Raw genomic sequence first — 72089 nt, forward strand, 5'->3', positions numbered from 1 at the left:
GTTTACAAACAATTTACCTCAAAGAAAGATAGAAAGGGATTTGCATATTTCTCCCTCTACAGTGCATAATATCATTAAATGATTCAAGGAATCGGGAGGAATTTCAATGCGTAAAGGCCAAGGGCACAAGCTTAAGCTGAACACCCGTGATCTTCGATCCCTCAGACGGCACTGCATCAAAAACCGCCACTCAACAATAGCTGATATAACCACATGGGTGAGGGATTACTTTAGCAAACCTTTGTCAAGCACTACAATACAGAGTTACATGCACAAATACCACTTAAAACTTTACTGTGCAAAAAAGAAGCCTTATGTTAACCATGTCCAGAAGCAGTGTCAAGTTCTCTGGGTTTGGAGGCATCTAGGATGGACCATCACACAGTGGAAACGTGTATTGTGGTCAGATGAATCAGCATTCCAGGTCTTTTTTGGAAGAAATCGACACATGTGCTCTGGACAAAAGATGAAAAGGACCATCTAGACTGTTATCAGCAACAAGTCCAAAAGCCAGGGTCTGTCATGGTATGGGACTGTGTCAGTGCCCTTGGCAAAGGTCATTTACACTTCTGTGATGCAGCATTAAAGTAGAAAAGTCTGTGTGGAGAATTTTGAAGCGAAAAATGCGACAACGACGACCCCGTACTGTTGCACATCTTAAGACGTGTTTTGGGGTGAATGGGACAAAATAAAACCTGAAACAATTTATTGCTTGGTCTCCTCCCAACTTTTTTTTGGAATGTGTTGCAGGCCTGGAATGCAGGAATGGAGGTATATAAACAAATGACATTAAGCTGACCAGACAAAACATGAAATATCTCGGGTTCATCCTGTCTGCAATGAAATAAAAGTCAAAGTAAATGTAAGAAACTCAAGTCCACGATGAAGTACCGTATCTACATTTGTTTTAAATTCCTGCTTGATTCTTTAATATCCCCCTGACTGAAAATGTGAAGTTTAACTGTTCATTGTGAATTAATTATATCGTTCCAGAACATTTTGGGGGGTTTCTGCTGTTTCAGCTGGCCGTCCACCATCTTCACTTCCAACATCTTGACTTCTGGTTGCAATTAGAATATAATAACCGTTTATAATCATATAATGGCTTGTTTTTATCTCCTGTTGTGCTGGCTCACAAGAGTCTGAAAATGTAGAAACGATCCAAGTGTAGATCCTGGTGGGAGCTGGTTAAAGCGGAGGAAGTTCAAGAAATATAGGAAGAGTTTCCAACACTGATACACTATAGGGCCAAAAGTATGCTGACTTATGTCGTAATTGTTGAGTTCAGGTATTTTAGGTATTTTAGCCACACCAGTATACACCCCCAAATCAGAAAAAGTTGGGACAGCATGGAAAATGCAAATAATAAAAAAACACAGCGTTTCTTACATTTACTTTGACTTTTATTTGATTGCAGATAGGATGAACCTGAGATATTTCATGTTTTATCTGCTCAACTTCATTTCATTTATTAATAAACATCCACTCCTGCATTTCAGGCCTGCAACACATTCCAAACAAAGTTGGGACAGTAAAGCATTTACCACTTTGTAATGATGCCATTCCTTTTCACCACACTTAAAAGACGTTTTGGCACAGAGGATACCAAGTGATTTAGTGTTTCAGCTTTTATTTTGTCTCATTCTTCCTTCAAACACGTCTTAAAATGTGCAACAGTATGGGGTCGTCGTTGTCGTATTTTTGGTTTTAAAATTCTCCACACATTCTCTATTGGGACAGATCAGGACTGCAGGCAGGCCAGTCCAGTACCCGTACCCTCTTCTTCCGCAGCCATGCCTTTGTCAAGTCAAGTCAAGTCAACTTTATTTATATAGCGCTTTTTACAACAGACATTGTCTCAAAGCAACTTTACAAAATCCAGGACCAACAGATACAAAAACCCCTGATGAGCAAGGTTTGCCAAAGTAATCCCTCACCCATGTGGTTATATCAGCTATTGTTGAGTGGCGGTTCTTGATGCAGTGCCGTCTGAGGGATCAAGGATCACGAGGGTTCAGCTTAAGCTTGTGTCCTTGGCCTTTACACACTGAAATTCCTACTGATTCTTGAATGGTTTAATGATATTATGCACTGTAGAGGGAGAAAAATGCAAATCCCTTCCAATCTTTCTTTGAGGTACATTGTTTTTAAACATTTCAATCATTTTCTCACACATTTGTTGACAAACTGGAGATCCTCTGATCATCTTTGCTCATCAAAGACTCAGCCTTTCCTGGATGCTGCTTTTGTACCAAACCATGATTACAATCACCTGTTTGGAATCTCATTATTATTTAGTTTTTTCACTTCAGTACTAGCCCTAAATTGCCCCATCCCAACTTTTTTTGGAATAAGTTGCAGGTCTGAAATGCAGGAATGGATGTTTATTAATAAATGAAATGAAGTTGAGCAGATAAAACATGAAATATGTCAGGTTCATCCTTTCTGCAATCAAATAAAAGTCAAAGTAAATGTAAGGAACACGGTGTTTTTATTGTTTTGTTGTAGCCGTCTTCTTAACTTCTACTTGTAATTAGTAGTATATAATCACTATAAAACAGCCTATAATGATTTGTTTTTTATCCACTGTGGTCCTTGATCAGAAGAGGCTAAAAGCCTACTTTTCATTCATTCATTCATTTATTCAATAATTCATTCCTGGCTCTTTTCCTCCCCTCTGGCCATATTAGCATACGTCTGAACAGCGTATACCTCCAAAGAACAGATACAGAATGAAAAGGACTGCAGGGCATACACATGTGGGTCTTTCCCCTCTTTCTGTCTCTTACATGCTGAGATAGACAGAGATTTCTTTTAAACTGCAGCGGGAGGGACACCTGTCCCATCTCAGCCCTCCCGCAAAAGTGCAAAGCCGTCAGTCTTTCAGCATGTCAGCGTGAGATGCATTGACACATTTATGTCTAAAACTCACACGGGTCTGGGCAAGTACAAGGTTTTTAAAACGTCTGTACAGACGTCTGAGCACCAGGCTCGCGACTGGTTCTGCATTTTGCACTACACTGCATGCCAAAGTATGTGTACACACTTTCTAATTTTTGAGTCAAGGTTTTAATATGTCAGCACCACCAATTTCTATATACGTAGAAGTACAAAAACAAACTATATAAAATAAATAAATCATATCCTTCAAGGCAATTTTCTTTTCCAGCATCCATGCAGAGGACTCGGGGGACTCACTTGCTAATTTAATGTGCTATAAATTACTGGAAGGCCGCTGAAATTAATCCAACATCTGAGAGCTGTCAGAGTGGGTGTAGCTCATTTACCGTAATTGCCTGGATTGTGCATCCAGCTGTTAATCACTTACGTTTATTTTATTTGTTTGTTAAAAGCCTGGGAATTTACATCATTTACATCTTTGGCCAAATTGATTGATCAGCCAAGTTGTAGTTTTTGTGCTTTGCATGTTTTACTTGTAAATGATTCTACAAGTATTCATTGTGTAACAGGCCCATGTTCTATATCTGGTTACAGTATGATGCCCACCTGTCATGCCATTAATATCAGGCAGGGGACATGGAGGTGCAGTTGTCTCAGTGCCTCATTAAGCATCAATAAGCTCCAGGGTATATATATATATATATACACTGATCAGCCATAACATTAAAACCACCTCCTTGTTTTTACACTCACTGTCCATTTTATCAGCTCCACTTACCATATAGAAGCACTTTGTAGTTCTACAATTACTGACTGTAGTCCATCTGTTTCTCTGCATGCTTTGTTAGCCCCCTTTCATGCTGTTTTTCAATGGTCAGGACCACTACAGAGCAGGTATAATTTAGGTCATGGATCATTCTCAGCACTGCAGTGACACTGACATAGTGGTGGTGTGTTAGTGTGTGTTGTGCTGATATGAGTGGATCAGACACAGCAATGCTGCTGGAGTTGGTGGTGTGTTAGTGTGTGCTGTGCTGGTATGAGTGGATCACCTCACTGTAACTGCTGGACTGAGAATAGTCCACCAAACAAAAATATATCCAGCCAACAGCACCCCGTGTTGAGTGTGTGACCTGTGACCACTGATGAAGGTCTAGAAGATGACCAACTCAAACAGCAGCAATAGATGAGCGATCACCTCTGACTTTTCATCTACAAGGTGGACCAACTAGGTAGGAGTTTCTAATAGAGTGGACAGTGAGTGGACACGGTATTTAAAAACTCCACCAGCGCTGCTGTGTCTGATCCACTCATACCAGCACAACACACACTAATACACCACCACCATGACAGTGTCACTGCAGTGCTGAGAATGATCCACCACCTAAATAATACCTGCTCTATAGTGGTCCTGTGAAGGTCCTGACCATTGCAGAACAACATGAAAGAAGCTAACAAAGCATGCAGAGAAACAGCTGGACTACAGTCAGTAATTGTAGAACTACAAAGTGCTTCTATATGGTAAGTGGAGCTGATAAAATGGACACTGAGTGTAGAAACAAGAAGGTGGTTTTAATGTTATGGCTGATCGGTGTATATATATCTCCCCTGCCTGATCCCCTGTTTTCTGCCGATGCTAATGTCGGCATGACAGCCTTCTTTTAGCAATCAAAACACATGGATGAATGTATGTTGCCAAAAGTATGAGTACGCTTGATCAAACCAAGCAGGGTTTTGTATATGAGCATAAACCAATGAATAGCACGACGAGTGTGTAAAGATGGCCAGTTCACGGTAGAATAAAGGGTACAGTGATGTGTTTTATATGGAGCATTTATCGCAAACCGAATGGCAGAGTGATAAAGTACGTCAAGTTTCAGAAGATCACTTTTTTGAGCTGACCTGTATATAACGTCACCAAAATCTAACAAGGAGAGGATGGTCATTTGTACAAGATTCAGTTTAGCAGATCGGCTAAGAGAGGCTCGCATTCTATACAGAGAGCCTATTTTTGATCTAACCTTAGATTGTAATTTGCTAATGTGATATGAAAATGTCAGTGTGCTACCTAGCCATATGCCCAAATATTTATACTCAGAGACCTGACTTAAAGTAGCCCCATCGACAGTAATGATGTCATGGACTGCTTGGTGAACCGAACCTATTTTGCCAAACCACATAACCTTGGTCTTAGTGGTATTTAACACAAGATCTAGATTAGAAAAGGCCTGTTGGACCATCAAAAAGCTATTCTAGAGCGATGAAAATACTGCCTCCGGAGATGGACCAATATCATACAGAACTGTATCGTCCGCATAAAGATGGATTAATGTGTCTTCAACAGAGTAAACAATGATGTTTATGTATAAAGAGAATAATGTTGGACCTAAGATCGAACCCTGAGGCACACCTTTAGTAACAGATAGAGGCTGTGAGAGAAATTGTTCTGATTTAACTCGTTGCACCCTATCCACAAGATAATTTAAAAACCACGCCAGTGAGTGATCCGAGACTCCAATGCTGCCCAACCTGTCTAAAAGCGTTGAATGATCAACAGTGTCAAAAGCCTTAGCTAGATCAATAAATATAGCTGCACAACACTGTTTAGAATCTAACGCAGAAACTATATCATTCGAAATTTTAAGAGTTGCAGTGACACACCCATATCCCGATCTAAAACCGGACTGAGCATCAGATAAAACATTGTAAGTATCCAAACATTTTGTGAGTTGCTTATTTACAAGTTTTTCAGTTATTTTTGATATACAAGGGAGAATAGAAATTGGTCTATAACAGTTTGGGTCCATCTGATCTCCTCCTTTAAAAGAAGGTCGTACTAATGCTGCTTTCCATACCTGTGGGAACTCAGCTGTATAGAAGGACCGATATATAAGGTATGCAATGGGGGCAGCAATAATGGAAGCTGCTATCCTATAAAAGAAGGGGTCCAGCTCATCAGACCCAGCTGGTTTTTTAGTGTCTAACTTTAGCAACTCATCTAAGAGCTCACCCTCTGACACAGCCTGTAGAGTGAAAGTATGTTTAGGATCAGGAAGTTTAATGGGTGCAGTCAAATTTGGAATTTCATGAGTTTTGGAAATGGAGTTTAAAGAAGATGGAGTACTGATCCCAGTTTGCGTAAAATGTTGATTAAAAATATCCACCATGCGAGCCTCATCAGTAACTATACCTCCATCAGTCTTAAGTGAAAAAGGGAGCTGAGGAGAGGGTTTATTTTCAAGATCCTTTATCGTCTTCCAGAATCTTTTCGGATCAGAACCACAAAGAGAGAACTGTTCTTTAAAATAATCAACTTTGGCCTTCCGAACAGCCCGAGTGGATTTATTTCTGATTTGTTTAAATGTTAAATATTCGATTGGGGATTTAGATGACCTAGCCTTACGCCAAGCAGCATTTTTTGTTGGAGAAGGCTTGCAAGCTCATGGTCAAACCAAGGGCTATATCGATTTTTTGTTCTTACTTTCTTAAAAGGGGCATGCTTATTAACAATAGCACCAAACATGTTACAATTACGTTACAGTTACGTTAGTTGACTAGTAATCAGAAGTCAACAATCAGAAGGTTGCTGGTTCAAGCCCCACCACCGCCAAGTTACCACTGTTGGGCCCTTGGGCAAGGCTCTCAACTCTCAATTGCTCAAATTATATTCAATGATAACTGTAAGTCGCTTTGGATTAAAAAAAAGCCTCTGCTAAATGCCTAAAATGTAAATATAAATGTAAATATAATAAGGTGATTAGTGGTGCAGGCTACAGGAGTTCCTTTACACCAAACTTACTGAGAACTCAATAATTAGGAGGATTGTCCACATAGATTTGACCATACAGTGTGGATCACAATCTATTTTTTTAGTTTAAAGGCATAAACCAGCATTGTGGCCACTGGCAGACAGCACCAGTGGTCTCAGCCCTGATCTTTAATTCGACAATTTGTCAAACCTTCATGTATTACGTTTTGAAGGCCGTAATGTGCTGCTCTGTCTTTGGAGTGGGATAAAAACATAAAAGGCTTTGCATTCCAACCTCACCTGCTTCCTTTTATTGTTCCCCTCCGTTAGTATGAAAAGTAAAAGTCGTAATTCACCCCAATGTACGGCCTCGCTCCACTTTCCAGAGCAAAGATGTCTGAGCCCAGATATATAAAGTGTCCAATAAAAGGCCTTTAACAGGAACCCGTATAACAATTCGGCTGTTCTCTACAGAACGTAACATCCTCGAGCCGCGTTCGGACACCTGGTTCTGCTTTATGTCTATTTCTTCAACACTATGTAGGCTGTATTACATTTATTAAACACGTTTATGCATCTCTGGCTGCTAGATCGGTCCATCTGCTAGCACGGTACAATATGGTGCGCTGTGAGGGATGGGATACAGACGGAATGTCCAGAGTCGTGAGATTGATTTAAGAGGCGGCGCTTTTAGACGTTCAGATCTCGGATGAAAATGTAATTAAAAAAAAAAAAATAGAAAAAGGAGGAAGGAACACAAATCACAGGGAGTTCAGGCTGGGTGGAATGCACTGGCCTGGCTGATATATGGATATATGAAGCTGCAGATGTGCAAGTGGCTCCTGAAAGGTAGGTGGGTAGTTTGGGGTTTGTTATTTAAAAACCTGCATGTTATATTTCTTACTTAGTAACTTGTGTTTATTGAGCCAAGTTATGTCTATATATAGTCATTCATTTATTTTATCATTATCATGGTTGGGGTTGCAATGGGTCAGCCATAAATACTGGGTACAGGGCAGAAATACACAATGGACATTGGACCTGGCCAGTGGCAGAGCATCGAGCACCATGTCATTCATTTTCAATTACAGCATCTACAATTCAAAGTGGGCAGAGTCAAACTGTATGCAAATTAGGAGTGAAGTGATATTAGGATGATCATGGGTCTGTTTGAAAACCTAGTGAGCTGCCTTGCTGTCTTATTGCCTACACAGGCAGCTGCCTAAGTAGAGAGGATTCTAATAAGTCATCGACTTATAAGTCAGGTTATTCAAACGCACTATTAAGACAACGATTTAATCAGTTTTCGCTTACTAAGCTAACACAGTTAGCCTCAGGCCATTCAAACCAATGGGATGAGGTAGCACAACATGCTAGCATCTCCCTCCGTGTACCAGAAAGGGTTAAATTTGCTGATAAGCCCAAATTTGCAAATTAATTACATTTGTGCATGTTTATACAAATTAAAAATCGTTTGAAAATAACTCCGTTCGTTGCTCCGTATCTGTCCGCCATGTTTGTATTTTTTTTATTTTTTGAGAAAAATTCGAACAGCCTCCTTCTGAGGAGTGCACATTGGATGATGTAAAATGCTATCTATGTAGAAAGCTCACTAGGTTTTCGAACTCACCCCATACGTCCTCGATTTCTCTTTAAAAAAAAAAAAAAAAAAAAAAAAACACTCCCAATTAGTCAGCTGATGCGATTGTGCAATACATAAAAAATTAATACAACTAAAAAAATTAAGGAATTTGTATCTGTAGGTGACAACTGTTTTTTAATTTGTTGTTATTATTGTTTAGGGCTAAATGTCAAATGGCAAGAAATAAGACTATCTGGCCATAAAGGCATTTGTTAGTTGTCTTGTTAAAAAGTAGCCATTTATTTATTAAAGTTCAATAACATAGTTGGATGGTTATTGATGCATTTGTCAACTATTTAAACTTGTACCCCATACATATTGCCATGGTGCCACCAGTTACATGAAATTAGGGTTAGGCTTCAGTCTAACAAGGGTATTACATTTACTCATTCTCTTCATCAAGTGCACTCATGGTGACCACATGGATTGTGCTTTTCCAGGATACACTGTCTTCTGTTTGGTTTCTATCTTTAAGCTTCTTTATTGTTCTTTTAATTGTACCCATCCATCTTGTTGCTGACTGTCCTCTTTTTCTTACCTATGGGCAATGTTGGGTAGCCAATCCACCTTCTGTGAAAAATGCAATATTTTGAACAGACATAATGGACTGGCGGTCCAACATAGGTGCTGTGTGGCATCTACCCTATCAGCTGCACCACCATGCTATTTTCACTCTAATAATAATAATAATAATAATTAATTGGTGGATTGGCTACCCAACATTGGTAGCACTGTCGCCTCACAGCAAGAAGGTCCTGGGTCCTTTCTGTGCTGAGTTTGCATGTTCTCCCCATGTCTGCGTGGGTTTTCTCCGGAAGCTCCCGTTTCCTCCCACAATCCAAAAACACGCAGTCAGGTTAATAGGAGACACTGAATTGCCCTATAGGAGAATGTGTGTGTGTTTGTGTGTATATGTGTCTGCCCTGCGACGGACTGGCGCCCCATCCAGGGTGTTACTGTGTGCCTTGCGCCCATTGAAAAGCTGTGATAGGCTCCAGCACATCCCCGCGCGACCCTGATTAAATAAGCGGTTAAGAAAGTGAGTGAGTGAGTGAGTGATAATAATATGCCAAGTATATGGTATTAGTGCCCCCTTTTACTCAATAATGTGTCTTTTTTCTAGATCAATCAGATGCAGAACAATTCCACACCCAAATAAGGGCAGAATGTAAACAAAGAAGCTGCTCCAACAGATACGGCACAAAAGGTAAGAGTCTTTATTTATGTTTTATAATTATAAGGATGGTGATGCAGTTTGTGTAGGGCAGTTGTAGTCTAGTGGTTAAGATATTGGACTAGTAATCGAAAGGTCAATGGTTCAAGCCCCACCACTGCCAGGTTTCCACTGTTGGGCCCTTAGGCAAGGCCCTTAACCCTCAATTGCTTAGACTGTATACTGTCACAGTACTGTAAGTCGCTTTGGATAAAAGTGTCTGCTAAATGCTGAAAATGTAAAGGTGTGAGAGCTGGGGTTGATAAGGACTTTTGCATGTTCTCTCTTATTTGTGTGTATTCCTTGCTATGTGAACATAGGGACATTTTCATTGTATACATTTTTCTTACTGTATAAATTTCACAATATTCACCTGTTAGTTATAAGTGTGGCTGAAACAGGAGTGTCCAAATACTTTTGGCCACACAGTTTAAATGTCAACCATGTAATGATCTTGAACCGGTGCTATTTTCCCACCTGGATTCATCTATATCTCATAAAAAGCTATTTTTTTTCCAAAACAGACGTTCCACTGGGTTTTAGCCGGTACAAGAGAAGGGGTCTGACTCAGAATGGCGCAGTGGATTGCTCCTCCTCATTTTAAACTGTCTGAAACGCATTTTATACGACCTCATATTTCACAGCGCCGCAGCTATTTTCAAGCAGTGATGCACTCCAGATAAGAGTTATCATCTCAGCGTGACGGATGGGCCCAGCTCGTGCTTCTGACTCCGGCATGTACAGCCGTCACGGCCAAACGGCAGCACACATGTGTTTGGTTAGCGTGGACTTGTCGAGTGGGTGCCGGGTGGGTCTATATGCTTATTCAAATCGAGCACTTATCTGCACTTGAGCTGCCCATTTGAGGAGCATCTCAGCCAACATGAGGTTTCCTGCTTCTGTCAATAGCTGCCACTATCTCCTGACTTGGTTAAACGTGTGGCAGATGATTTATTTACACTTATTAAAGGAACACTCTAGAATCTTCCACCTAATCTTTAATATTTGCAGTGTAGAGCCAAAAGTATGTGGACACCTGCTTGTAAACGTGTTGGACATCCTATTATAAAACCATAGGCAGTTACATAAAGTTGCCACTTTTTTAAAAACTTTTTTGGGAAGCCATTGCGCAAGATCATATACTTTATATGCTATTCATTCATTGTCTGTATTACCGCTGCTTTATCCCATTCAGAGTCGAGGCAGGAAACACCCTGGACCGGTCGCCAGTCTATCACAGGGCAAACACACACACACTCATACCTAAGGGAACTATTTACACTGATCAGCCATAACATTAACACTTTGTAGTTCTACAATTACTGACTGTAGTCCATCTGTTTCTCTACATACTTTTTTAGCCTGCTTTCAACCTGTTCTTCAATGGACCACCACAGAGCAGATGTTATTTAGGTGGTGGATGATTCTCAGCACTGCAGTGACACTGACATGGTGGTGGTGTGTTAGTGTGTGTTGTTCTGGTATGAGTGGATCAGACACAGCAATGCTGCTGGAGTTTTTAAACACCAAAAATATCCAGCCAACAGCGCCCTGTGGGCCTAGTGGGTAGAGCTTTGGGCTATCAACCGGAAGATTGGCGGTTCAAATCCAGGCTCTGCTATGCAGCCACTGTTGTGTCCTTGAGCAAGGCCCTTAACCCTGTCTGCTCCAGGGGCGCCGTACGATGGCTGACCCTGCGCTCTGACCCCAGCTTCCAAACAAGCTGGGATATGCGAAGAAAGAATTTCATTGTACTGTACAACTGTATATGTATATATGACAAACAAAGTATATCTTAAGATGACCAACTCAAACAGCAGCAATAGATGAGCGATCGTCTCTGAATTTACATCACAAGGTGAACCAACTAGGTAGGAGTGTCTAATAGAGTGGACAGTTAGTGGACACGATATTTACAAACTCCAGCAGCACTGCTTTGTCTGATCCACTCATACCAGCATAACAGACACTAACACACCACCACCATGTCAGTGTCACTGCAGTGCTGAGAATCATCCAGCACCTAAATAATGCCTACTCTGTGGGGGTCCTGTGGGGGTCCTGACCATTGAAGAACAGGGTGAAATCAGGCTAAAAAAGTATGTAGAGAAACAGATGGACTGCAGTCAGTAATTGTAGAACTACAAAGTGATTCTATATGGTAAGTGGAGCTGATAAAATGGACAGTGAGTGTAGAAACAAGGAGGTGGTTTTAATGTCATGGCTGATCAGTGTAAATAGTTCCCTTAGGTATGAGTGTGGAAATACTGTGGACGTTCCACAGTAAAGTGGTGGATTTAAACCAATGAAATGCAAGTGCAGTCATTTCTTTTGACATGTTGGTAAGCCAATGGCTGGCAGATGATCGTTACAAGCATTTGGTTACCTTCCAAAGGAGGACAAATACATGTCAGTTCAGGCATGGCGCTGGACTGTGGACAGGCAGATAAAGAACCGGTCCGTTCGCCTTAAAACCGGATGTATGGGCACCCTAGGTGACACTGAAGTTTGCTGCTTATAACATAAACAAAAAAACAAGCAAGGGCTTCTTTACTTGCAGTTTTAGCAGCTTTTTATCTGTGTCAGGTATTTTGGTTTCCTTCCTTCACTTGACCATACCTTGACCATAAAGAAGGCGAAACAGTTGCTCTAATTGCCCCTAGGTCTAAGTGAATAGCAAAAGTAGTTAATTGGTGTGTGATGCCTTGTTATCATAGATTTACACCCTGTCTAGGTGTCTTATGAGTTTCATGTGCCTCTGCACCTACTCTGAAATACTACATGTACATTACTCACTCACTCACTGCCTTAATCGCATATCCAATTATGGTCGCGCGGGGAGGTGGTTGCTGGAGCCTTTCCCAGCTTTTCAATGGGCGCAAGGCACACAGTAACACCCTGGACGGGGCGCCAGTCCATCGTAGGGCAGACACACATACACACACATTCTCCTATAGGGCAATTCAGTGTCTCCAATTAACCTGACTGCATGTTTTTTGGACTGTGGGAGGAAACCGGAGCTCGCGAAGGATACCCACGCAGACAGGGGGAGAACATACAAACTCCACACAGAAAGGACCCAGACCGCCCCACCTGGGTAACGAACCCAGGACGTTTTTGCTGTGAGGCGACAGTTCTACCCACTGAGCCACCGTGCCACCTATATGTACATTACTAGAATCTAAAGTTATGACATGAGCCAGGTAGTTGCTGTAAATTTTTGCGCTGTGTCCCAAATGCCGTCCTATTCCCTATACACTACATAGTGCCCTATGAGTGCCTACAACCCCTATCCTTAAATAATGTGTACAGTAATATATTCTAAGATTTCAGCAATGCTCTAAATATTTAAAAAATATATATTTATAAAGTAAATATTTGATAAAATAACGATTTTAAGATGACCATGAAATCGCATTCTTGTGTAGGAGTCTCCACAGCAACGGAGGAGCTTTCTGTGACATGACGACACGGACGGAAATGCGGAATGAGGAAGTCGAGACAGTCCATATAGGGAGTGATTTTTATTTTCTACCTATTTTAAGGAACAGTCCCGCCTCTTCTAAAATACGATTGGCTTGCTGTAGGAGCAATACTGGAGCTGATTGGACACTTATAAAAGAGTTCAGAGAGTAAGCCTATCCGCGCAGGGAAGGCGGTTATGTTTGGAAAATGGGTGAGAAAAACATAACGCCTTGTGATTTGGACTGTCACATTCTATTCGGTGAGAGCTGAATTGTTTTGGGAGAAATAACAAACATGGTGGAGTAAAAAGCAAGTATTGAAGTACAACTGAAAGTATATAAGGTAATTTATTCATTTTAAATGGATTGTCGTTTTGATCATTAGGATTTTAAAGTAAATAAGACGAGAACAAGAGAAAATAGCCATGATTACTGTGTATTGTATTGTATTAGAATGTATTGCACTCTGTATATTAATATTAGAATGATCCATTAATATTGGGACATTGATCAAACATCAGTGCTTGATTTATCTTTTTTTGCTAGAAGACAACCAGAGATGCTAAGGGCTGTGGTCAGTGGAAAATGAGGAACCATGTGCAATAAACTGGGTGTATGTCCTCCAGTACACTGGTGTCTAATATTTATAGTCAATACCACCTTAATCAGGTGATGTTATGAATCCCTGATCTCAAATCTTTCCTTCCAGCATTTGTCCATATATATATATATATTGGCATAACAAAACCAAACCCTATTCATAATCCCTACAAAAATGTCACTCCTGGCTGAGCAATCGCAGAAATGGTTCCCCACTCATGTCCAAGTGACGGTCCTTCAAGCCACAGACCTCCAGCCCAAAGGCAAGAACAACACCAACGACGCCTACACCATCATCCAGCTCGGAAAAGAGAAATACTCCACCTCGGTGGCTGAGAAGACCCTGAGCCCGACGTGGCGAGAAGAAGCGTCCTTCGAGCTGCCCGGCCTGCTGGTGGAGGGTAACCCCGAGATTTACGAACTGTGCCTCACAGTGATGCACAGGTCTCTGGTGGGAATGGACAAATTTTTGGGCCAGAAAAACGTCAACCTCAATGAGGTGTTTGACAACAAGGAACGTAAGAAGCTCAGGTGAGTAGATTCTGCCTTTCTGATGGATCAATGATCGACCACTGTCAGTGTGCTGTACTTTCACAGCTCTGGTCACGCTGATGGGTTTGAAATGAAAAAAAAAAGGAACTGAAAATGAACAAAAACAAAAATGGCTTTACTTCTACTTTTCTAATGTTTTAGAGCAGGGGTGGGGAATATACGGCCCCCCCGCTCAATCAGATGTGGCCCGCCATATAGTTCCTAGATTTTATTGTCTGGGCTTTATGCAATTAATTAAACTTTAGACGAGACAACAGACATAACAAATACGAGTTATGTTGCCACATACCAGTTGTGTGTTGCCACGACATCATTGCCCCCAGATATTCCACAGCTGGTCAAGACCAAACATTCACAACCGTCACATTGAAATTATGATAAGGTAAGTCTGAGATCAAATATAAACACTACATACCATCAGCGTCATGTATTTATAAAGCCTATATTATTTGGCTGTATGTTGCGTCATTGTAGTCTATGGCCCGTGACCAGATATGCAATTAATAATCTGGCCCTCAGTGGGTAGAAGGTTCCCCACCCCTGTCTTAGAGTAAAAAAAGTGGCCCACCAGTGCATGATTAGGTGGTAAAGTTTACTGTCTGTGCTCCTGGCAGGTTCTTATCTGTGTGGAGTTTTAACTGTGGCTGTGGATGGCTTCCAATTCACTATATGTGGTCACTTCATGAAGTAGAACAGAATGCAATTGAAGAACCTAGTGCACCACATGATTTATAAAAAAGCAGTCGAGTGTTAGCCACAGGCAAAGTTTACAACCATCTCAGCACTCATAAGCATTTCTCTGCATATAAAGTTAGGTGCTGTGAGTTCCACTTTTTAGTTTGTCTTTTGTTTTTTTCAATATTTATCAATTTATCAATTTTCCTATCTTCATTTTACAGTGTAAAACAAGACAAATATTTCTTACAGTTACATGACATATAGCAGAGTGAAGATTTAAGTAAAAACCACCTCCTTGTTTCTACACTCACTATCCATTTTATTAGCTGCACTTACCATATAGAAGCACTTTGTAGTTCTACAATTACTGACTGTAGTCCATCTGTTTCTCTGCATGCTTTGTTAACCCCCTTTAATGCTGTTCTTTAATGGTCAGGACTCTCCCAGGACCACTACAGAGCAGGTATTATTTAGGTGGTGGATCATTCTCAACACTGCAGTGACACTGACGTGGTGGTGGTGTGTTAGTGTGTTTTGTGCTGGTATGAGTGGATCAGACACAGCAGCGCTGCTGGAGCTTTTAAACACCTCAATGTCACTGCTGGACTGAGAATAGTCCACCAACCAAAAATATCCAGCCAACAGCACCCTGTGGGCAGTGTCCTGTGACCACTGATGAAGGTCTAGAAGATGACCAACTCAAACAGCAGCAATAGATGAGTGATCGTCTCTGACTTTACATCTACAAGGTGGACCAACTAAGTAGGAGTGTCTCATAGAGTGGACAGTGAGTGGACACGGTATTTAAAAACTCCAGCAGCGCTGCTGTGTCTGATCCACTCATACCAGCACAACACACACACTAACACACTGTCCTGTAGGGGTTCTGATCATTAAAGAACAGGGTGAAAGCAGGCTTAAAAGGTATGTAGAGAAACAGATGGACTATAGTCAGTATTTGTAGAACTACAAAGTGCTACAAAATAGACAGTGAGTGTAAAAACAAGGAGGTGGTTTTAATGTTATGGCTGATCAGTGTATATTCCGTACACATGCGTATTATAAATTAAGGTTTTTTGCCTCCGCTCTTTTGGGTCACGGTGCGTAGGCCGTCCTGTTCACTCTTGCGACTTTTCAGTTTGTGGTATCCTGTATCGACAGCATCATTGATGTTTGGTCCAGAGGAGCCCACCAACGTCTACTTAAAATTCTAAGTGAGAATGTCCCGTCATCAGTCTGTGATCTGACCCTCAAGTTATGCTTAAGAAACACAGCATTAAGGTTTGAACCTTGATGAGTTACTGTGGCAGGACGTGCAGTCCTTTAATGTGGCTGCTGTTTGGTTGCAGATGTTGCTGCTAAAAATAGCACAACCACTTATTAGACTTGGTAAGGTGAAGTATTAAATAACAATGAATTACATCAGTATTTAAAACCTGCAATTTACCTGTGTTGTCTTTGTGACACCTGTGATCTGTAACATGTATAAATACATAATATTAGTTTTGGGACCGAGAATTTTACACCACTGTACCTTTAGTGATACACAGATGCTGAGATTGATTTCTACAGTTACAGAAAACTAAAGATCCAAAGACATTCCAAACCACAGTGGTCCCTATTTAATCTGTGCTTGCTCTGAACTCCAAGAGAGCAGAAGTGCCAAATGTGGGGCACCGGGGAATCCCTGACCTAGTCTGACTGGAAAATGAAGCCTCCAAAACCCCCTTTCTGACAGGTTAGAGGAACTAGCCACCCACTACAGTGTTAGTCGATTTAAAAGCATGTTTGCTTCTAATAACACTATATAATGATCAAAGTCATTCTTATCACTATGGAATCATAATTCTCTAATTATGATGTCATAATCGTGTCGCTTCTTTCATCTTTGTTGATGTACACATCTGATGTATATATGTATGCTCCAAACACATGAATAAGGGTGTTTTCCACCAGTCCTTTTGGGTCACGATGCGTAGGCCGCCCGGTTCACTCTTGCGACTTTTCAGTTTGTGGTATCCTGTATCGACAGCAGCGTGCTTGTTGGTCCAGGGGAGTCCACCAACGCTAAAGAGGTTTCCTTCACTTTGAGGGTGTTTACAGTCAACGGCAGTGGTTTATAAGAATGCAGAGCCGGCAGCGTTAATGCGGGTCTGACCTTTTAGGTTACTATGGCAACGTCCAGAAAGTAAAATAAAATATAATAATTAAATAAAATAAATAATGTTTGTTATGTTGCGAAATTGTCCAAATGTACTAATCTTGTCCAAAAATAATATAATAAAATAATAAAATAAATAAATGGAAAATTCCTTATCCACACAGTTATGACATAGTAATAATAATAATAATATATTATTGTTTTTTTTTAAATAAAATATTTATCCATGCTTATATATATATATATATATATATATATATAACTCATCAGCCATAACATTAAAATCACCTCCTTGTTTCTACACTCAATGCCAATTTTATCAGCTCCACTTACCATATAGAAGCACTTTGTAGTTCTACAATTACTGACTGTAGTCCATCCTGTTCTTCAATGGTCAGGACCCACACAGGACCACTACAGAGCAGGTATTATTTGGGTGATGGATCATTCTCAGCACTGCAGTGACACTGACATGGTGGTGGTGTGTTAGTGTGTGTTGTGCTGGTATGAGTGGATAAGACACAGCAGCGCTTCTGGAGTTTTTAAACACCTCGCTGTCACTGCTGGACTGAGAATAGTCCACCAACCAAAAATATCCAGCCAACAGCGCCCTGTGGGCAGCATCCTGTGACCACTGATGAAGGTCTAGAAGATGACCAACTCAAACAGCAGCAATAGATGAGCGATCGTCTCTGACTTTACATCTACAAGGTGGACCAACTAGGTAGGAGTGTCTAATAGAGTGGACAGTGAGTGGACACGGTATTTAAAAACTCCAGCAGCACAACACACACAAACACACCACCACCATGTCAGTGTCACTGCAGTGCTGAGAATAATCCACCATCTAAATAATACCTGCTCTGTAGCGGTTCTGTGGGGGTCCTGACCATTGAAGAACAGGGTGAAAGCAGGCTTAAAAGATATGTAGACAAACTGATGGACTACAGTCAGTAATTGTAGTACTACAAAGTGCTTCTATATGATAAGTGGAGCTGATATAATAAGACAGTGAGTGTAGAAACAAGGAGGTGGTTTTAATGTTATGGCTGATCAGTGTATCTTCCATAACATTTGGCATATGCCAGCTAAGTCATCAAAAACATATCTAACAGGAATACAAACTTCATCTAAAGCACGTTGCTAGTAATCTAATGTCCAATATGCTGTTCAGACACTCTCGCAGTAAGAAATAGCGAGATCCATTTTGCCCGCAGTCTGAACATAACCAAAGTCTCATCACTCATTTGAGTCAGGCAGCATTGTGTGGAAAATCTGATGCGAAGAAAAGACAGAGTGTGACTCAGCCGCCTGTGAGCAGATGAACAAGTTTGGTGAGGACAATTATAAACAATTAGATTTGCATGCTTTGTTTTTTTTTCTGGCCTGAATAACAGGTGGATCATTTCCAGTAAGCTCGCATTCAAGAACACAATCAGTTCAACGTTCACACAGCTGCAGATGGAATTGTTTGGACTACTTCTGGTTGTGCACCCTAGTTCAGCTTTACCTCTGATCAAACCATCAGCCATCATTTATTTTCTTCCTTGCACTTAATTTGGATGTACTTATTTGCCCTGTGCAATCTGGCAACCTCAGAGCTTAGACAGGCCAGCAAGTGGCTCTTCCAATTTGTATGAATTGTGAAGTTGCCAGCCGCATCTTCAGTTCATCCACCAGCATTGTAGATGATCAGATGTAATTAAAGAACCATTAAAAGCGCCGCTGAGGTGGCGCAGCGGTAAAACACACGCTAGAACATCAGAGCTGGGATTTTGAATACATTGTATCGAGTCTCAGCTCTGCCTGCCGGCTGGGCTGTGGGACCGCATGAACAACGATTGGCCTGTTGTTCATATAGGGTGGGATATTAAGCCGGATAGGGACTCTCTCCTGACTGATGCAACTACGACCTCTGCTGGCTGATTGATGGCGCCTGCACAGAGACGAGAAAAGAGTGCGCTGATCAGGGTGTGTCTCTCCGTACACAATGCTGATCCGGATATGCACTCGTCAAGTGTAGGTGACAAAATGCATACGGCTGCTGCCCGCAGGTTAGAGGGGGCGTGGGTTAGCTTCGGAGAGGAGAGGAACCAAGCAGTTTGAATTCATGGTGGACCAAAAGCAGGTCCACCATGAATTCTAACTGCTGAAACATGGGTCATACTGTCCACAGTCCAGCAAGCTTTAAATTGCCATGTGAAACCGCCACTGTCTATGTGCCACGAATGTTAGCCACGAACCTTGACTAAGATTTTAAAACAGTGGTCTCTATGAAGCGATATGATGAAACTTGCTTGACTGTCAACACTTACTCCAGCAGCCTTAAAATCATGGCAGACCATATTAACAATTTAAAAATGTTGCTGTACGTGTGGCCAAAAGTATGTGAACACCAACAATTGTTGATCTCACATGGTTAGGCTACACTCATTGCAACCGGGTACCGTCGTACCTTGTAACTCGACGTGCCATAAACTCGAAATCTTTGAAACTCAACACCCTTCATAGAGAAATTTGTACCCCAAAACTTGATGTTTCCCTTAAACTTGACACGTGTGTGATTTAAACAAGGAGACAGGCATTAGGACACATTCACATGAGAAGCAGCAAAACTGTGTTTGCGCTGCTGTGCCGTTGTTTCCTATAGAGTGAGGCAGTGCTGCTTAGCTTGCCGCTGCGCTTCCCGCTTCCCTTATTACTTTTTATCTGTTTTTCAATCGTATTTCAGTGTTTTTATATTATATTTGTGTTAATTTCAGTGTGTAAGTATAAAAAACAACCCCATTATTTTACATTAGCCTAAATATACACCGATCAGCCATAACATTAAAAGCACCTCCTTGTTTCTACACTTACTGTCCATTTTATCAGCTCCACTTACCATATATGAGTGTAGAAACAAGGAGGTGGTTTTAATGTTATCGCTGATCAGTGTATGCAGTTCCACGGGATCATGGATCAACAGGTTTCCCATGCTTATGGGAAAAAATACCTTAAAACTCAATGCATTTTAAACTCGATGCCACTCCCAAAACCAATTGACAAGTTTCAGGGTACCACTGTATATAATACAAGGTCCATTCTAACCTTTAGCAATTCTAGTGGCCTACACAGAGCGATGACTTTAACCCTGTTAAACACAAACCTCACAAACACTTTTTGGCAGACAATTGCTCCCACAGACGGACAGAAGATTTAAAGGCTGTTATAGCCAAATTGGGGGGTGGTTCTAATATTTATGGCCATGGTTTTGTAATAGGATGTCCAACAAACCTGTGGTCATCTCTCCACATACTTTTACCCACATCGTGTATTTGCTCATGAGTCTGATTGTGTGTGTGTGTGTGTGTCAGTAAAGAAGTAGTGTTTTTATTTTGAGTTTAAAATGAGGGAGGCCTCCCCTTTCTCCTCGCATGGGCATCAAGGCCAAGATAAACCTTGTTGAGCTCGGTCCACAGTCCTCCCACGCTGGATGGGCCACTGGGAAAGTTCACACAAATAAACGCAGGTGTGAGATAATTAGAGGCCGCGGAGTCCGATGTCAGAACGGACTCGTACGCTGTGTCGGAGTGACCTCACGGTGTGGTGGTGTACAGTTAATTGTTTGTGAATGATCATAGTAATGTTATATCGAGATGGGATGGGTTTGGCAGCTTGTGTTTCATCAGGATTCTGTTCAGGTTTTTTGTGTTGCCATGTTGTGCTTTAATATGTCATAAATTAATCTAAAAATTGAGTTAAGGGCCATCATTGGTTCTTCTGGCCATCTTCTGTTGATTTGTTAGAAGAATGCCTTTATTTGTTATATATACATATACACAGCTTGTTCGGAAGCGAAGTCAGAGTGCAGGGTCAGCCATTGTACGACGCTCCTGGAGCAGACGGGGTTCAGAGGGCAAGAGGAGTAGTAACTGGTCATGTCTGAGAGTCTTAGAGAGAGCTTATGGTCTGGATTTAGCGCCATCTGATTTCCACCTTTTTGGACCGCTCAATGAAGCTTTAAGAAGAAGATTTTCATGTGGTGATGATGTGAAAGCAGCGGTGGATCAGTGGCTACATGCTTAACCAAAAACATTATTTGCTGATGGCATTAAAAAGTCAGTATGACGCTGGGAAAATGCATCGGAAGGTGAGTATGTAGAAATGTGTCATTTTTAATTATTAATAAATAGAGTTCACAAAGTGTGGAAACTTTTTGAAGAACCCTGGTGTATATAAATGTAGGGGATCTTAAAAGAGTTTCCGCACTTTTACATTTTGGTTGGAAACGGTGAGGGTGGGAGGAGTAGTAATTGCTTGTGTCTGAGAGACTGAGCGCCATCTGATTTCCACCTTTTTGCACTGCTCAAAGAAGCTTTAAGGGGAAGAAGATTTTCATGTGATGATGATGTGAAAGCAGCGGTGCAACCATTTTTTGCTGAATCCTAACTGTGACACATATGCTTCCAGAATTAATCGTGGTATGTTTCTAGTGCCGCTGGCTGCCACAATCTTTTATTTTATAAGGAATCTTCAAAAAGTTTCCTCACTTTTGTATTTTGGTTGGAACCGGTGAGGGTGGGAGGAGTAGTAACTGGTCATCTGAGAGACGCTTATAGTCTGGATTTAGTGCCATCTGATTTCCATGTTTTTGGACCGCTCAAAGAAGCTTTACGGGGAAGAAGATTTCCATGTGATGATGATGTGAAAGCAGCGGTGCAACCAAAGCATTTTTTGCCGATGGCATTAAAAAGTTGGTACAACTCTGGGAAAAATGCATCGGAAGGTGATTATGTAGAAAAGTTATGTCATTTGTTTTTGAAATTATTAATAAACAGTTAAAAAAAGTGTGGAAACTTTTTGAAGAAAACTCATACTTTATCAGTTCACTGTAGTATCTCTGGTGGATATTGCTTTGCATATTCTACACCAGTGGTTCTCAACCTTTGTTCTCTTGGACCCCCCGTACTTTTTTTGTTATATGGGTTGATATGGGTTGTAATATTATTTTCACACTTTTAGCAAGGATGACATTAAAGATATTGTGTTCTTGTTCATGGGAAATTCAGTGATATGACATCTCCTATATACCAAAAGCCTACTGATTGCCCGTTCCATCACGTCTGATTCTTTTAACTCTTCTCAATTAAGTCCACGAGACCCTCCATAGGTTCACTAAAGCCCCTTCACCACTGAGAATCATTGTCTTACACCTTGACGTTTAAATGAGCTTAAAAGTAAGGTTTCTGGTTGATTGCAGACATTGAATCCTTTGTAGACTCGTCTGAGATCTTTGACAGCACGTTGGCTCGAAATAGAAGGTTACTCAGGACCACTTTGTTTTATGTGATTCAGCCGGCATCAGAATTGGCAAAAGTCTACCCAGACGCTTTAAACAAGCTGTTATAGCGGTGTAATTTATGTTTCCACCCAGATAGATTCTTCCTCTTATAATCTCTCAATGCTGCCGTAAGCAGCGAGTGAACAAAGGCCAGATTTGTGCAAATGTCACCTCCTTTTCGCCGCGTTATGGCATCGATCACATTACTTCCAGCAGCGAAAGCGCAAGAGGTTAAGCAAACAGGATTCGGAAATGGGGGGCGTCTTACTTCTCGTTCTTTATGTGCCCCGAACCAACGCAGTTACCAGGGAATTATGTTTATCCGCGTTATAATATGCGTTCTCAGGCATTTCAAATGGACCAGTCTTTGGATTTGTGGGAAGTGAAATTGGGTTTCTGAGCAGACAAACATATTGCCTTTTTATATATTTCTTTTTTTATGAATTATACATTTTGACACGGGCTTGGAAGGAAGGACCACTTTCCGCTGTGGTACTTTCATGTAAAAGGGGAAATGAAAGTGCGGGGCTGTTATTATTTTATTGAAATGTATTTTATGTAGCGACTCAAGTGCTCTTTTCTTGACAGAAGTATACATAATTAATCATTCATCCACTAATTGTACTTTTTTGCTGTTTTTTTCTTCTGTTCTCCCAATTTAGTCAATTCCTATTCCATGTTATAATACCTTGGTCTGTTCTTATTATACTATGGTTGCTTTGACAGGGTTTGCAAGAGTGGAACCCTTAATCCCACTGAACACTTTTGGCATGAATTGGTATGTTTATTGTGAGCCAGGAAAAGTATTTTAATAAAATTATATATACAGTGTATCACAAAAGTGAGTACACCCCTCACATTTCTGCAGATATTTAAGTATATCTTTTCATGGGACAACACTGACAAAATGACACTTTGACACAATGAAAAGTAGTCTGTGTGCAGCTTATATAACAGTGTAAATTTATTCTTCCCTCAAAATAACTCAATATACAGCCATTAATGTCTAAACCACCGGCAACAAAAGTGAGTACACCCCTTAGTGAAAGTTCCTGAAGTGTAAATATTTTGTGTGGCCACCATTATTTCCCAGAACTGCCTTAACTCTCCTGGGCATGGAGTTTACCAGAGCTTCACAGGTTGCCACTGGAATGCTTTTCCACTCCTCCATGACGACATCACGGAGCTGGCAGATATTCGAGACTTTGCACTCCTCCACCTTCCGCTTGAGGATGCCCCAAAGATGTTCTATTGGGTTTAGGTCTGGAGACATGCTTGGCCAGTCCATCACCTTTACCCTCAGCCTCTTCAATAAAGCAGTGGTCGTCTTAGAGGTGTGTTTGGGGTCATTATCATGCTGGAACACTGCCCTGCGACCCAGTTTCCGGAAGGAGGGGATCATGCTCTGCTTCAGTATTTCACAGTACATATTGGAGTTTATGTGTCCCTCAATGAAATGTAACTCCCCAACACCTGCTGCACCCATGCAGCCCCAGACCATGGCATTCCCACCACCATGCTTGACTGTAGGCATGACACACTTATCTTTGTACTCCTCACCTGATTGCCGCCACACATGCTTGAGACCATCTGAACCAAACAAATTAATCTTGGTCTCATCAGACCATAGGACATGGTTCCAGTAATCCATGTCCTTTGTTGACATGTCTTCAGCAAACTGTTTGCGGGCTTTCTTGTGTAGAGACTTCAGAAGAGGCTTCCTTCTGGGGTGACAGCCATGCAGACCAATTTGATGTAGTGTGCGGCGTATGGTCTGAGCACTGACAGGCTGACCCCCCACCTTTTCAATCTCTGCAGCAATGCTGACAGCACTCCTGCGCCTATCTTTCAAAGACAGCAGTTGGATGTGACGCTGAGCACGTGCACTCAGCTTCTTTGGACGACCAACGCGAGGTCTGTTCTGAGTGGACCCTGCTCTTTTAAAACGCTGGATGATCTTGGCCACTGTGCTGCAGCTCAGTTTCAGGGTGTTGGCAATCTTCTTGTAGCACAACAATTCGTCTTTTAAGATCCTCAGAGAGTTCTTTGCCATGAGGTGCCATGTTGGAACTTTCAGTGACCAGTATGAGAGAGTGTGAGAGCTGTACTACTAAATTGAACACACCTGCTCCCTATGCACACCTGAGACCTAGTAACACTAACAAATCACATGACATTTTGGAGGGAAAATGACAAGCAGTGCTCAATTTGGACATTTAGGGGTGTAGTCTCTTAGGGGTGTACTCACTTTTGTTGCCGGTGGTTTAGACATTAATGGCTGTATATTAAGTTATTTTGAAGGAAGAATAAATTTACACTGTTATATAAGCTGCACACAGACTACTTTTCATTGTGTCAAAGTGTCATTTTGTCAGTGTTGTCCCATGAAAAGATATACTTAAATATCTGCAGAAATGTGAGGGGTGTACTCACTTTTGTGATACACTGTATATATACAGGGGTTGGACAAAATAACTGAAACACCTGGTTTTAGACCACAATAATTTATTAGTATGGTGTAGGGCCTCCTTTTGCGGCCAATACAGCGTCAATTCGTCTTGGAAATGACATATACAAGTCCTGCACAGTGGTCAGAGGGATTTTAAGCCATTCTTCTTGCAGGATAGTGGCCAGGTCACTACATGATGCTGGTGGAGGAAAACGTTTCCTGACTCGCTTCTCCAAAACACCCCAAAGTGGCTCAATAATATTTAGATCTGGTGACTGTGCAGGCCATGGGAGATGTTCAACTTCACTTTCAAGTTCATCAAACCAATCTTTCACCAGTCTTGCTGTGTGTATTGGTGCATTGTCATCCTGATACACGGCACCGCCATTGGATGCACATGGTCCTCCAGAATGGTTCGGTAGTCCTTGGCAGTGACGCGCCCATCTAGCACAAGTATTGGGCCAAGGGAATGCCATGATACGGCAGCCCAAACCATCACTGATCCACCCCCATGCTTCACTCTGGGCATGCAACAGTCTGGGTGGTACGCTTCTTTGGGGCTTCTCCACACCGTAACTCTCCCGGATGTGGGGAAAACAGTAAAGGTGGACTCATCAGAGAACAATACATGTTTCACATTGTCCATAGCCCAAGATTTGCGCTCCTTGCTACATTGAAACCGACGTTTGGCATTGGCACGAGTGACCAAAGGTTTGGCTATAGCAGCCCGGCCATGTATATTGACCCTGTGGAGCTCCCGACGGACAGTTCTGGTAGAAACAGGAGAGTTGAGGTGCACATTTAATTCTGCCGTGATTTGGGCAGCCGTGGTTTTATGTTTTTTGGATACAATCCGGGTTAGCACCCAAACATCCCTTTCAGACAGCTTCCTCTTGCGTCCACAGTTAATCCTGTTGGATGTGGTTTGTCCTTCTTGGTGGAATGCTGACATTACCCTGGATACTGTGGCTCTTGATACATCACAAAGACTTGCTGTCTTGGTCACAGATGCGCCAGCAAGACGTGCACCAACAATTTGTCCTCTTTTGAACTCTGGTATGTCACCCATAATGTTGTGTGCATTGCAATATTTTGAGCAAAACTGTGCTCTTACTCTGCTAATTGAACCTTCACACTCTGCTCTTACTGGTGCAATGTGCAATTAATGAAGATTGGCCACCAGACTGGTCCAATTTAGCCATGAAACCTCCCACACTAAAATGACAGGTGTTTCAGTTATTTTGTCCAACCCCTGTATATACCATGACCTCTGAAGTGAATAACACTGATGGGTGGGATATATTAGGTGGCAAGTGAACATTTTATCCTCAAAGTTGTGTTAGTAGCAGGATAAATGGGAGAGTGTAAGGATTTAAGCGAGTGTGACAAGGGCCAAATTGTGATGGCTAGACGACTGGGTCAGAGCATCTCCAAAACTGCAGCTCTTGTGGGGTGTTTCCGGTCTGCAGTGGTCAGTATCTGTCAAAAGTGGTCCAAGAAAGAAACAGTGGTAAACGGGAGCGAAGGCTGGCCCGTGTGGTCCGATCCAACAGACGAGCTACTGTAGCTCAAATTGCTGAAGAAGTTAATGCTGGTTCTAATAGAAAGGTGAATATACAGTGCATCGCAGTTTGTTGCAAATGGGGCTGCATCGCTGCAGATCAGTCAGGGAGCCAATACTGACCCTGTCCACCACCGAAAGCGCCAACAATGGGCACGTGAGCATCAGATATTATTACTGCATTAGTATTGACAAAGAATAATACTGACCCGCTCATTTTCCAAACGTTCTTTAGTACTGGACAATATTCACGAATTATTTACTTAATTAAAATTGTTATAAGAAAGCGCACAGGTGGCCCAGCATTGTTAAGATCTTGAGCTCTAGAGTTCTAGAGAGAACTCAGCTTTGCTGTCGACCTGGCTGGACTTCCAACAGACACAATTGGCCATGTCTGAATGAGTGGGGTTGACGGGCTTCCTTATTGCTGCCTCAAATTCGACCTCTGCTGGCTGACAGCAGGCAGGTGAAAAAAGCATTGGCGGGGGGAATGCTGCGGTGAATTGCTTTAATACGTTGAATAAAAAATAAAACAAGAATTTGTAGTATTGTAGTATATAAGAAATTCATTATTATTTACTTATTAATTCAGAGCATTAAAACGTGTATTATTTATATTGATATTTATTTATTTATTTTTTTAGCTGGTACACCCTGGACTCCCGTCCTGGTAAAAAGCAGAAGGAGCGTGGAAAGATCCAGGTGAGCATCCAGTTCATGAGGAACAACATGACGGCCAGCATGTTCGACCTGTCCATGAAGGACAAACCCCGCTCACCCTTCTCCAAGCTTAAGGACAAGATGAAGAACAGAAAGCACGACTCGGACGCCTCTTCAGCCATCCTGCCTCGTTCGGCTCAGTGCGATTCCGACACTCAGCTCCCTCAGCAGAAACACTTCTCTGCCACGCTGGAACCCAAACCGAAACGCTCGCTCCTCGCCGGGACTCAGAAGCTCTCAGCAGCGCACTCTATGTCCGACCTGGAGGGAACACACTTCAGACGCAAACTGGACTCTATAAACTCCATCGATGAAAGCAGTGAGTCCAGTAAACGTTCTTATTATTTTCATCCGTTTGGGTGTGTTGAGATCTGGCTGGTAAATAAGGCCTCTGTGCTCCCAGATCTGGATCTTTATTTTTAATTATATCTACAAGGACCTTCTTGCTGTGAGGCAACAGTGCTACCCACTGAACCATCATACCGCCCAAAAAGCTATATAAGTTATAGTTCAACATTTAAAAAAAAGGATGGCCAAGGCCTCATGTTGGATTGGCGTCCTGTCCGAGGAGTGTTTATGCACTGTCACACTGATTCTGATTTCAGTGAAGCAGGCGTCACCGTGACCCTGACCAGGATAAAGTGGTGGTAAAACATAAAAATGAAATAAGTAAATTTTGAAGGACCTGCTGCTGCAACTAAGCCCCAAATCTATACTGTATATTTAGTACAGTGTTTATAAATGTTATAGCAGGAAAGTAATTAAATTTTTATATATTTAATATTGAGATTAATTTTGCTATTATTATTATTATTGTTTTATTATTAGTGTTATTGTTATTAGTGGTATTATTATTATGTGTTATTATTATATTATGATTATTATTAGTGTTATTATTATTATTATGATTATTGTTAGTGTTATTATTGTTGTTATTATTATTATTATTGTTTTATTGTTATTATTATAATTGTTATTAGTGTTATTGTTATTATTATTAGTGTTATTATTATTATTATTATTGTTGTTGTTGTTTTGTTATTATTATTATTATTATTATTATTATTATTATTATTATTATTAATTATTATTATTGAAGCAGCCATACAAGCAGAACAGTAAAATAACTCCCTTCCCCAATTAAATGTTTTAAGAAATTATGTTAGTATTTTAAAAGTAACAAAATAAAATAATTAATAAATAATGTAACATTAATGTATTGTTGCAGTGATATTAATACCGTATTGGTATCAACACAAAAAACAATATTACCTGCACATTTTCAAAAGATGTTATTTAGAATTGTTCTGACAAAGCGCACTAGTGACCCAGCGTCATTAAGATCTCGAGCTCTAGAGTTCAAAACTCAGCTGTGCTATCGACCTGGCCGGACTTCTAGCAGACCCGGTTGGACGTGTCTGAACAAGGGGGGTTGACAGGCCTCCTTAATGCTGCCTCAAATTCGACCTCTGCTGGCTGATCGAGGCGGCAGGCAGGTGAAAAAAGCATCTCTGGGGTGGGAGGATGCATGCTTGTCTGTAGTTCTCCTCGGTCAGGGCGGTAGGGTGAATTGCTTTAATGCATAGCGCCACAACAAAATTATTAATGAGTAAAGATGAAATGAAGATTTTTCGTCTTTATTGTGAAGGTTTGTACTACATACACATTCCCCGCTACAATATTGGTACATTAGAATCAAGTACCGATATCAAAAGGGAAGAAATGGTATCGACGGATCCCTAATAACAAGTAGCTAACGTTGATTAATTTTTCCTGATTAAAGGTGGTGTTCCTCCTCATCGGCACTCTCAGAGCGAGGTCCCAGACTTCCAAGATGGCGAGGCGGCGGGCGACTCGCTTCCAGGGATGCCGCCGAAGTTCGCCACTCTCCCGCGCAACCACAACCCGTTCACGGCGGAACAAGGGGTGCAGTGGGACCGGAAAGAGAAGAAGGACAAGGTCAGCTTGTTGGAGCGTGTGACCGGAAAGAAGGACGGCAAGAAGAGCAACGGAGGACGAGCAGGAAGTTCAGGGGATCTGCGCTCCTCTAATCCTTTCACCTCTGAAAGTGATACCAACCCTTTTCTAACTCACTACATGCCCAGGTACTGCTCACAAATCAGCACTGAAGATCTTCTAGAATATTCTGGTACTATTATCTGGGGAAAAAGTATGTGAACCCCTGGACCAATGAGTCCTCCAAAAGTCAGGTGTCTTGTTGATAAAATTGGATTTGAGGTGTGAGTTGAAGTTTACATTTACATTTTCAGCATTTAGCAGACGCCTTTATCCAAAGCGACTTACAGTACTGTGACAGTATACACTGGCAGTCTGAATTCTTGAGCATTTATTGAAGAGCCACCGACCTGGTCGGGCATCCACACAAACACAATTGGTAGTATTTGATAAAGGGAATGTTGGACAGGATCTCTTCCCACTACTGCTGCTCTGGGACTGGTCCAGGTGCCTACAGGAGTTGGTCGGGGGGTTGAGTTTCAGACACACGTCAGAGGGGGAGTATGATGGTAATATTTGGCAATTCTCAATCAGATCGGGGCTTGTTCAAGCGCCAATCAACTGTACATACTGGTTCCATGAACATGGCATTGAAGTTGATGTTTTGGCCACTCAAAATTATCATGCAAACTTGTGAGGTTGAATCTCAGCTCTGCTGCCGGAAGGCTAGGCGCCTACATGAACATTGGCTTGTTTGTAGGGAGGGTGCCGGAGGGGATTCCTCATAACTGATGCAATTACAATCTCTGCTGGCTGATTGATGGTGTCTGCACAGAGACGAGGGATAATGGAGATCAGTGCGTGACTCTCTGTACACAAAGCTGATTCACATATGAACTCACCTTAAAGGGGGCGTGTGTTAGTCACGGCTCTCCTCAGTCAGAGTGGGGGTCAGCATCAGTAGAGAGGAAGCGTAATGCAATTAGGTAATTGGACGTGACTAGATTGGGAGGAAAATTTATGTTGTGTACTTTAACAGCCTCTCCAGTCACCAGATCTGAATCCAGTAGATCATCAAAGATCTAAAACCTTGTGGAATTAATTTCTAAGAGCATGAAATGTTTTACTAAGTATAAGTGCTGTGTTCCTAATAGTGGCCGGTCCATTAATGTCACATGTATCGTTCCTACACTTCAGACGATTCATGTCTTGTCCTTTTTCTGTTTGGGTTTGCAGTGACACAAAAAATCGCATCAGCAGTGAAGACTTGAGCAAGAAAAATGTTTCACCAGAGAGGCAACAAGGCAAGAAAACTCCAAGAAGATCCGTAAGTTCTCACATCTTTGTAAAGTACACAGAACATCCTAAACTGTAACATCTCCGGGTTCCTTTCTGCACAAATCGGTTTCTAATAGTGATTATAATTTTAGATTCCTCTACATATTAGCCAACACTAATCTCCTAACTAACCACCTGGCAATATACAACCAAAAACAGAAAAGTTGGGACAGTATGGAAAATGCTAATTAAAGAATTTAGGAAAGCATTTATTAAAAATTTTATTTCATTGCATGTTTTGTTTGGTCAACTTCGAATCATTTGGTAATATACATCCATTCCTGCATTTCAGGCCTACAACACATTCCAAAATTCCAGATTCCTTGAATCTTTTAATAATATTATGCATTGTAGAGGGAGAAATATGCAAATTCCTTTAAATTTTCTCGGAGGAACATTGTTTTTAGACATTTTAATCACTTGTGCATGTATTTGTTGACAAGCTGGAGATCCTCTGACCATCTTTGCTCATCAAAGACTCAGCCTTTCCTGGATGCTGCTTTTGTACCAAATCATCTGTTTGGAATCTGTTTTGTACAATCACCTGTTTGGAATCACATAATTATTTAGTTTACCTCATTACTAGCCCTAAATTGCCCCCGTCCCAACTTTTTAAAATGTATTGTAGGCCTGAAATGCAGGAATGGATGTATATTAACAAGTGAAATGAAGTTGAGCAGACAAAACATGAAATATCTTGGATTAATACTGTCTGCAATTAAATATGTCAAAATAAATGTAAGAAACACTGCAGGTTGTACACAAAAGACATTAGTTTATTAGTGAGACTTCACGTCAGTTGGTTCTGGGAGTGGTGTTGAGTTTGTATGGGAAACCTGTTAAGGCGTTCCATGATCCTGCATATATTTTAGACTAATGTAAAAGAATGAGGTTGTTTTTGACACTTATACACTTATTTATTTGAAAATAACACAAATATAATATAAAAGTACTTTTACTTCTTTATTGTTTCCTTATGCTTCTTAATCATGGAGATGCCTGAAATCTCCTATCCAATACTATTCCTAGTACTGGAATACCGTATTCCGTTTTACTGCACCGCTTAAGCCAAGGGCTGAACAAAGCGACAGTTGCACACACATCGAGTTTAGGGGTATAGATTTTTTGATGAAGGGCACTGAAAGATTTTGAGTTTAGGGGACGTCGGGTTACAAGGTACCACTGTACTTAGAGAGCAACTCGGGGTGTGTTCAAAAACCTAGTGAGCTGCCTTGCTGTCTTACTACCTACATAGGCAGCTGCCTAAGTTGAGAGGATTCTAATAAGTCATCGACTTATAAGTCAGGTTATTTTAATGCATTACAGCAATTCCATCAGTTTTCGCTTACTAAGCTAACACGGTTAGTCTCATGGCATTCAAACCAATGGGATGAGGTGGCACAAAGCGCTAGTATGTCAACTAACATCTCCCTCCGTGTAGCGAAAATGGTTAAATTAGCTGACGAGCCCGAATTTGCAAAAAAAGTACACTTGTACACGTTACTACATATTAAAAATCAATGATCATTTATTTACATTTGAAAATAACTACGTTCGTTGCTCCGCTTTCGTCCGCCATATTTGTAATTTTTTGTCAGAAAAGTTGTGCCACACTGAATGCTGGGATTGCCTTCACCGCTAAGGCAGCATCGGATGCTCCCTCGTTATTCAGTCAAAATACCATTCAAATTTAAGGTGCCTTACTAGGCAGCATTTTAAGGCATCTAAGAATTCGAACAGCATTCTTCTCTGGAGTGTGCGTAGGATGATGTAAAATGTGTCTATATAGAGAGCTTACTAGGTTTTCGAACACACCCTTAGTGTTGAAATGCTGACATTACTGGGTTGCAGTAGTCAGATTGAATGGAGCGTGACTGTACACTAGTGTTACTACAGGTGGGTGTGACAGTGGGTTTAAGGCTACTTAGAAAGAGTGGGAATGTGGGAAGCCAGACATGCACCCTGGCTGGAAATCTAATAGGAAACCTTCTGAAAGGAGTGAAGACTGTTACAGCTACAATGAGTGCTGATGGTTTTGTAATAAGAACGATCAGGTGTCCATATACTTTCGCCCATGAAGTGTACATGTTACTTAGAAGTGTGAGTGTTTGTTTTGGAAAGTCTGTGTAGCTACAGTGTGTCCAAAAACAAAAGAAAAAACGCTATTCAAATGTGTCTTTTCTTTTTTTATTGTTTGGACTAAAAAGTTCAAACTTGCCAAAACTTTTAATGAATCGTTTATTGGACGTGGCTGCAGCCGACGCCGATCTCTGCCACCGTATCGCTCCTGACACTCCGCTTCATGTTGCGTTTATCTAATTATCGAGTGAAATAGCCGGCCATCATTTTTGATCTGCGTGTAATTTGAAATGGTGCGATGTTATTAACGTGTTCCTGCTTTTTTTTTCCCCCTTTTCTCCGGCACTCAATAATTGGCGCGGCGGTGGTGAAGTGCAATTTGCTGCTGATGTGACGGGTCACGCTAGAGCCGTCGTTAAACAAGACTTTCGTCGTAATTGTAATAATAGATATTGTCATTATGTCCGGCACGGAGCAGCGTTTACGTCGGCGAGACAGCCACCGGAATGCTGTTATGATGGTTGCTGAAAATGGCACCGGAGTCTGCGAAATGGCACGCCAAGGGCCCAATTAAAGCGTAAGGAGGAGGAAGCGGGGTTGCGCCGTTTCAACAGACTAGGAGTTTTAGATTTTCAAGCTCAAAGGCCCTCATTAGAGGCGGTAATGAGACAAGTGGAGAATGCCAAGTGCGGGTCTTATCGCCGCGCTTCTTCTCGCGGATCTGCTCGTCAGCGCTTTGTCGGTTCACGACCGTTTTCTCTTTTTCCTTCAGTTCTGGTTTTCTAGGTCCATAAACGCCTTTTTTATTTGATGATGGCTTTCATTCATGGCTCCGGGCTCAGCCATCCTTAATAACCGAGGGTTTAATATGATATTAACAAAGGCACCAGCTCCTAACCATCATCATGAGGTGCTTGGGGTGGGGGGTATGAGGACACCCCTCTTAATGATTGACTTTGGGTGTTTCAGATACAACCATTGCTAACAGGTCTGTCCAAGGATTTCTATACAATACATCTTATTTGTGTTTACGTCCTGCCAGCAGTCGATTCAGAGCCAGGCCATCTTACTTTACAGACACACATTAAACTCTTATCTTGCCTTCACAAATAAGTGGAAGTGGTTAGAGCCAGAAGGAAGGGAGCGAAAGAAAGTCTGTGGTTTTGTCCATATAGTGTATAAACAGCCATTTGATATGATCATTTCTTACATTTACTTTGACTTTTATTTGATTGCAGACAGGATGAACCTGAGATATTTCATGTTTTCTCTGGTGCACTTCATTTCACTTGTTTATATACATCCATTCTTGCATTTCAGGCCTGCAACACATTCCAAAATTCCAGATTCCTTAAATATTTTAATGATATTATGCACTGTAGAGAGAGAAACATGCAAATTAATTCTAATCTTTTTGTGAGAAACATTGTTTTAAACATTTTAATAATTTTCCTATTTGTTGACAAACTGGAGATCCTCTTGCTCATTATTGGCTCTAAATTGCCTCTATATAACATTAAAACCACCTCCTTGTTTCTACACTCACTGTCCATTTTATCAGCTCCACTTACCATAGTTAAGCACCTTGTAGTTCTACAATTACTGACTGTAGTCCATCTGTTTCTCTGCATGCTTTGTTAGCCCCCTTTAATGCTGTTCTTCAATGGTCAGGACTCTCCCAGGACCACTACAGAGCAGGTATTATTTAGGTGGTGGATCATTCTCAGCACTGCAGTGGAGAATAGTCCACCAACCAAAAATATCCAGCCAACAGCGCCCCATGGACATCGTCCTGTGACCACTGATGAAGGTCTAGAACAGGGGTGTCAAACTCACGGCCCGCGGGCCAGATCCGGCCCGCCGCGTCATTTGATCTGGCCCGCGAGAGCTTAAACGACTGTATGATTGTTGTGATGGTTCGAGTCGTTACAGAGACGCGCTTATAGTTTAATGCGCTCCTGCGCCTTTAAGAGATGTGACATCATAGTCATGGCAACTAACTTTAACCTTCGCTAAAAAGCCATGTGACTTTTACGGCAAAAGAACGCGGGGTAGCGTAGTCAGTAATGTAAACAATAATAAATAAATACAAATAATTATATTGCAATATAATACCCAAGCATCGTCTGTAAGTAGTGACGTTTATATTCTCATTTGTTTGTAAATGTTTAGTGAGTATATCACAGCGTTTTAGTTACAAATTTACCGTAATTAAATACAATTGTTACTGTTACTATAGCAATTAGTATCTTTACACTAAATGCTAACTCGTTATTTTACGTTTGGTTAAATCTCGTATTGTACCAGATGTAACACTTGACTACAGCTGTGTGCTTGTACTGTATTAGGTTCTTTATTGTTTTTATTGTTTGTATTTTTACTTCATTTTGATGCACACAGTGTATCACACAGCTGGGGAGCAAATAAACCGACTGTATTCTGAAGAGAGCTGTCTGTCTGTCTGTCTGTCTGTCTAGCTGAGAAAGGGGGATAAACTATTAGTGTGGGCAGAATGATTGTCTTAAAAATACACTGTAAAATCCTAAATAAACTGCATCTCTCAAAATGCATGCTGATTTTGTGACCTGCAAAGTGACACAGCCCGCCAGTAGATGATGTTACACATATTTATACATGATCCTAAAATGTACAAGAAGATAATTAAGAAAATTAAGCATGAGGAGGAAATTTAATGAAAGTGAAAACAAGTTTGTGCTTCAGGAATAGAAACCGGTGCGTCTCTTGTGTTATGAGGCTGTGTCTGTGGTAAAGTAGAACAATATAAATGCAGAGTTCAGCCTCCAAGAAAAACAGCAATGTGACTGCAATCACAGCAGGATACGTTACAATCGGCCCTTAGGGGCCACCATAATGCTGATGTGGCCCTCGGTGAAAATGAGTTTGACACCCCTGGTCTAGAAGATCCATCAGCGCTGCTGTGTCTGATCCACTCATACCAGCACAACACACACTAACACACCACCATGTCATTGTCACTGCAGTGCTGAGAATCATCCATCCCCTAAATAATACCTACTCTGTGGTGGTCCTGTGGGGGTCCTGACCATTGAAGAACAGAGTAAAATGAGGTTAAAAAGTATGTAGAGAAACAGATGGACCAAAGTCAGTAATTGTAGAACTACAAAGTACAGGGGTAAGTAAAGTACATATGGTAAATGGAGCTGATAAAGTGGACAGTGAGTGTAAAAACAAGGAGGTGTTTTTAATGTATAGATAGATAGATAGATAGATAGATAGATAGATAGATAGATAGATAGATAGATAGATAGATAGATAGATAGATAGAGCGTGTGTGTGTGTGTGTGTTTGCAATAGCAGGAAACGTGGACACCCTATTAATGCATTACTTTGTATCTCTTCTTCAGCTATCCCTTCTTTCAAACATAGCCAATCACATCTGTATTTTAGCACCGCTGAGATTCAAACCCTGAATCCCAGCAGTAGTGGAAACATTTCCAGCTTATTTGTAATATTAAGAAACATAACATTGTAACCTGTACAGCTTTAATGGGAAATGTGTGGTAGGAGATGTGTTGTAGGTTTATAGAGCAATTCAGTGTTGAAATTGCGACATTACAGTGTTGTAGTCGGGTTGAATCAGGGTGTGACTGTATACTAGTGTGACCAGTTCTACAGGTATTCGTAATGACATCAGAAAAATAAAATTTCAATTTATCTTGGAATTTGCTTAAAGATTTGTAGATAAACATGCTGTAAATTGTGCTTAACAGTTTACTTTAATCTATAGGTTTCATGATAACATTTCATGAAGATGCAGTAGGTTTAGTTAAAAATGTTTGGTTGAAAAATGTCTTATTTTAAATCTCTTGCTTTTGAGGTAGCAACGTTTAAATTAAGGGTAGCTTAGGTGGTGCAGAAGTCTGTTACTCTAGCTAACAGACATGACACACAGACAATTATTGGCTGTGTCTGATGGGGGGTGTCCGAAGCCCTGCAATGCATTGGTACCCTGTCCAGTGTTTTCCAGTGGAACTGGACCTGCCGTGACCCTGACCAGGATAAAGTGGTTGATGGAAATAGAATAAAAATGAAAGTTAACAATTGATTTTTTTGTTTGATTATAAATGTATACACCCACTCCTTTATTTATAAATAGTTACTTATATATATTTATTTGTGTATTTATTTATTCATTTATAGTCAGTTATATTTACCTAATTTTTTATAACATTGTAATTATAGTATTCATTTATTTTACGTATTTATATATTTACACTTACTCATTTAATTTTCACCAATGGCTTTATATTGGTCAGGCTTGCAACGGGTCCAATTCCACCAAAGAACACTGAGCACAAGGCTCCGCTACATAGCACCCCCAGCCCCCCCCAACCACCTCCTTGTTTCTACAATTACTGTCTGTAGTCCATCTGTTTGTCTGCATGCTTTGTTAGCCCCTTCATGCTGTTCTTCAATGGTCAGAACCACCACAGGACCACTAAAAAGCAGGTATTATTTGGGTGATGGATCATTCTCAGCACTGCAGTGACACTGACATGGTGGTGGTGTGTTAGTGTGTGTTGTGCTGGTATGAGTGGATAAGACACAGCAGCGTTGCTGGAGTTTTTAAACATCTTACTGTCACTGCTGGACTGAGAATAGTCCACCAAAAATATCCAACCAACAGTGCCCTGTAGGCAGTGTCCTGTGTCCACTGATGAAGGTCTAGAAGATGACCAACTCAAACAGCAGCAATAGATGAGCGATCGTCTCTGACTTTACATCTACAGTGACAGTGAGTGGACAGGGTATTTAAAAACTCCAGCAGCGCTGCTGTGTCTGATCCACTCATACCAGCACAACACACTAACACACCACCTCCATGTCAGTGTCACTGCAGTGCTGGGAATGATCCACCACCCAAATAATACCTTTATTTTTTATAATAATATATAATTGCATTTTCTTTTTAAATATATCAAATGCATTACTAAAAACTAAAAGTAAAACAGCTTAAATATCACAGAATTCACATTTATAATTTATATGATAAGATATTCAAAAAGAATAAAACTTTTAAGGTTTACATTAAGACCTGATAATTCATTTTTTTTAGGAGTCGGAGCAGATGCAGAGCAGCATGGCGGCGTATGGCAACCTCTCGTTTGAAGAGGTGGTGAAGGAGCTGGTCAAGCAGAAGGAGGTGGTGAAGAAGAAGGACGCTCACATCCGCGAGCTGGAGGACTACATCGATAACCTGTTGGTACGTGTGATGGAGGAGACACCCAGCATCCTCAGGACACCCTATGAGCCCAAGAGGAAAGCAGGCAAGATCTCCAAGAAGTAATCGCCGAACTTTACTGTGTGGTTATCAAGGTACAACTGGTCTTATGCAAAGTCATGCAAAGTGAGAGAGGTTTTCATCCCAGATGCTCTTCTACTTTGTATTTGTTTACTTGTGATCAGAATTTGAGGTGACGACTCTAGTTTGAAGGACGTGTGTGAAGGTCAAACAGACTGCAGAGGAACCACAAGAATGAGACAAGACTGTACACTGATATTTGTGGTTGTTGTTCATGTCTTGAGCCAGCTGTGTATAAATTGTGCAGAGAAACCAACATCGTGAACACACCGAAAACTGTGCGAACAAACGTTTTAATTAATTTACTTTTTGTTTTATTTGTATTATGCACTTTGATGCATTCTGCCTTTGATTTGTTACACTGACTCGGCATCACTGTTACCATGTCAAACCTAATCAGCTAGGCACCCAGGTGGCGCAGCGAGACATTCCGCTAGCAAACCAGCGCTGGAATTTTGAAGTCCCCGAGTTTGAATGTCAGCTTTGCTACCAATCGGCTGGGTGCCCTCTAGCGGGCAAAACTGCCAGTGCTTGTAGCAGACAAAATTGGCCATCAAGTCTGCTGGGTGGGAAAGATCGGACTAATAAGTGGGTGGGGTCTTCAAACGCAGCGCAAGGACTCTTGTTAGCACCCCGAGGTGCCTGTACAGAAGGGATCGGTGCGTGGCTGTCCGTGCGCGATATCTGGCCACATGTGCAAATCTACCGAAGTATGGGCGAATAAGAAGGGGTCGAAGGACTGCGCAAGCGTCTGAGGGGGTGTGGGGCAGGCGAATATACCCTCCCCGGATGCAAACGAGATCCCCAGCAGTGGAACACTAATTGGCTATGCTAAAAGAAAGTTGTTCAGCTGTTACTAAGTATGATGGTTATCCATCTTGTTTACTAAAGAAAAGCTGCCGGTAGACTTCAAATGAAACTCCAAGTCAATAAGTAGAGATGAGACTCCTTTATGTGACACTTGCCAAGTATCTGTCTCCATCAGGCATATTCTTATTGACTCCCAAGTGTCTACAAGAGCGGCAAAGACTCCTCCTCCTCATGAAAAGAAATCCCCCTCATGAAAGAATCCTCAACAAAGTTAAAGCTGGAACAATACTCAAACTCTTCACTAATATAAAACTGAAAGCACACAAAGACCTGGTCTGATCTGATGATTTGATCCTTAATTTAAAAAAAGAAAAGAATAAAAAGACTGAACGATCCTGTCATGAATGTAACCAACGTGTCAACATTGGTTGACAAACTTCAAATGACGGAAAACAATCTATTGAGGCAACTTGTGAAGGTTTACGTTTGTACCTTAATTCTATCTTGATAATAATTCTATAGCACTCATATAATTAAGCTACCAGTATAAGGATACTGTGAGGAAGATTGTAGTACCAATTCAGAGGTGTGGAACTTGCAGAATTGGTGCTCTGTATGTACTTGACTTATTTCCATAACTTATTGGTGCCCCGTGTGAGTGCCCGAGGTGTAAAATAAAAAAAACTGACGCCACTACTTAGCACATAGCTGCTTGCAGTTAGTAGGGTGTCCAACGTTTTGCTCAGTTGAATATAAATAAATCCAAACGTTTGCACGTATTTGTAAATATTGATGTAAATATTACCAAGCAGATTAGCTTTTTAGAGAAAATCCACTGGGCAAAACCAAGTACACTCTTGCATTCATCTGCTTAAAAGAACAAGTTCAAATCCCAGTGTTTGTGTGGATCTTGGCCCTCCCAAATCCACTCTGTTCCCATAGGAGGATGGAGTCTTACAATAAGATGTATACAAATAATTTAGTTTGAAGTCTGCCGCCAGCCAGAGTGTGCATAGTTTACTGTGACCCCATGCCAGAACTTGTTTTAAAGGGTGGGGGGTAATTGGTACTTTGTTTGTATAACTGTTATTGCATCTTAATGCTTCTACCTTCATGACTTCCGTTCCTGGGTACGACTGTTGCATCTAGTCTTACCAGGCCAAGCCTGTACTCTGGCGGGAATGGACGTGGGTAGGGAGGTAAAGGCAGAGCTCCAAGTTAAGATGACATTCGTTGCTGCTGTGTCTCAAATCACACACTACTGTACTAAATAGTATGTCTAATAAGTGCACTTCGAATGGTGTACTTATACACTATGTAGCCATGAGGAAATTGCTTCTAAACAATGTCCGCATGCATAAAGAGTGCCAGAATCACCAGAATCAAGCGACAAAACCAGTGCAGTGAAAAAATATATACAACAACTAAAAGTGCAGAGTGTATTATGGTATTAGAGGAAATCTCTGTACTGTAGGTATAAGTAAATAACGGTAAATTGGAGATGAACGCTGTGCAGTTAGCTATGAGTATCATTGAAATGTCTCAGAGAGAACTAAATCAAATGGCAAGTCCATTTTTAAAGCTTGAGACAGTGTTTTGTGTTTGTTGTTGATTCCCGTGTTGGGCCAAGCTTTAGAAAACCAATCCGTTAAAAGCCAGATGTTTTTTGTGACCTAAATCGACTGGCCTGGTAGGACTGGGTGCATCAGGTTTAATGCTACAACACAGAAGATTGTTTCACTACTGTCAGATCTGAGTGGTTGATCTGGCCTGGTACTAAAATGTGTTGGGAGCAAATGGTTGAATCGATATGTTGGACTGGTACACTACTGAGGATTTAGCCTAGTGAGTCTAGGCTTTGCTGGATGAACAGACGCTGAAAAAAGATAGCATATTGACCGTATAGTGTGTTTTAATACAGTTTAAAAAATAATGTAGAAAATTGTATGTAGATTTTTGAAAACATTACAAATAATTACCAAAAATAATATACACAGAGACAAAATAATAATAAGTGACGCAGGAAATTATATGCCAATTTTTACCTTTCTTACTTGTGCACTGTGGTTACCACTGTGGGCTGCACACCATCCACACCGGCCAAAGAGTGTGGAAGACCATCTTTACACTCATAAAGAGTCACCGAGCATACAGTAGAGGACCTTGCTACTACTCTCTCTTTATTTTTCAACCACAGGTGCCAGCTCCTTGCACAGACTCTAGGAGTTGCTGTTGCTGCAGCAAGGAGGTGTTCCCCTGTCCAGGCTTTCCTCCCTCAGACACAGCCTGTTGTGTCTGACACTCAAACATGAGACTTTTTTTTCTTGTAACTATCTGGGAATGTTAATTGCCAGAAGGTAAATAAAGGTCCTAGTGAATATTCTTAGAAAAGTAAACGTCCCCACCTGGACTTCCTTTGAAAGTATTTAAATAGTAATAGATCATATTAATCAAGCGCATTTAACCCTGAATCACTGTAAAGTGTCCAATATGAGTAGCCTTTACTCACTCACTTTCTTATCCTCTTATCCAATTAGGGTCGCTGGGGGGTGCTGGAACCTATCCCAGCTTTTCAATGGGTCCAAGGCACACAGTAACACCCTGGATGGGGCGCCAGTCCCATCGCAGGGCAAGCACACATACACATACACATACACACACCCATTCATCTATAGGGCAATTTAATGTCTCCAATTAACCTGACTGCATGTTTTTGGACTGTGGGAGAAAACCGGAGCTCCCGGAGGAATCCAGAAAGGACCCAGACCGCCCCGCCTGGGGATCGATTTCGGGACCTTCTTGCTGTGAGGCAACAGTGCTACCCACCGAGCAACTGTGCTGCCCTGAGCAGCCTTTATTAGGAAAGAATATGTTTTATGTATACATTTCTGCCCATGTATCATCTTTTACTAATAAGAAACCACCGCTAGTGGTTCCAGAGTTTTTTTTTGTTTTTTTTTCTACTATGATGTATACAGGTGCGAAAAGAGAGGTGACTGGAACTCATATTTATATTACATCATCATATTTATATTACATCAACTTTATATTACATACAAAATGTTGAAAAATGGAGGAAAATCTTCAGAAAAATAAACACAATTTAATTAATACAATTTTGTCTTTTTATTATTGAGAAAATTAAAACAAACTTTACTTAGTTGAATTAATTTAATTCCCCCAGTAATCAGTGTCGATTAAATTAAATCAGTTGAATTAATTAAAAAATAAGGGTTCAGCTTAGTTTTTTTTTTGTATAATGTTACTTTTACAAATCGTTTTTAATTTCACTTTGTCGTCAGTGTTTGATGAAGTGTTGTACAAAACCTTTTGCACAATTCGTTAGTGCCATCCTCAGTGTTACACCAAGTGTTCATGCCTGTTTTTCCTTTCTTAATTAGCAAATACAGTCTGATGCAAATGTTTTGACACCCGTTGTTAAATTCATTTTATTTTCATCAACTACTTTACCATAGTCTTAATCACAGCGGTGTCCTGCGAGTCCTGTTCCAATGGCAGGAATATCCTGGACAGCACGCCAGTCCATATCAAGGCTTCAGCTTGTAGAAAAGAAATGCACCAAATGCCACATTTAGGGGTGTCTAAACTTTTGCATAAGCTTGTATGTAAAATATTTGCAAATAAGTTGAAGAGCTTTCAAGGAAAACTGTACTTTAACTGTAATTCTACAGTTTTGTTGACTTCTGAAATGAGTTTCACAGATTGTCTACAGGACACCAGATCTAGTCATTTAATATAATTTATAGAAAAGGGCTGTTTAGTGGTAGAAATGTCAGAATGATGGAAATGGACGAACGTTTTAGTTTATTTCTTTTATTGTATTTGTGTATCTGAATGTACTTAGTACGACAGCGTATTAGCGCCACTGAAAAAATGTTAAGCTTCAATTTCGAAAATAAAGTCGAAATTATTTCAACATTTAAGTTAAAATATTATGGCCAAAGAGTGTGCAGCCGTGGTAGGCTTGTCACTTTAGAGAAGCACGGGTCTCAGTACCTGGATCGGCCTCCAATGTGCGTCACTGTGGTTATCCAGTAACCTTCGATTACTTTTGGGTGGTTGTTTGTATTGTACGTTTCCATCCACATGACATGACGAATACACCCATCAATGCAACCATTTATAGCAATGCCATATGGCTTTAGTTTATAGTATGAGTCCATATGCCATGAGGCCATAAGTAAAACTGGTACGAAAGTGTAACTTTACCAAATCATGAACATCCCTCATTTTAACCTGAGGAGATTGCTATGGTCATAATATTTCGACTTTAATCTTGAAATCTTTTTAATTTTATTCTCCAAATTATTTTGACTTTATTTTCGAAATCTTTTTAACTTTATTCTCAAAATTATTTTGACTTTATTCTCGAAAACTTTTTAACTTTAATCTCAAAATTATTTCGACTTTATTCTCAAAATCGTTTTGACTTTAATCTCAAAATTATTTTGACTTTATTCTCAAAATTGTTTTGACTTAATCTCAAAATTATTTCGACTATTCTCAAAATCGTTTTGACTTTATTCTCAAAATCGTTTTGACTTTATTCTCAAAATCGTTTTGACTTTATTCTCAAAATTATTTTTACTTTATTCTTGAAATCATTTTGACTTTAATCTCAAAATTATTTTGACTTACAACTTACTATTTTATTCTCAAAATTAAAACTTAAAAAAATATATATTTTTTTTTTTACAGTGGCCCTAATACGCCCATCGTAATTAAGAGTTCCTGTAAACACGTTGATTGTTTCTTTCCTGTACAGTAAATTTACTTCTTTAGGCAAAGGAGGAAAAGTCTGGATTCCGATGTAGAAATCTGTACACTTTTTAAATACCTTTTCTCAGTTTCTCTTTCTTTTTTTATTTGCTATGCATTTTGGTACAACGCTGCTGTTTTTTTCTCTGAATGTATTTCCACCAATCAGCATGTCTGTAAACACAAATTTGTATGTATTTTATTTTTATCTATGTGATGTACAGTATGTCAATATTGATTTATAAAAACACACAGGACACAGTTATTATTAATATAATTATGCCTTTTTCCTCCCAAAACATGTGCCTCAGTTTAGAATTTCTGTTACTGTTGAAGGAAAAGGTGTATGAAAAAGAAATCATTTTTAAAGGTTAATTTAATGAGGGCTTTCAAAATGTGGACATTATCATTATGACATACAGTGTTGGGGGAAGCAAGTTGTGTTCAATCCTGTTTTTTTTTGTATTTATTATATATGCCGTGCTAATTTTCACTTTTGAATGAAAAAGTGTATTTATATGCATAAACAAGAAATCATGTTGCATATTAATGCTACAATAATGTAAATGGTAATAATGGTTTCATAATAAAAAAAATTTCTCATTGAGTGGAATCATTTCTCGCAACTAGTAGTGACAAGAGTGATGCTAAAGCCAGAACTGTGTGCAGTTTGCATGTTCTCCCCGTGTCTGCGTGGGTTTCCTCCAAGAGCTCCAGTTTCCTCCCACGGTCCAAAGACCTGCAAGTGTGGTGAATTGTAGATACAAAATTGACTTAATCTGATGAATCCTGTGTAACCAGTAATTACCTGTCCTGTCTTAAATGCAACCAAAGTGTGTAAAACATGACGTTAAAATCTTAATAAATCCTCAGGAATTTGACTCACAGACTAATGAGAAGGTAAAAGAGAAGCAAGCAGTCATGTTAAAAAGAGTTGCAAGATGACCTGAGAGCAACAAGAACGACAGTATTTACACCGATCATCCATAACATTAAAACCACCTCCTTGTGTCTACATTCACTGTCCATTTTATCAGCTCCACTTACCATATAGAAGCACTTTGTAGTTCTACAATTACTGACTGTAGTCCATTTGTTTCTTTGCATGCTTTGTCAGCCCCCTTCCATGCTGTTCTTCAATGGTCAGGTCTCTCCCAGGACCACTACAAAGTAGGTATTATTTAGGTGGTGGATCATTCTCAGCACTGCAGTGACACTGACATGGTGGTGGTGTGTTAGTGTGTGTTGTGCTGGTATGAGTGGATAAGACACAGCAATGCTGATGGAGTTTTTAAACACCTCACTGTCACTGCTGGACTGAGAATAGTCCACCAACCAAAAATATTTAGCCAACAGCGCCCTGTGGGCAGGGTCCTGTGACCACTGATGAACTCAAACAGCAGCAATAGATGAGTGATCATCTCTGACTTTACATCTACAAGGTGGACCAACTAGGTAGGAGTGTCTAATAGAGTGGGCAGTGAGTGGACACGGTATTTAAAAACTCCAGCACCATAGCTGTGTCTGATCCACTCATACCAGCACAACACACACTAACACACCACCACCATGTCAGTGTCACTGCAGTGCTGAGAATGATCCACCACCTAAATAATACCTGCTCTGTGGTGGTCCTGTGGGGGTCCTGACCATTGAAGAACAGCATGAAAGTGGGCTAACAAAGTATGCAGAGAAACAGATGGACTACAGCCAGTAAATGTAGAACTACGAAGTGCTTCTATATGGTAAGTGGGACAGTGAGTGTGGAAACAAGGAGGTGGTTTTAATGTTAAGGCTGATCGGTGTAGTTTGTTTTACTTGATTTAATTTTCCAGCTTTTACAATTTGATTGGTCCTTGAGCTCTGAATGATTAATGAATGTGTTCTTTAATATGTAAAAAAAGTACAAATGTTTCCCTGCTTTTAGGATTAAATGTACGAGTCTAGTATTTAGACTTGGATGAAGATCAGACCACATTTTTATTAGTAATTAAATCCAACTTGAGATCCTAATCCATCAAATTTTTACCAATTATTTGTTGTCATGAAGCTCTATCCAAAGGCCACTTGAAAAACGTTTAAATTTCAAATGTTTCCCAACGTTTCTGCTAAGAGTTTAGCGTGCACGGCATCCAATTAGGTCCTCGACGATTTCTTAATCCGCTCTGAAGAACAAAGACCGCTGCGTCTCTTCGAATGGGAAGGACGTATCTTCCACTGCGCTTTGTCTCCGGCTTTTTCCACACCGGACTGGAGTAGCTATTGAAGACTCGGAGGTTTGGTTAGCGGAGCCCGTGTATCAATAGCGAACTCTTCTAATCTGCTCTTCATTCAAAACCCGCAGCCCGCCTTTTCATCCAGACAGCTGCCTGAGAGAAAATCCCAAGACTTGCCACGTTGTGAGGAAATCCCGGCTTTTTTTTGAAACAGTACAGACGTCAGTCTTCAAAAGGCCAAGACACTAAACAAGAAGAAAAGTGCTTGTTTCTTTGGTAGTCAGCACACTCCTGTTTCTCATAAGCAAATGAGCTGGGACATTTAACAAGCCACTTTGTTGATGGAGACACCACTCGTTTTGTAAGAGGAGGCATGGGAATTTCCTCCTAACAATCATGTATCTGAAAGAAACTGTGTCTGGGAGGCTAATAAGGCTCAAACCCTGGGCTGAGACGAGTCTTTATATTACTCGTGTTGTGACATGGTTGTTTTCCAGAATACCTTTAGTTCAGTATTCTTTTTACTAGTTTCTCAAGACGGCCAATTCAGATGTTTCAAAATATTGATGAACTGTCTAGCCAGACAAGAGAATGCCAAAGAATTGTAGTCATGGGATATACAACCGTCACATCCAATCCCAATCAGAGTAATATAGAGTTGGCCCCCATTTGTGGTTATAACAGCCTTAACTCTTTGGGGGGAAAAAAGCATAAAACCAGGTGCTGATCTTAGGGTAAAAATGCTCTTAGTCAGAGTTCCAATTTATCCCAAAGATTTTGGATATATTTGTGTTTAGGGCTCTGTGATGGCTCATTTCTTTGTTAACCATACTTTTTAGCACATGTTGAAACAGGAAAGGCTATTCCCTAAACTGTTTCTACAATACATTTTACATTTAAACATTTACAATGTTATTTCTATTGTGGGTTTAAAGGAAAAACAAGTGTGAATGAAAAACATATAATCATTCAAGTTAATTATTAATTAATGAGGACTTTCAAAATGTGTACATTCTCATTTTCAAAAGAAATATCTGACATACAGGGTGTGTTCGAAAACCTAATGAGCTGTCTTGCTGTCCTACCACCTACATAGGCAGCTACCTAAGTAGAGAGGATTCTAATAAGTCGACTTATAAGACTTCGAACACGCTACTTAGACAGCGATTCCATCAGTTTTCGCTAATGAAGCTAACACAATTAGTCTCATGCCATTCAAACCAATGTAATGGTGTGTAAACTAACATCTCCCTCTGTGTACTGAAAACGGTTAAATTTGCTGACGAGCCTGAATTTGCAAATAAATGACATTTGTGCAAGTTTATACAAATGAAAAATCAATAATAATTTATTTAAGTTTGAAAAGAACTTCATTCGTTTCTCCACACCGTCCGCCATATTTCTTATTTTTCTGTGAGAAAAGTTGTGCCGCACTGAATACTGGGATTACCTTCACTCCTAAGGCAGCACTGAATATTCGAACCCTGGATCCCATGGGTGGTGGGTTAGTGTAATTTACTACTGTGCCACCCGGGCGCCTTTTATTTCAACATAGATGCCAAGTTCAAAATATAAAATATGATTTTAGGTCAGTTCATGGACCCGTAGTTGTTTACATAACATAACACAAGTGGTTTCAGAATTATTTGATAAAAATATAAATATCTCAGACAGTAAGAAGCCAAAAAGTTTCGCTTCAAAAAAAGTCACATGAACGTGTACATTATTAAGAATGAGTAAAACAGCATGTAATATGTCTTAAATATAAAGTGTTATTTACATGTGAATAATTCTGTGATGTGAATTCAATAATTGATGTGACTTTTATGTAGGTATTTACTGTTGATTTAAGAGTTTATGACATTCAGTAGCAAATAAATGTGGCACCACAAAGTTCAAATGATTTATCAACAGGTACACTGAGCATGTTATTTTTATTTAGGCAATCCCATGGTCTCACAAACATTTTAGTTTAGCAGTTTGGAGACAGACTGTATGCACAAGAAAATATGTCTAAACACTGAAATAACAGAGAGACATTTTAGCTTAATTCTCTCTGAACTCAAGCCAAGTTATATATGAGTTCACCAACACAATCCCAATTGTTACATTCACATTTTCGTCATTTAGCAGACGCTTTTATCCAAAGCCACTTACATTACAGTTACAGTATACAGTCTGAGCAATTGAGGGTTAACAGCAGCAACCTGGCAGTGGTGGGGCTTGAACCAGTGACCTTCTGACTGCTAGTCCAGTACTTTAACCACTAGGCTACAGCTTGCCCTCGTTACACATTTACAACCATGTGACCATGATGGCTTGACCTGTGAACTCATGAGGATCAAGGATCGTTAGTGGTACATTTAGAAACCATTAAGCTTAAAAGTTGTTCTTTTTAAGGAACTGATCGACGTTAGCTCAGCACTAAACGTGACAATAAGTCACTCATATTGCTTTATAAGTGTGATGTATTTCTCTCTAGGTTTAATCATTTTCAGTGGTAAGACTTTCTGTTTAACTCTATTGGTCAGAATGTCAATAATGACTCACACTCAGGGCTTTAATGCTGATTAAATGAATGTTCCGCCTCATAGTAAAGTTAAAGATTGTAGGGAAAGGTGTAATGGGTAATGAGGTGAACCTGCAATTAGTTGTACATTAAGTATCCTTGAAAAAGGACATGAAAATATTGTCAAACACTTAAACGTGCAGGTTGAGCTTTTTTAATCGAGAATCTGTTATTTTTATTTGATGCAGTAATATTAATACATTTAATACACCTCTTGCACTCTGTGGTCTCAGACGGTTAACTTGTGTGACTTTGAGGCTGAGATGGGTGTTTAGTATATGTTCCTAGTTCACTGTAGCTGTACTGGAAATGTAAATGTACCCATTTATACAAACTCATATAAACTTATAATCCATAAAAAGAGGGCGGCGGACATATTTAAATGATTTCTGTAAGAAATGAAGTAACAGATGAAACAAAAGGGGTCTCAGCAATGATCCTTGTGGAACTCCATAGCTGATTTTGAATTTTGTAATGCTTTGAAAAAGAATATGATCCCCCCATGAATAACCAATAACAAGACACTGCACTAATACAGCAGCAAAATGTGTGTGTATATGTACTGTATATACACCAATTAGGCATAACATTATGACCACCTCTTTATTTCTACACTCACTGTCCATTTTATCAGCTCCACTTACCATATAGAAGCATTTTAGCCTGCTTTCACCCTGTTCTTCAATGGTCAGGACCCTCACAGGACCACTACAGATCAGGTATTATTTAGGTGGTTGATCATTCTCAGCACTGCAGTGACACTGACATGGTGGTGGTGTGTTAGTGTGTGTTGTGCTGGTATGAGTGGATCAGACACAGCAGCACTGATGGAGTTTTTAAATACTGTGTCCACTCACTGTCCACTCTATTAGACACTCCTACCTAGTTGGTCCACCTTGTAGATGTAACATTAAAACCACCTCCTTGTTTCTACACTCACTGTCCATTGTATCAGCTCCACTATATTTATAATGAGGTAACCTACAAATAAGAGAAACAACATGTGTTCCACATCTGATACTAGTTGAACGGTGTGTGATTTTAATGCTTTGTTGAGGACTTGTAAGTCTAACCCGGCAAGATGGCACGTGCGGCTTGAGAATAATTAATAAATTACACTTTTTGTATATTCCATGAATTAGCAATGACTAACGCTACAAGTGGACCACCTGTGCTTTATGTGGCATCTGTTTAATCTGTCTAATTGGACCAATTACAGTAACATTTACACATTCGTCAGAGGGAACTCAATGCCAGAAGGCGTCATGTTGTACTATATTTAGTGACATGCGATACCAAAGTGATGTTTAAATCGCCCGACGCCCAGCAGTCTTATTAGAATTTGGTCACCATTTAAATATGGATGGGCGTCGTGGCATCGATGACACCCAGCACGCGTCGTTTCAAAAAGAAAGCCAACAGCAACCGGGGGGGCTGAGTGAAATTTAGGAGGAAGATGATCCACTTTAGAGGACAAACGCAAGGGTGTGTCTTCTCACACAGCCTGGTAAACATGACCGTGCACACGCCAGATGTCAAGGTTACAACCCGGGGGCAGAGAGTAAGATAATCTGAGGATGCGCTTGGTTTATAGCGGTGTGTACAGCCAGGTGACGAATAAGCCTCTCAGGAGAGGAAGGACCTCAATTGTGTTTGTTATTGTGTAGGTTATTATGTGGTTGATTGCTGCCACGCGTCCTGGATCGGATGAAGAAAGGCCAGGTGACGGTTCGGTGTGCTGAAACCAGAGAGGAACTGCTTTGGTCAGAGATGTTCTTCAGATGTCAGGTAGTGCAAATAGTACAGGCCAAGGGTTTGAACATAATGGGGAACAAGAATTGTCTTATTGGCCCAAGCATGTCTTGGAGCTCAATTTAGTCCATCATAAGAAAGTGGAAAAAATATGAAACTGTAACCACGCTGACTGTGACAGTCTACCCTTTAAGATTTAGTGATCTAAAAGGGCACTGGAGACCATCTGTCCATTGAGCTTTGGCAGATTTTTTTTTTATTCTGCTTTATTTTAACTACTCTATTTACTGTATTTACTGTACTTACACTGTCCTGGAGCTGCTGTAACACTCAAATTTCCCCCATGGGGATCAATAAAGGAATCTTTTTCAAGTGACCCACATTTTGTCCATCATTTTTACTGCAACCCAGGCAACACAAACAATGCATCAAAGCAAAACACAGACATATACTTAATTAATGAATATAATGGCAATCTGGTCCCACTGTGGTTTACAAGATCTAACATAAAGCCTCCACAAGGGGTTGTTAGTGTACAAGCTCATTTCGTATTTATGTGCCTGTTAGAATTCATTTATTTTTCACTGCGACCCATTTTTTGAAAAACCCTGTAATAAACAAGCCACCCAATGTTCTTAGATTTAAAGAGAAAAATTAATTAGGTCTTTAAACCAAACCTTGTGGAACTCCAGTACAACAATAAGATTTTACATTAAATATACACCGACTAGGCATAACATTATGACCACTGACAGGTGAAGTGAATAACACTGATTATCTCTTCATCACGGCACCTGTGTTAGAAGCAGGAAAAATGGGCAGGTGTAAGGATTTGAGTGAGTCAAGGGCCAGACTGTGACGGCTCGACGACTGGGTCAGAGCATCTCCAAAACTGCAGCTCTTGTGGGGTGTTCCCGGTCTGCAGTGGTCAGTATCTATTAAAAGTGGTCACCAGGTCACAGGGTCATGGGCAGCCAAGGCTCATTGATGCACGTGGGGGGCAAAGGCTGACCCGTGTGGTCCGATCCAACAGACGAGCTACTGTAGCTCAAATTGCTGAAGAAGTTAATGCTGGTTCTGATAGAAAGGTGTCAAACCCCATGTCTCGACGGGTCAGGGCTGCTTTGGCAGCAAAAGGGGAACCAACACAATATTAGGACGGTGGTCATAATGTTATGCCTGATTGGTGTATTACTGCCACTTTTTTGTCAAGAAAACACATGCCAGGTCTCACTGATGCCACCAACTAGGTATAAGCACCTGGTTAATAATCTGATAATCTGCACGTCAGTGATTACAATTTTCCTACAGTGTCTTTATCGTTCTGTCTGAAATACTGGCAACCTGGCAAACCCATCTGACTGCAGGCTGTCTGTCCTGCCCTGAAATGCAGGCATTTACATCCTATTGTTTCCTTTTCTTTTTTTCAACACTCAAACTTGTACGTTCAGCTCAGAGCAATGAAACATGATCTGGCTTCCTGACACAAATGTTTTCTCACCCTGTCTCATAATTGAAGTTCTTCCTCAGGGAAGCATTCCAGTTTTGTGAGGTGTTGTGAAAAGGCTCATTTGCCAAATGAAATACCTGCTAACAGTGCTATCAGTCAAAGCTCAAACCCTCTAGTCTTCCTCCCTGTTGTTTCATCAATGCACTGATAACTAGACGTGGATTACTCAATAATCTTATGATTTATTAGCTGGCAATGGTTTTTCTTGGCAAGTTCGTGTAATTAAGAAACTTTTAGTATCATCTTTGTAAGTGTTTTGCTTGGACGGGTAAAAAACTAATTCAAGAACAAGAAAAGAAATATGATAATGCATCATATTGAACATATATAAACCAACTTCATGTTTCTACACTCACTGTCCATTTTATCAGCTCCACTTACCATATAGAAGCACTTTGTAGTTCTACAATTACTGACTGTAGTCCATCTATTTCTCTGCATGCTTTTTAGCCTGCTTTCACCCTGTTCTTCAATTGTCAGGACCCCCACAGGACCACACAGAGCAGGTATTACAGTATTTGGGTGGTGGATCATTCTCAGCACTGCAGTGACACTGACATGGTGGTGGTGTGTTAGTGTGTGTTGTGCTGGTATGAGTGGATCAGACACAGCAGCGCTGCTGGAGTTTTTAAACACCTCACTGTCACTGCTGGACTGAGAATTGTCCACCAACCAAAAATATATCCAGCCAACAGCGCCCCGTGGGCAGCGTCCTGTGACCACTGATGAAAGTCTAAAAGATGACCAACTCAAACAGCAGCAATAGATGAGCGATCGTCTCTGACTTTACATCTACAAGGTGGACCAACTAGGTAGGAGTGTCTAATAGAGTGGACAGTGAGTGGACATGGTTTTTAAAAAAAGCACAACACACACTAACACACCACCACCATGTCAGTGTCACTGCAGTGCTGAGAATGATCCAACACCCAAATAATACCTGCTCTGTGGTGGTCCAGACCATTATATATATACTAACTAACTAGAAGTAGCTAATTAATTCTATTAGCTTGTTAGCCAGCTAATATGACACACAGTTCTCTAAGCTAAACCTTTGTGCCAGCCAAATTACAACCCGGAGGAATTACTCACAAGTACAGTAGGATTTTGGAGCTGTATCCTTTTACCATGGTCCTGAACATCTGTATCCTAGCTGATCTCTCTGCACTGCTGATATCAAAAATCTGACCAATTTAATGGTGTTTACATCCAAACACAGCCCAAAGTCTCTGAGATTTGGAGAAGTTGTGGAAACATGGATGCTGAGTGGCTCACCGTTGTGTCTAAACAGGCCTCTGCAAGTGCAAGATCCTGGAGATCCTGCAAATGATAACTTTAATGTAACAAATAATCTTTTGTGTATGCAGGGCAAGTTGTGACATAATTTTTTCTTTTACTATCTTGTCACTTTCAGTATACCACACACAGAGAAAAAAGAAACAAGTAGGACTTTGTTACTTCTTAAGTAACTTAAGGGGAAAAGGTAGGAGAAGAAGAAAACATACACACATACACACACACACAGATAATAATAATAATAATAATAATAATAATAATAAATGCAAGTGTATGAACCTAGAATAGAATGCCTTTATGTCATATATACATATACAGGTGTACAGTATGATAAAATTATTTTTCACATATCCCAGCTTGTTTTGGAAGCTGGGGTCAGAGTGCAAGGTCAGCTATTGTACAGCCCCCCTGGAGCCAAGCAGGTTCAGGGGCTTGCTCAAGGGCCCAACAGTGGCAACATGGTAGAGCTAAGATTCGAATCCTCAACCTTTCAAATGATAGCCCAAACAGACTAGGCTACCACTGTTGATCATTATGTCTTGTTTGAAGATTCCTCTTTCTTTGGCCTATACAGATGTGATGTATATGTATAGATTGGTATCTGTTTAGCATTATACTTGTCACTTTACACACTTTAAATTGCTCTTTTTAATTATATTGTTAATTTTTCTAATGTTTCTACATTCTTACATTTAAAAACATTCTATATTTTTTTGTATAATATATATTTTAACTATTTTGTAGATTTTTTAATTACTGTGGCGGAGCAGTCACAAAAGCATTTCACTGCCAGTTGTACTGTGTATGACTATGTATGTGACAAATAAACCTTGACTTGACTTGGTTTTAAACTCTCATTTGCTGGAACATCACAGCAAAGCACACATGGTGGGTGCTCCATTTCATTTTTTTTCTATTTATTTATGCATTTTCTCGCAATGTTTTCTGCTGCTGGAGATCCCTGATTGCATCCTCCGACCCGTGCACAGTCCTTAGCGGACCCTTTCTTTTTCACCCATGTACTCTGCACAGACGCCTCTATCTGCCAATCAGCGTCCTTGCACAGCGTTAGAACACCTCACCCACATAGTCCAGTCATCCGGCCCCCTAGCAGACACGGTAGCCAATTATAGTCTGCTGCAGACACTGCCGATTATGCCCGCTGGATGGTACCCAGCCGACCGATGGCAACGCCGAGTTTTGAACAGAGGAGTTCAGAACCTTGGCGCTGGTGTGCTAGCGGAATATCCCGCTGCGCCACCTGGGTGCTCCATTTCATTTTTGACTTGGCACATTAAGCCGTATCCTATCGATTCTTTATAGTTCTAGTGCCAACACTTAGTGGAATTTTTTTTTATTCTCTTCAGGGCCACACCTGAGGACACTCGTATAGAAACTGACCCAGTTGTAGATGGTTTATATGAACTTTTTGTTGGCTTTTTTCTGGAGCCACAATTCCATCTTTTTTTGCCTGAGTTTAGAGTAATTAAGCACTCTTAATTGTGCATTTGAGTCTGCTGAATACTTTTAAAAGCAATAGATTGAATTGAATAATTAAACATTGTTAAAAATGCTGTATAATACATGTAGACAAAAAAAATAATCTCTCATACTTTCCCATTTTTTTGGCAACCCAATGGGGGGTCATGTCCCCCAGTTTAAGAACCACTTACACCATAATACAATTAAATAATAATCAATATGTGCTTATACCGGTGAAATTAACATATTAAGTATATATTAAGTTTGCAAAATTCAATGTTGATTGAAGATAAAAGAAACTGCCCTTTGCTGCATCTTTTTTCTCGTTCTTGTGGGTTTAAGTGTGGGCAATCTGATGGGCTGGCATTGGCCAGAGTAGCAAAAACCAACTAGCCAGCAGCTACACAAGCCCTAGTTTTGGAGTGTCAGTGCATCTTTGTGTTTGTGTGAGTGAGTGTGTTTGCTCTGCTGCCTTGCCAATGAGTTTTAGGCATCCAGCCCTTCAGACTTGCTCACAGTGAGCACATTCACACAGATCAGACGTGACGAGTTGAGCTCAGAGAGAAAGATGCTTCAGAGTGCACCAGACACTTCAAAACACTTCAAGAGTTCTAGCTCTAAAGTTTACATAGAGTACTGGGAAAACGTATTTGGCTCCATTGTGTTTTTATTTATAGGACAGAGAGAGGAAACCAGTCCCATAATAACTCGGAGCTTCAACATAATTGGGTTATATAGCAAGAGCAAGAAAACAAAAGTCTAAATGATACAAAGGAAACCAAATTAAGGATTTGCGGAGGCAAAAGATCTTTAAGGTGTCTGATAAACTGCCTTGTGCCCAGTGTCCAAACCCACTGTGATGCTAATCAGATTAATGAGAAATAAAAATATAAAAATAAGAGAGAATATGTGAAAGGTGGCTGCTTTGACGAGTTTGTGTCAAACCGTCAGAAATGAAGGTACTGACACATATTTTTGCTCATCATTGGAATGAAAATGTAATTGACCTATATGTACCATACTCATTTTTTTTAAGTTAAACAGTTAACTGCCAAAAGTACTAAAAACTGGACCATGAAGCAACAGCAGTGGACTACTGATGACTGACAAATGGTCAGATATCTGTGTGACACCAACTCTCAAATATATAGGTGGAAGCATGATGGTCTGAGGCTATTCTGTTAGATCCAGTGACAGCAACTTGCACATATTGAATGGACTCCTGGCCCAAAGTGTCTACCACAGCTTGGTAGCCTCTGTGCAAGCCAAATTAAAACCTGAGGGACTCACACCTAAATCTGGATTTAAACTACAGCAGGATTCTGTGGATTTTGTAGCACCTGGTAATACCTTTCGGCCTACATCCAGTTGGTCGGGGTTTATCCGACGGCAAGATACTGACATGTCAAAACTACAACAGAAGACATCATGGTAGGTTTAAAATCATGGAATGGTCAGCACAGTCCATGAACTTGAACCCTATCAAGCTGGTTTTGGAAGAACTCTACAATGTTTGACTTACAATGCAATGTACAACAACCGATGTAATCAGAATTGACACACAACCAGAGAAGCATACAATAACCAAAAAGAACACTATATGACACACGAAAACCATCTAGTGGGCCACAAGCAAAGACCCTGCAAGAGTGTTGGTCTGCGACTTCTCAATGGTTAGCTTCCACCTCCTGACATGGATCTGACACTCTGGTTGGTTGCAGAGTTGAGCAGCTGTATCCAGACTGCCAATCCCAGCCTCTGCACCAGACAGCGATCTATTGGTGGCAAAACCTGCCGCAGAAGTAACACAATATAAAAGCAATACGCCACCAGTTCGGTGGCATAACAATACAAAGAATGTCTTGAGTGTGCTCAGTGGTTATATCTGTCTTACTGTATGTATGAATATTAATAAAAAATGGAAAATAGGGGTGTAACATGCATTACTGGGTCAATAGACGACATCAGTACAACATCAGTAACAAACAAAGCTATATTGCTGTACTTCCATTTTTGTCTTAGCATCCCATGCTGCTTTGCCTCTTTGCAACTGCTGTGTGATGCCCTCAGATGGTGGTGGATTCTTACAAAGGGTTGGCACGTTGGCCAGACAATATGAGTCGCTGCTGCTGGAGCCAGGGGGTGAAACCCCATCAAAGCTTTGTTTGCCACACAGTATCCAAAGACTCGAGTTGAGGCTCGGCTTTGGTGGTCTGCGCCACCCAAACGCCCAGTTCTCTCATTTTCTGAGAGTGATGGACTCTTTATTGTATGTATTTTTATTTTGTGATGTTTAATCATGGCTTCTAATCGATTTTGTAAAACCAAAGTTTTCAAATGCTCATTTGTATAAATACGTTAGGGAGATGTAAAAAGCCGTCTTTGTAGCAGGCTCTTCTGCTTGACTGGCAAAAATACTCACCACTGGCAAATCAAATGCTTGCCCTGGGCAGAGTGCTGTCCATTAACTTCCCACCAACGTTTTAGCATTTTAATTACATTCAAATACTTTTTAATAGAGAGGTAAACGTTGCTCTTGGCAGCGACTGAGATGTTAGTAAAATGACATTTTGTTATTTTAGTTAGCGCTTCTGGTTACGGTTTGCCTGTTTTACTACCTCATTGCATTTATACATACACGATATGGCCAAAAGTTTCTGGGCACCTTGGATATCCCATTCCGAATCCATGGGCATTACTGTGGAGTCGAATGCTTTCACTGGGTATGCCGGATTTGTGCTTTTACTGAATGGTGGTGCCATCTCATCTTTCAGCTACGTCTAATCCCAGTATGAATGCCAGTTCACCTCTATTACCTCTTATTAGGTATTAAATCTTCATAAACCTTAAACAGCCAATCTCATGTGAATACAGTCATTTCCCAGCATGCAATAGATGTCAAGGTGCTTAGTGTAATTTCACACTAATCCCTCTCCAAGGTGCAGACAACAGGTGATTTTCTAAACACACACAGACACACACACATTTAAATTGCTGTTTTATAGAAAGCATAAGGTGTGGAATAATTAAGTCATATACAATTGCAAGAAAAAGTCTGTGAACCCTTTGGAAAAACACAGACCTCTGAATTAGTTACCAACAAATGTGGACTGATTTTATCCAAGTCATAATTATAGACACATTCTGACAATTATACACACAAATAGCTGATTTTTTTACTACATGACTTTACTTAAAGCTGAAGTCAAGAGTTCATAAACACCTGTAAGTAAGATGTATTGATTGGAATTATTTTAGCGACTGACAGATTGGAACACATAGATCTTGGGAACCTGGGTTCAATCCTGGCCTCACTGGTGCTCACTTTTTGTAAAAATTACCTGTCTGTATTTTCTCTGGGTTGCCAAAAACATGCACAAGGTAGTGTACAGCTCTTAATTCCTGATGTGTAGGAAATTATTGACTGTATGTGTGTGTTGCACCACATTTGAGTTGTGTTTTATTTAGGGTGTATTCCTGCCTTGATCTCAATGTTTTCACCATGTCGAAGGAGCTAGTAAAAATAAATGTCATGCAAACCTTCACTCTTCTGCATTTCCCCAAATTGGATATACAGTAGTACCTTGTAACTCGACATCCCCTAAACTTGAAATCTCAACGTCCTTTATTGAGAATTTTGTACTTTTAAACTGGACGTTTCCCTTAAACTTGACGTGTGTGTGTGACCGCCGCTTTGTTCAGCGCTTGGCTGGAGTGGTGCAATAAAACATCATCAAAGTGTGAATATGAGACGAATCTGCATTTGTGTAGAATAACCATCAAATTCACTCTAAAAGCGTCCACATGTATCTGTGTTTAGCTGCATTTTCCTCACTGTTTCACTTTTAAACTTGTGTTATAGCTCGGGGTGCTGAGCAATGGTGAGAATCAGCTTTTCCGAGAGAGTCTAAAACGCTCTTGTTAAAAAAAGCTTAATGTGACTTAATGTATTAAAAGAACGACATAGAAAGACTAAACCTCTGTTAATTATTACTGCTCGTAAGTTCTCTCCACTAATGAAATTCCTCACTCGTTGTTTTAGTACAATAAGTCACGTTAAACTTTGTGCACTGCCACACTCTATAGGTAATAATGGCACCGCAGAGCAAAAGCTATTTTGCTGCTTCTCATGTGAATGCACCTTTACTGAATGGAATACGGTATTCCAAGATCAAGCATCTCCACGGATAAGGAAACTATAAAGAAGTAAAGGTAAAGTGCAGGTTTTATTGTTTTTTTTATACTGATTTTTTATTGTATTTCAGTGTTTTTATATTACATTTGTGTTATTTTCAGTGTATAAGTGTCAAAAACAATCCCATTATTTTACATAAGCCTAAAATATATGCAGTTCCACGGGACCATGGAACGCATTAGCTGGTTTCCCACACATCTTTATGGGAAAAAATACCTTAAAACTCAACGCATTTTAAACTGAACGCCACTCCTAGAACCAACTGACGTTGAGTTTCAAGGTACCAATGTAGTTCATTTCCATGTGCATTCTAGTGACAAAACCGAAGGACCGAGGGCTAGCAGATGCCTCCTCTGACACAGGTAAAGCCTTCAGGAACATCTTTCCATTGGCTATTCACTACTCTTTTTGTGCCTTGACCAAACAGGAGTTAATGTTGCAGCAGCAAGGACCTGATACCCCACCTGCCCCGCCACCTTTTGACACAAAGACTTGGAATGGTAAACTAGTGTGCCAGAATGAATATGTCTTTGACATATGGAAAACAAAGAAGCATCGTTGGCTTTTGTTTATTAGAACAGAGTGAAGAAAAGTAGGCGCTTCTGCAGCATTAAGGAGGGGGAAATTAGGCAAATGACCCATTAATTAGGATCCTCTAATTTGCAGAAGAAAAGACAGGGTAAAAAATGTTATGAGCTTTGTGTGATGAATAAAAAGAAAGCTCATGTGTGCCACACTGGATTTAATAAAAGCTCCTTTATCAAATTAATCTGAGATAATTAAACAGCCTAAAATCGCTTCCAGTCAGGTTTACCACAGCATCAAAAACAAACAGAAATAATTAATAAATGCTGCTCTGTGTACAGTCGTTTTATTATTTCATTGTTTGTCATATTTACAGTTCATTGTGGGTTTTTGTTACATTTCTGGGTCGAAAATATATTCACACCAGTACGCTGATAGTTGTAAGTAGATTATTTATATGTGGTGTAGAAAGTTCTATAATGCCTTTGTGGCAATGTCCGCTTAATCTTTTGTGACTGATTATGACGTCCTGTATTAAAAAAAATAATAATAATAAAAAATAAAAAAACAAAAATAAATAAATAAATATATATTTATATAAGGTTAGTTTGACTGCAACCATTAAAAAGTATATAATATATAGTATATCAATACTGTAGTTCGACCAGCAGTTCAGTTCACAAAGGCTTCCTTACTGTCCACTAATGTTTAGATGAAATTTAAGATAAGATTCCTTTACTGATCCCCATGGGGGAAATTCGAGTGTTACAGCAGCTCCAGTACAGTGTAAGTACAGTAAATAGAGTAAATAAAATAGAGTAGAATAAAAAAAAAAATTTTTTAAATACACAGGTATGTGTATTCTGCTATTGTTATGTAATCTAATGGCAGTTGGCACAAAAGACGCTCCGTCTTGCTCTTCGGATTTGTTTGTATGTTCAGGTAAAGGGCGGCACGGTGGCTTGGTGGGTAGCACTGTCACCTCACAGCAAGACGGTCCCGGATTTGATCCCCAGGCGGGATGGTCCGGGTCCTTTCTGTGTGGAGTTTGCATGTTCTCCCCATGTCTGCATGGGTTTCCTCCGGGAGCTCCGGTTTCCTCCCACAGTGGAGTCAGGTTAATTGGAGACACTGAATTGCCCTATAGGTAAATGGGTGTGTGTATGTGTGTGTCTGTGTGTGTATGTGTATGGACTGGTACCAGGTCCAGGTTGTTACTGTGTAAACTGCACCCATTGAAAAGTTGGGATAGGCTCCAGCACCCCCCCCCCCCCCCCTCCCCGCGACCTTAATTGGATAGGATAAGCGGTTAAGTGAGTGAGTGTTCAGATAAAATCCAGAAACCCTTAAAAACACATACAAGCTGTTTGTAACGGTTTAGAGTGTGTCTGTGAGAATTTGTGCCCGTTCTGTCAAAAGAGCAAATGCACTGACTTTTCACTTGCAAGTCCGGGTGATAATGATAATGACACCATTGAGTATTTTTTGTAGTTTGTTGTCTAAGTTCAAACATGTTACCTGTTCTAGGCAGTGTGGTTGTTGTTTCATGTGTATGTAGTTTATAATTGGATTGAACTAAGCTTCAAAGTATTTTTCTTTTTGGGATGGTCTTGTGCTTCTCTGATGACAAATTTTGAATGCCCCCTTAAGTTGATCATGATTTGTATTTTGGAAGGTCTCGACCATAATAACAGACCTTACAAAGGGATGAACTGTTTAACCATATGAATGAACCAAACATTGATTCAAGTATTTCTTTTACAGGTGCTGACATGGCAATTTGAGTTGCACAATTGAAGCAGCCACAAGTGCCCGACAAAAAGACGCAGGGCATGGGGCATACCATAATGGTGAACCACTGACGGATTTCTGTTCCCCTGTTGCTCCACTAATTAGACCTTAAGAAATTGCTTCACCAGTCTGATCTCCCACTATGCTTCTACTTTTATGGCTTTGTAAGTGATTCAAGCTTCCACGTGAAAGATGTTCAGTTCCTAACAAGCCCCGGGGCCTTCACAATCCCGTCCCTCAGCGGCCTGAAAACAAGCCAAGGTTTATTTTATAAACATGCGAAAAGGCCAGATAATGGTGGAGAACTTCTCAAAACAGTTCAGGAATGGCGTTCCCTGGCCCCATATGTTCTCATTAGAATGAAAAGGCTCCGGTGTTTTTATGAGGGTCACACGGCCCCGTGATGAGCCGCCGAGCCCGGGTCTGGCTCCTTTTCTTCCGTCCAAGCCAAGAATATTTTCCAGAATGTACGAGATCCTAATTTGCAAGTGAAATGAGCCTGAGGGTCAAATCTGAGAAACTATGTGAAGCACAGGTGGTACAATTTGAACGTGTAGGGGTTTTTTCACCGTTGATACCATCAGGACAGTGTGCAGATTCAAAAAGCGACTCTGTTTAAGTTGGGAAAACATGAGTAATTAATTACGAGGCATCAGTTTTGACACGTCTAGAATTATGTTGTCAGGGAGCGAGGGTTTGGAGACGTTGATGTCTTCGTCTCGCGGAGGTAATTGGTGCCTGTCAGTCACAAGAGGAACAGAGCGATACACCTGAATGGAAATGCAAGAACAAGAGACCAGCATCAATAAATATGTCATTAGTTCCCTCCAGAAATGTAAGATTATTAGGTCATGTGATCCGTTGCCCAGCGTTTTAGAAACGTCCTAATGTGACCTTCATGAGCTGAGCGTGTTATTTCACTTATCTGTGCGAGCACTGATTGTTTTTACATACAGTAGGGTCTAAAAATGTGCACAATGGTGTCCCGCAATCTGTGCACAATGTGTCTGAAATTACCATTCAACTTACTAAAACTGTAGCTAATCATACGAACCACAGATCAGTCCAAAAACTCAGGACTACATTATGAGGTCATAATGTGTACACCTCAGCTTTAGAGTCAAAGACATACATTATGAGGTCATAACGTGTACACCTTACCTTTAGAGTCAAAGACATACATTATGAGGTCATAACGTGTACACCATACCTTTAGAGTCAAAGACATACATTATGAGGTCATAACGTGGACACCTCACCTTTAGAGTCAAAAATATAAATTTTGAGGTCATAATGTGAACACCTTACATTGTGAGGTCATAATGTGGACACCTCACCTTTGGAGCCAAAGACATACATTATGAGGTCATAACATGGACATCTCACCTTTAGAGTCAAAAATATACATTATGAGGTCACATTGTGGACACCTTACATTATGAGGTCATAACGTGGACACCTCACCTCCAGTCGAGAAGGACTGGTTCACAGCCAGTGTTCCTACTTAGCCACAATGTTCTTTGGAGCTGCACAGACCCCTGACCTCAGGCCTACTGGACATTCATTCATTCATCCTTTGTCTGTTTACCCCAACATTATCCTGGTCAGGGTCAAAGTGGGTCAGTTCATTGGGCAAAAGGCAAGAAACAGCCTAAACAGGTCACCAGTTTATCACAGGGCAGAAACACTCACATACACAATATTTGGTAGCTACACTTGGCCTGACTGCATGCCTTTGGAAATACAAGGAGAACATGCAAACTCTACACAGACACTTACCCTGGCCACCTGGCCGTGGGATCAAGCCCAGGCCCTTCTTACTGTGAGGCCAAGGTCCGAGTTTACCAATACTAAACGGCCACAAACTCCCAAAGACAGACTCCAAAACCTTATAGTAGGCCTTAATTTCTATTAATGTCCATGGTTTTGGAACAGGATGCTTATATTCAGGTTTCCAAATACTTCTGGCCTTTTAGTGCACGTGTATTTTCCTTACAAGTGGATGTTAACTTCTGACTGTGTGTGTGTGTGTGTGTGTTTTAAGCAGACTGCAGCCATCCATGCTTTAGTTTTATTAATGAAGAGAACAATAAGGCTCTTGTAACTGCGCGCACTCCGGTTCTGGTCCACCGAGTCTAACGGTGCACCGCGCTCCTGACTCACACTCATCCGAAACCCTCTATCTCTCCCTCTGTCTCATTATCCCGTCTCTAACCCCGGCTTCTGTCCCTTCCTTCTGGTCCCCTATCTGCACTCGTTCATGTCTCCCTGCCCGTCTCCTTTCACTCGCGGCCCCCTTCCTTCCTTCTGTCCATGCTCGTGTGTCCTGATAAGCTTCTGGAAGTTTCTTCCCTAATGGAGTTCCTTAATCACCCCATAGCTGCAACAAGAGTATCCTTTATGTGGTCAGAAATATCATGCATTATGAATTATCAGCATGAAAACATATACAGTACGGTCTGAATGTCTGAGTGCTTCTTCTTGCTAGATACACTATGGCCAAAAGTATCCGGACAGCAAAAGTTCAGGTATTTCAGCCACACCAATGCTACATCTATTATGTACAAACCCCATTTCCAGAAACATTGGGATGTTGTACATTTGCTACACCTTACTTACTTTATTTGTATTTGCTTTAGTTTCACTTCTTTTGCTGTCTGTCTGACAGACAGAGACAGATCTGGACTGCAGGCAAGCCAGTCAAGCACGCACACTCTGTGTCTATGGTTGTAGTGCATACACAATGAAGCCTGGCATCATCTTGCTGAAATAATCATGGACTTCATGGGACTTCCAATGTACCTTCAGACATATGCAAGTCACCCATGTCATGAGCACTGATGCACCCCCAAACCTTGACAGATGTTGGCTTTGCACCTGTATGGTTAGAATAGAAATGAACACCTTTATTTGTCATTATTACAGTACATATACAGGCGTACAGTACAACAAAATTCTTATTTGCATATCCCAGCTTGTTTGGAGGCTGGGGTCAGAGCGCAGGGTCAGCCATTGTACAGCGCCCCTTGGAGCTTAGAGGGTTAAGGGCCTTGCTCAAGTGTCTGCATAGCAGAGCTGGGATTCAAATTCTCAACCTTTTAATTGATAGCCCAAAGCTCTACCCACTGGGCTACAACTGTCCATATGGTTCTTTTCATCTTAGAGAACCTGGCATCCATTTTTTTCCCATAAAAACAAGCTGAACCGTGGACTCATCTGACCACAGAACACATTTCCATTGTCTTTTGGTCCATCTGAGATGAGCTCAGGCCCAGAAAACTTTTTTCAGTTTCCTGAATTGAATTGATATTTATGACTGTCTCTCTGTGTTATAGTTTCAGGTTGCATTTCTTGATGCAGTGGTGGACTGTGTAAAGTGACAATGGTCTTCTGAAGTTCTCCCAAGCCCATGTGGCTATATTTATTACAGCAGCATGATGGTTTCTGATACAATGCCATCTGAGGGTTCAAAGGTCACTTGCATTCAACAGTGGATTCTAACTTTGACTTATTAGGACTAAGGTCTCTTCAGATTCCCTGAATCTTTTCACAATATTATGAGTAGTACTGTAGATGGTGAAAGACCAGTATGGAACAAAGTGGTCAGTCACAACCAACCATTGGTTTTAAATCCTGATCCTTAGGTGAATCCTGCTTTTTTATCCAATCATGATTCCCTCGCCTGTCACCAATTCACCTGCCTATTTTGAAACTCTTATTTTGCATCTGTCCCAATTTTTTTGGAGTGTGTTGCAGGCATCAAATGGTGTTTGTAAAATAAATTATATGCTTTTAAGATTCAGCAGTTTGGGAAAGGCCTTTACTGGTTCCAGCTTGGCTGTGCCTCTGTTTGATGAGTTTGGAATAGAGGAACTCCAGTGGCCTGCACCGACTCCCGACCTCAACACAGTAGAACATGTTTGAGAGGAATTGGAATGTCAATTGTCAGTAAGTCTAGTCATCTAATACCATTGTCATAGATATGGGAAGATCCTTTCTAGTTCCAGCACAGCTGTACCCCTGCTTTAGTGGCCTGCTTGGTGCCCTGAATCTAATGGAACAGCTTTGGGTAGAACTGCAACATTAATCTTATGCCAGGCCTTCCCATCCAACATCACATAGACACTAACTGTGGCAATAGTTTGGGGAGGACCTTTTCCTGTTTCAGAATATGCCTCTGTTTGACGAGTTTGGAGAGGATGAACTTCAGTTGGTTGCCCAATGCCCTGATCTCAACTCAACTGAGTATCTTTGGAATGAATTGGAACAGTGATTGCGAGCAGCCAACATCACTTCAACAGCAATCACTCAGACATACTCCAAAATCTTCTGGAAAATGTTACCAAAAAGTGTATGTTGTTATGCCTACAGATGGGAATGGCTAGGTTTGGAAATAGAAGCTCTAAAAAGCTCACATTCACGTGTTTGCATACATTTGGCCACCTAACATAGCTTTTAAAGAACACTCTTAATTACACACTCCTGAGACAACACGTATGTATTAGCATTTTGGCTTAAACACTTGCTTCTGTTCAAATAAACACACACTCGCCCGCACACCCTCGCTCACAGTCACTCTGACTGCCAGCAGGCATGAATGGGCTGCTTTTTTAGCTGGCAGCGATTGGTGATCAGGCCGACAAGGGGATGTGTTTCTCTTTCATTAGCAAGATGAGCTCAGCACTGTGTCCAACAGCAGATATTAACCCCCAGACTCTGACCTCTACACACACACGTGTATTTTCTTCTACAGGTACCCAACACCCATTTCTCATTTCTATGGATCCTAATTCTCTCCTAATGTGAGCTGGACTGATGCCATTAATTTATCTCAGTGGTATCCTAGTGGGTAGAGCTTTGGGCTGTCGATTGGAAAATTGTCTGTTTGAATCCAGGCTCTGCTACGCAGCCTCTGTTGGACAAGGCCCTTAACCCTGTCTGCTCCAGGGGCGGCGTACAATGGCTGACCTTGAGCTCTGACCCCTGCTTCCAAACAAGCTGGGAAATCCAGAAAAATAATTTCATTGTACTGTCCCAGGTTAGTCTGGGTCCTTTCTGTGTGGAGTTTGCATGTTCTCCCCGTGTCTGCGTGGGCTTCCTCCGGGTGCGCCGGTTTCCTCCCACAGTCCAAAAACATGCAGTCAGGTTAATTGAAGACACTGAATTGCCCTATAGGTGAATGGATATGTGGATCTGTGCGTATGTGCCCTGCAATGGACTGGTGCCCGTCCAGGGTGTTACTGTGTGCCCTGCACCCATTGAAAAGCTGGGATAGTCTCCAGCACTTTTTAAACTCTATTTATTAAGAATTTAAAAACAAATTACATCACTTTTCTATGGTCACTTTCCAATGTATTTTTCCCAGCGTCGTACCAACTTTTTAATGCCATCAGCAAATAATATTTTTGGTTGAACACGTAGCCACTGATGCATCGCTGTTTTCACATCATCACATGAAAATCTTCTTCCCCTTAAAGCTCCCAAAAAGGTGGAAATCAGATGGTGCTAAATCCGGAGTATAAGCTCTCTCTCAGTCTCTCGGATACGACCAATTACTACTCCTCCCACCCTCACCTTTTCCAACCAAAATATAAAATCGTGGAAACTTTTTGAAGATCCCTCGTAGTTTACATTAATCATTAACTTAATTTAATTTCATTAAATAGTTTTTAATTTCATTGTACTGTACACATGAGTATATGTATATGTGACAAATAAAGGCATTCTTCTTCTATATGGCCAAAAATATTTGTGGACATTCAACCCTGAGTTTGGTGAACCTGTTCCAAAACCATAGGCACTCAACCCGCTGCACTAAAATCCTTATATTTTCTGGACAGGCTTTTCACTAGATCGTGAAGTGTCTCTGTGGCACACTGATGGCACTGATAGAATGTTTCACTGTTCAAATTTTACCCCAATGGTGTTCAACATCCCTCTCTTGCATGTAATTAATTATGAAAACACATACTTAACAAAATTGTCTCCAGCAAAAATTCTAGGGTTCATTGAGTTAAAATAAATAAATACAAAGGCAGACTCTCAGTAAAGACCTCTCCCGGATTCTGACGCATTAATTAAAAAGCTTGCCGAAAGTCTCTGAATGTCTTATGTTCTCCTAATGAGTAAAGCTCTCATCATCCTGTTTTCCCCAACATGACACCCCAGGCTTACTTCTCTTTTCTTAATTCTGAATGCTGTATGGAGACATGGAGGCAGAAGCTGGGCAACAAAAGGCCTGTTAGTCAGTATCTGTCAGCCCTCCTCGCTGCCATGTTTTTCCTCCCCCGCTCTCAAAACACGTTATTAATTGGATTTAGATATTTGCAAAATGATTTACTTAACGGGATTATTGCTAGTATAATGATTTTATTTGTGACAGAAATGCATCCTGGGTTGCAGAAGCCGTCTTGGGGATTCTCAGCTCTTCGGTACTACCCTGTGTCAATGCCAAACATGGACCTTCAGGGTTGGCTGTGATGAATAAAAAATGAACAATGGATGCATTCACTAATTCACATTATACAAGGGTTCTTCAAAAAGTTTTAGCACTTTTTAAACTATTAATTAAGAATTTTAAAAACAAATGACATCACTTTTCTACGTAGTCACCTTCCTTTGTGATGCATTTTTTCCAGCATAGTATCATTTTAATGCTTTTAGCAAAAAATGCTTTTGGTTGAGCATGTAGCCACTGATGCACCGCTGCTTTCACATCATCATCACATGAAAATCCTTCCAAAAAGGTGGAAATCAGTTGGCGCTAAATCCGGACTATAAGCTCTCTCTCAGTCTCTCAGACACGACCAGTTACTACACCTCCCGCGCTCAGCGTTTCCAATGAAGATATAAAAGTGTGGAAACTCTTTGAAGATCCATCGTATTTTACAACAGATGTACACCAATCAGCCATAACATTAAAACCACCTCCTTGTTTCTACACACGGCTATTTTATCAGCTCCACTTACCATATAGAAGCACTTTGTAGTTCTACAAGTACTGACTGTAGTCCATCTGTTTCTCTGCATGCTTTGTTAGCCCCCTTTCACCCTGTTCTTCAATGGTCAGGAGTCTCCCAGGACCACCACAGAGTAGGTATTATTTAGGTGGTGGATCATTCTCAGCACTGCAGTGACAATGACATGGTGGTGGTGTGTTAGTGTGTGTTGTGCTGGTATGGGTGGATAAAACACAACAGCGCTGATGGAGTTTTTAAACACCTCACTGACACTGCTGGACTGAGAATAGTCCACCAACCAAAAATATCCAGCCAACAGCGCCCTGTGGGCAGCATCCTGTGACCCCTGATAAAGGTCTAGAAGATGACCAACTCAAACAGCAGCAATAGATGAGCGATCGTCTCTGACTTTACACCTACAAGGTGGACCGACTAGGTAGGAGTGTCTAATAGAGTGGACAGTGAGTAGACACGATATTTAAAAACTTCAGCAGTGTGTGACCATTCCACCTTCTGCATGTTTATGTGGAAAATCATGTTCATAAAACACAGCCCACACATGTTTAGGAAGAACTTACAGACAGTTGAAGATCTGTACACACACACACAAACACACTTTGCAGATATGATAGCCACACTCGCTAACCACTTGAGAATGCTTACCACAAAATTATTGGACTGTGTATGCGGGAATTTGGGCCCCTTTTGGCCCATGCTAAACCATGTCTTTATGGACTTCACTTTTACTTTTGGTTATATACAGTTTAGTTTAATTTAAAATCATCTTGCATCTCTCACATGTATTTAATTACGAGTACACTGAACAAAACTACATGACTAATTTTGTACTTGCTAGCTGTACATTTAGACTGTAACTCTGACAGACAATGTGTACCAAAAACCATAAATATAACATCCTCGAGTGCTAAAATCTTAGCTAAGGAGATGAATTCGTACCCACATTTTTCTAAATGATCCCCCAACACTCAACGCTCCAGCTTAAAAAGCACAGCATATTTATTAATTCCTTCACAGTGCACAGCACATTTACTGCCATTACCATTTGAATGTGTTTCTTTAATATCAATGCGTTTAGAAATGTTTCACTTGGTTCATAAGGATGATAGTCAAATGTGATTATGCTAATGACTCAACATTTGCATAAAACTGCAAGATATATTAAACCCGATTAAAAAAGCTGAATATTTATGGATTTGGTGTTTACTGTCTGTTTATTAAGCTTACATATATGGATCACCCAGAAACATTCAGTGGATTTAAACAGCTTGCATAATTAATCAGGATTTTGAAACAGGGCTGCATCCGTCAGTTAGAATAATTTCAATTGGACATGTTTGTTATTTTAATATTTTGGTTTTCAGGTCACTTGTAGTTCATTTTTTTGTAGTTTTAGTTTTTAACATGTGCTATGACTGTGTTTATGCAATCCTGGAGTGACTACATTTTTTCTTCCTTCTGGATTAATGAAAAACAGAAATTAATGAGTGATCTTTAAATTTAAATCTAAATCTATTTTTTTTTCTTTAGTAAAGACTATATATATATATATATATATATATATATATATATATATAAGCAGGTAAAGGGGATCATGATTGGACATTAAAAAAGAATCAAAGTCAAATTAAAGTTTGTCACAAACAGGTCATATATGGTATAATACATGGAGAGAGAGCTTATAATCCGAATTTAGCGCCATCTGATTTCTACCTTTCTCAAATAAGCTTTAAGGGGAAGAAGATTTTCACGTGATGATGATGAAAGCAGCAGTGCATCAGTGGCTACACGCTCAACCAAAAGCATTTTTTGCTGATGCCATTACAAAGTTGGTACGATGCTTGTTAAGGGACATGCTCAAGCAGAGCAGAGCCTGGATTTGAACCGACAACCTTCCAATCGATACCCATAGCTTTACCCGCTAGACTACCACTGTCCCCCAGTATATTGTAGCTTTTAAGTCTTAGAATGGAATATCCCGCCGCTCAGGTGGCTCAGCAGTAAAACACAAGCTGAACACCAGAGCTCGGATCTCGAATACTTTGTATCAAATCTCAGCTTTGCCTGCCGGCTGGGCTGAGCAGCCACATGAACAACGATTGGCCTGTTGTTCAGATAGGGGTGGGATGTTAAAAAGCCGGATAAGGTCTCTCTTACAACTAATGCAATTACGACCTCTGCTGGCTGATTGATGGCGCCTGCACAGAGACGGGACAACAGTGCTGTCAGGGTGTGTCTCTCCATACACAGTGCTGATCCGCATTGCACTCGTCAAAGTGTAGGTGACAAAATGTATACGGCTGCTGCCCACGTGTCGGTGGGTTAGCTTCGTTCTCCTCAATCAGAGCGGGGATCAGAATTGGTGGAGAGGAAGCATGACGCAATTGCCAATCGTTGTTGATGTGGCTGCTCAGCCCAGCCGGCAGGCAAAGCTGAGATTCGATACAAAGTATTTGAGATCCGAGCTCTGGTGTTCAGCTTGTGTTTTACTGCTGAGCCACCTGAGCGGCGGGATATTCCAATCATGATCATGATTACCTGCTTATTGTGGAATGTTTCACTGAAACCTTTAATCTATAAACTTTTCACTCTTATTTTGGCCCCATCTTTTTAGGCAGCAAAATACACTAAATTCGGTCAGTAAAAACATTTAAACCTGTTCTATGTAATGTACTGAGTTTAATTTGCTGCCATCTTTTTAGGCAGCAAAATACACTAAATTCGGTCAGTAAAAACATTTAAACCTGTTCTATGTAATGTACTGAGTTTAATAAAGGTTCAAGAGAATTACCATATCCCAAATTATTATTTACTGCATTTAACAAAATGTCCCACTTGTATTTCATCTATTTAAAGTCAACTCCAATCCAGTTTTTGTTCCATTCTAACCATGGTGTTAGCGTGTGCGGGTGGGTACACGTAGAAAGGTTGGAATGAGCTGCAGGTAATCCTTAGCTACGCTCTCAAGGTGCACATGTGTACCCATCCATAAAGGGCAACCTCACAGACCTCCATTCACAACATTAATCTCAACACAACTGTTGTTTTGTGCTTTTCCACCCTGACTTTCATCGCTGTCATTTCGGTACACAGATTGAATGTGATTCGGCCCGTGCTATCAGTTTCCCCCTTTTGCTTATACGCGTGCCTCTCCTCCTCTCAACCCCTGACCTGCAGTGTCGCCAGCTGTGGATTTAAGCTGGATCACACTGGTGCAGAGGCTCTAACTTATGCATTGAATGCTCTTTGCTTTAGTTGTTATGCATTAATAAATAGGGTAGTGTTAGCACAGACACGTTCATACATACATGCAGAGAGATGAAATTCAGAAAAAAAACTGACAGATATGTATATATATATATTAAACACACATATATGTATATAAATATATATAATGGCACCTTTAGACAAATATATACTACAGCTGTGGCATTTGTGGTGTTTAGACTTTTTTCTGTAGTATTCTGTGGTTTTTCAAATGGCATTCTGTTACGCACCCTATATGGATAATAGGGGATGTAGGGTCAGTAACAGTAGTGGTTATAGAGGTGGTGCAATAGGAAATAAAACTGTAGACTGGGGACATAGGAAAAACACAAACTAGATACAGTAGGTGAAGCCAGAGTTTACTTTGGCTGGTACACATACTTTGGGTTATTTACAATATACAAAAAATATTTACATCAGCGGAAGACAAAAGGGCCTGAACAAAAAGGGTGCTAAAGAAAAGAAAAGATTAAAACAGAACCCATACTTCCTATTCTCAAATTCACACCATTCTATAAACTACAAACAAGATGCTAAACAAAAGAACTAACTACACTAAACTTTCTTACCAAACAAAGATAGTGGATGGCACACGCCCTAAACTGCTGCTACACAGTTGGAAGCATATAATTTTCTTTATATAATTGATTTATGGCACTAGTTTGCAATTGTTGTGGCTGAAACACATAAATTGTGTATGTAGTGTGGTTTAACGTTTATTCTAAACAATTACGAGAATTCTTCAAAAAGTTTCTGCACTTTTTAACTGTTTATTAAGAATTTCAAAAACAAATTATTTCACTTCTCTACAGTCACCTTCTGATGCATTTTTTCCAGCGTCATACCAACTTTTTTTTTTTTCTCTCCCTTTTTCTCTCAATTTTTAGCGTGTCCAATTTATACCCAATTGCATAATGCTTCCTCTCTACTGCAGCTGACCCCCGCCCCGATTGAGGAGAGCGAGACTGTCACACGCCCCCTCCGACACGTGTGCAGTAGCCGACTGCATCTTTTCACCTGCACAAGGCGAGTTCATATACCGATCAGCTTTGTACATGGAGAGCCACACCCTGATCAGCATTATTGGCTCAGTTATTAGGAGTCCCTATCCGGCTTGTCCTACCCTGTGAACAACAGCCGATCGTTGTTCATGCAGCTGCCCAGCCCAGCCGGATGGCAGAGGTCGTACCA

The 72089-nt window shown here is 40.6% G+C and overlaps 1 protein-coding gene across 1 annotated transcript; it reads left to right on the top strand.

The window, feature by feature from the left end:
* Positions 1–13737: 13737 nt before the first annotated feature.
* LOC134314355 (rab11 family-interacting protein 2) lies at positions 13738–38039 on the top strand. The gene is made up of 5 exons (XM_062994937.1): positions 13738–14099; positions 26937–27331; positions 28796–29117; positions 30205–30295; positions 37484–38039. Exons 1-5 carry the CDS (start codon positions 13744–13746, stop codon positions 37712–37714), a joined length of 1395 nt encoding a protein of 464 aa, XP_062851007.1. The 5' UTR covers positions 13738–13743; the 3' UTR covers positions 37715–38039.
* Positions 38040–72089: the final 34050 nt, after the last annotated feature.

The sequence above is a fragment of the Trichomycterus rosablanca genome, chromosome 5 (assembly GCF_030014385.1).
Source record: "Trichomycterus rosablanca isolate fTriRos1 chromosome 5, fTriRos1.hap1, whole genome shotgun sequence".
Classification (NCBI taxonomy): domain Eukaryota; kingdom Metazoa; phylum Chordata; class Actinopteri; order Siluriformes; family Trichomycteridae; genus Trichomycterus; species Trichomycterus rosablanca.

Coding starts and splice junctions, on each gene's coding strand:
- LOC134314355 (XM_062994937.1), top strand. CDS start 13,744: ATGTCACTCCTGGCTGAGCAATCGCAGAAATGGTTCCCCACTCATGTC. Junction 14,100..26,936: donor AAGGAACGTAAGAAGCTCAG/GTGAGTAGATTC, acceptor TTATTTTTTTAG/CTGGTACACCCTGGACTCCC. Junction 30,296..37,483: donor AGAAAACTCCAAGAAGATCC/GTAAGTTCTCAC, acceptor CATTTTTTTTAG/GAGTCGGAGCAGATGCAGAG.